Source organism: Saccopteryx bilineata, chromosome 3, assembly GCF_036850765.1.
Source record: "Saccopteryx bilineata isolate mSacBil1 chromosome 3, mSacBil1_pri_phased_curated, whole genome shotgun sequence".
Classification (NCBI taxonomy): Eukaryota; Metazoa; Chordata; class Mammalia; order Chiroptera; family Emballonuridae; genus Saccopteryx; species Saccopteryx bilineata.
Window position 1 is genome coordinate 314,415,341 of NC_089492.1, and position 54,932 is coordinate 314,470,272.

General features: G+C 45.8%; 1 protein-coding gene across 1 annotated transcript; it reads left to right on the top strand.

Annotated features, from left to right (window-relative positions):
- Positions 1-24,598: 24,598 nt before the first annotated feature.
- Positions 24,599-43,120, top strand: CEACAM20 (CEA cell adhesion molecule 20). Its single transcript, XM_066271859.1, has 13 exons — positions 24,599-24,730; positions 27,370-27,447; positions 28,024-28,302; positions 28,760-29,041; positions 29,211-29,219; positions 30,269-30,538; positions 33,552-33,830; positions 35,660-35,774; positions 35,994-36,079; positions 36,881-36,942; positions 37,308-37,341; positions 37,840-37,964; positions 43,067-43,120. The coding sequence occupies exons 1-13, from the start codon at positions 24,679-24,681 to the stop codon at positions 43,118-43,120; spliced, it is 1,725 nt and encodes a 574-aa protein (XP_066127956.1). The 5' UTR covers positions 24,599-24,678.
- Positions 43,121-54,932: the final 11,812 nt, after the last annotated feature.

Below are 54,932 nucleotides of genomic sequence, written 5' to 3' on the forward strand. Positions count from 1 at the left end.
GCAATGCTTTGCAATTCCTGAGTAAAGTACCTGTTTTACTTTTAAGTTCAACAGTGCCTGGGCCCTAAGCGGCTCTTGCTAGGGAATCAACCACATCACCTCTGTTTCGCTGGTTTTGTTAGTGGCAGATAAACGGCACCAGGTGTTAGACCGGAGGAGTCAGACCGGGCCTCTGTTCAGGAACCTCGGTACTTGAGCTCTGGCTAAGAGAGAATTCCAAGTGAAGACTTAAACTATAACACAACGTTTATTTACAAAGCCGCAGAGATAGAAGAAGTGAGCTATAGAAGAAACGGACTCAGGAAACAAATTACAGAGGCAAAAGAAGGGCCCTTGGAGCTTAGGGGAGAGGGAGAGAGATTTGTTCCTTGAGGGATGAAAGGGGGAGAGAGGTGTGGGCGTGCTCTGGAAGAGAGAGAGAGAAAGAGAGAGAAAAAGAAAGACAGAGAGAGACCATGGACTGGATCCTCCATCCTGAGGCTTTTATCTGGGGTTCAGGGAGGATCTCAATAGAGTCTATTGAATAGACTATTCATCAGCTTTCCAGGTGTGTCCCCTCAAGGGTTCCACTGGTTGGTTGGTGCCAAGAAGTCATCAGTCAATTCGGCTGGTCCTGATGTCAGCCATGGCTGCAGTCTGTCTGAGTTTGCTGCTTCTCTGGGCCTGGACCTGAAACACAGCTGAGGCCTAGATGGCATCTCCAGGCCTTAATGCTTAAGGGAGTGGTCATGAGGACTTATGGTTCTGCCTGTTGCTAGGCACCTGAGGCTTCCTGTCCTGGTGACCCTTGGCACCTGGCCTTTCATTTCTACCCTGCTGGTGCCTACCTGCCTACTGCAGTTCAAGGTTTGTTCTCTGATGCTGACTATTATTTTCGATTACTATCTCCTTCCTACAAGTACCTTCAAGTCAGAGGATTCAAACATCTAACTGTACCCCTGATGAGAATGTGGGATTTTAGGTGTCCATGGGAAATAAACAGGTCTGTGCCCAGCTGCACTCTCGCTAGTCACCTAACCAGGCCCACGCTCTCTGTGGGGCCCCATTAGTGAGAAATCAGTGTTGGCACATTGTATGGCCAGGAGCCGCCATTGTGGCCATTCGCATGCAGGTTTGCATTGAATTCAGACAGACGGTAATGAAACAACGGAGCCACAAACTGGTGAGCCATCACCTTTAATCCTAGCTTGCACCCGGCGGGCAAGTAAAAACACACACTAGGCTCCAAAACCCACTCATTCAGTGCTCACAAACCTACTGACTTATCCGAGTTTCCTGGAATCAAAGGTATCTACCTCACCAGCCATATTCACCTCTATTTCCCATCTCCTTCTCTCTGCACAAACTGGCTTCTTCTTCAGCACTCCACCATCTTGGCTACCTCTCCTCTCCTCCACATGACCTTTCTCTGCTCTCCTCTCTAATGCTAATCTCAAGAACCGAGAGAGCAAGCTCCCGGTCTGCCCCATTTTATAGTGTAGATTCAAAACCTTTAATCCAATATACAAACAAGGAAGTCTCTGATACAAAGTCACTTATCTGAGGCATAGTGGGATTCCTCATGAGAGTGCACCACCCCACATCATGCAATCAGTCAAGGGTGTGGGGAAAAGCTTAGTCTTAAAACTAAGTTTCAGGCTATAATGACCTGGCCTGCTTACAGCCTGTCCCCCACATCCAATGCAAACTATAAGTGAGCAAACATATATGTCAATTTACAAACTTGTCTGACCAACACACATGCTCCAGACTGATTTAAGAAATTCATGTCCAACACCTTTAACCCAGGAGCAGGGGATGGCTAGGAGCTGTGGGGTGGGGGACTGAGGAGATTTCAACTGTCCCCTCTTTGTACCCACTCTACAGTCTGACAAGTAAAAACCTCAGGTTCCCAAGACAATTAGGTATGGTTTGCTTGCTGATTCGGTCATAACCTAGAGCAAATGACTTAAGTTTACTGAGCCTTAGTTTGCTCATCTGTGAAATGGGTATTAAATAGTACTTATATGTGAATCTGTAAAATTTCTTTTTAAACTTAATTTCCAAGTGAAGTGTGAAGACGTCATTCTCTCAAATCAACTGTCAGGGTTGTTTGAAGTCAAGACAGTGAGAACGGGACTCTCACTCTCGCCTGGGGGATCCTGGTAACCCTGCGGCAGAGACACAGCCTTGATTTCCCAGGTCAGAGCATCAGATAAGGGATGTCCAGACTCCGCATTGCATACTTGCCTTTATTTTGTTGCTTCCAAGGACCCGGGGCTCTGAGTTCTCTTCACAGCCCAGGCCCTTGCAACCCTGCCTTCCTTTGTGCCAATGAAAACACTATGTCATTAAATTTCACTTCAACTCGACCCTTCCTCAATCTTGTATAACCAAGCCCACGTCTTCCGCTGGGCAGAACACCAAGCCTGGGATTCGAACATCCTTGCCACCGGCTCTATATAACCTTGCCTCGTCTGTCTGCAATCTCTTTATCGGATAAACTCTATCAGGCCTCATAGTTTTGCTGTGCTGGCTAAAAGAGCTAATGCAAAGTACTTAGCACAGGGGTTCCCAAACTACGGCCCCCTGAGGCCGTTTATCCGGCCCCCGCCGCACTTCCGGAAGGGGCACCTCTTTCATTGGTGGTCAGTGAGAGGAGCACAGGATGTGGATGCGGATGTATCCTGTGCTCCTGGAGTACTGTATGTGGCAGCGCAGCAAAGTGCGGTGTCGCTCACGTATAGTACTACCTCTGGTGATGTAGGACGCTAGCTTCATGGCTCCGGAAGCGTGTCATATCACTTATTACAGTTAGCAGTGACAAATATAAAACCGGACATTGACCATCTCATTAGCCAAAAGCAGTCCCATAGTTCCCATTGAAATACTGGTCAGTTTGTTGATTTCAATTTACTTGTTCTTTATTTTAAATATTGTATTTGTTCCTGTTTTGTTTTTTTACTTTAAAATAAGATATGTGCAGTGTGCATAGGGATTTGTTCATAGTTTTTTTTATAGTCTGGCCCTCCAACGGTCTGAAGGACAGTGAACTGGCCCCCTGTGTAAAAAGTTTGGGGACCCCTGACTTAGCAGATTTCTGGGCTCAAGAATTGTATTAACCATGTTTTTAAGTTTTCTGTGTTATGGTACAGCTGGGGCCTCACTGATTATGACGGGGCTATACCTCCCAAAGTGAGCGGATTCCTAGAGATAGCGGAGACACACCAGAGACTGTGCCTTTCATGTGCAAACTAACTGTATTTTAGGCCACTACCCCCTTGCTCCAGTCCCCCTGTGGGGCCAGGTATCTGACAACTAGGGACAGCCCCTACCCCCCAGAGACCCACTGAAATATTCAAATTAGCCTATTTTAAACCTGCTAAGCCTGCTTTCGCCCAGTTCTTCCTGCAAAACCCACAATGAACACTCTCACCTACGGTTCACTGCCCCTTTCTGTCTGCCGCCAACCTCAGTGTTCTCTCTTGTGGCCCTCCATGGCACGATGTGTCCTCCTCATCTGGGGCACTGGGAGTAATAAATCATCTTTTCAGTGACAATCATCTCCTGATCTGTTGGCCCCACCTTGCTTGAATGAAAATACAATCTGCATTTTATAACATTGTCCCGCTGTGCTCACCACTCGTCTGTCAGCACAGACTGGGCTGTGGTGAGCCCACCTTCCCTGTCTGAAACCTATTGCTCCCACTTGCTCCCTGATGCCTGCATTGATAAGACCTTGAAGACAAAGCAGCGTCCATGTGAAAGCTGCCTCCTCTGGGCACTTGCAGAGAGGAACAAGGAGGAGGAGGAGGACCTCTCCCTATCCTGGCTTTTCCTCTGTCCCCTGGGCCCACATGCATGGCTGACTGAGCCCAGAGTCTTCCAGGACTCCCTCCGCCCACTCCCGCCAGGGAAATAGACACACCAGAGCCTCCTCTGTCTCACTGTTCGTCTGGTTTCCCTCTCTGTTTCCTGCACATCTGCTTCCCTCCCCCCCTCTCAGCACCTATATTTTCATATTCTCTCTTCAAGAGGCCGAGCTAGAATCTGTTGGTTTCAGTCCCAAATCCCCTGGTTGGGGCTCTTGTCAGCCAGCACCTGTCTGGTGTTCAGACTGGGACTGCAGTTGCGGGGCTGTGCTCGGCCCTGGCCCCGCCCACCCTGCCAGGCTGGCGCCTGCTCCAGGGCTCGAGGCGGAGCGCTGGGTGGACTCGAGGCTCTCAGAGGCAGCTTCTGTAATCAGGATTAAAATACACATGGTTGAGTTGATTGCAAGATCCCAGGAAACGCCCACAGGGGTGGGAAGTGAGAGGGGAAGGAGGCAACAGCCCCGGGGCGCTGGTGAGCAGTCAGTGCTGGGACCTCAGGGAACCACTGTGAGCATCACCTCTGAGGCCCTCCTCAGGGACATGGGAGCCGTTTTGGACTGATTCTTGCTTTCTGAAATTCACATATTGAAGCCCTAACCCCCGATGTGACTCTAGTAGGAGATAGAGGGCCTCTTTAAAGGTTCCTTTTCCTCACTTTACAATGAATAAATCATTCATGGGGAGGTACTTTGACACTATGTACATATCTTTTTCCTCATCAGATTTTCACTTTATTAACGAATTAATTTATATAAATAAGTATTTAAATACCAATATGGACTTGTGGATTCTTATTTTATTCAATGCATTATAATCTGTTACTATCTATTGTGGGTTGAACTGTGCCCTCCTCCCCCCAAAATAAGATTCATGTGTTGAAGTCCTAACTCCCCAGTGCCTCAGAATTTGACCTTATTTGGAAATGGGTCATTGCAGGTGTAATTAGTTAAGATGAGGTCATACTGGAGTAGAGTGGCCCTAATTCACTATGACTGGTGTCTATAAAAAGGGGAACTGTGGACACAGACACACACACGCAGGGAAAAGCCATATAAAGATGGAGGCAGAGATTGGGGTACTGCTTCTACGTGCTGAGGGATGCCAACAATCGCCTACAAACCACAGAGGCCAGGGGTGAGGCCGGGGGCAGGTTCTTCGTCACAGCCTCAGAAGGAACCAACCCTGACCTTAGATGTCAGGACTATGAGACAATCGATTTCTGTTGTTTGAGCCATGCAGTCTATGGTACTTTGTTATGTCAGCCTTAGCAAATGAAAACATCGTCATTAATCATTTTAATGCTCAAATTATTCCTTATTTGGCCAGAAGCATTCCGGTGGCTGTGCGTCCTTTTGACAAGACCCAGTCTTCCCTTGCACATGTCTTAATTCTCTGGCAGAACAAGATGTTCCAGGTTCATCTTGAACTTGTGTTGCCTGGCCTTGGAGTCAGCCATATTGTTAAGGAGCCCTGGTTCCTGTCAGTGGCTGATGGCACTCAGAAGCCAAGATCTGCATGCTCAGTACAGCCACAATCTGAAAGGCAGAACAGTGGAATGAACCAAAAACATGAGACTGGTGTGTTCCAAAAGGTTTATTTTAAAAGTGGGCTGAGACCAGCCAAAGGGTGTCAGCGCCAAGCTGCGAGAGGGAGCAGTAAGTAGATATAGGTAGGGGTTGTTACAAGCACAAGTGTATTTGCACCTGGGTAAGCTTAGATTAGCATATCAGGGTTTTTGTGGCCTTGGTTACTGACTTAAGGAGGAGAATTCTGCTGCTGAGACACAAATTCTTTGATGTAGCACAGACTTGGTGATGTTGGCAAATTCTGAAGATAACCAAGAGGTCAGTCTCCCAGGAACAGCTGGTGGCCTGAGTCTCTGGCTAGGCTTTCACAAACAACTATTGTGATTTGAACTTCCCAAATGATCAGGTCCCTCCCCAGTGCAAGCTTTCCCAGATATTCCTGCAAAGGTAAACTTTTGCTACATTTCAAAGTGAAGGCCAGGCAGCTGTTAAGAGAGAGAATAGCAAGCAAATGAACTCTAACCTTACAGAATGTTTGGGTGAGGGGAATGTGAATTTTTCAGGGCTAATTTAACCCTAACACATACATGCTCAGCACACCCATGTACATGCTTAGCACACACATGATCATGCTCAGCACACACATATGTATATGTGCCTTTATTTCTGTATCTCTGACCACCTGTCGAAACCTCAAGTTTACACTGACGCCTCTAATTCCAACCCACTGTCACAGTTGCTGGCTAGCGTTCTCCTTCCTCCCGCTCTGACTGAGAACCCAGCTCCCATATCTTTAATCCATTTGCTTCCTGCTCAGCCCTCTTGTGTGCAGTGCGAAGCTCTCTCCCAGCCTGACTTCTGCCCCACGTGCAGATGCCCCCTTTACCCCTGGAAGGCTCTCACTCCCTCCTTGCTCTGGGAAGGCGGCTCCCGTCAACCGCTGCCTAGTAAATTTAATAGTTTTTTACTCAAAGTATTTAGGGGGGGCTACGGGCATGGGCTTTACTGAGGATCCACCCAGTCTCCAGGGGCACAAGCTGACCCAGTGTCTGTTCTTTCCTTCCCTGTCCCTGTAGCTTGATGAGAGGGTCAATTCTTCCATGCTCTTGGGAAAAAACGTCAGGCAGGGCCATATGTTTTTGATCCTCTTAGGTAATAAAAGACCTAAAGTCACTTTTTGTTCCAAAAGTCATAAAAGTTTACAGCCCCTCTGGGTTCAGGGGAGCGCGCTGGGAGCCCGGTGCCAGGAGCCACTGAGAACCATGGGAGCTGAGCCACAGTACAGGGTGTGACTTCACTGCTGGAACGAATCAACACATCTACCCGCACCTGTTTTCAGAATGGAGAAGTTTCAGCAAACTGTAGGCAAAGGGCAAGAAGCCACAACAAAGTCAGTGTGAAGCGCACAGGTCCGTACACCTTGGGCCTGTGGTTGTCACTTTATTGTCCTCTAGCAATGGGCTAGAGAGGCTTTTGTCCCTAGCACTGTATTTTTTTGATGAGAACTTTTTTATTGTTTTTTTTCTTAAAAAATGATTATATTTATTGATTTTATATAAATATATAGAGAAGAGAGAGGTGGGGGGAGCAAGAAGAATCAATTCATAGTTGCTTCACTTTAGTTGTTCATTGGTTACATATGTGCCTTGACCAGGCAAGCCCAGGGTTTCAAACCAGGTGACCTCAGCATTCTAAGTCGATGCTCTGTCCACTGAGCCACCACAGGCCTCTATCAATTTCAGTGATGTTGAAATTGCCAAAGTTGTCCACCTAGTGAAATGTTGAAATGAATGAGATGTCCAACTAATAAAACTAACAGAATCAGCATGAAACAGGAGTGAAACACCATGGACAGTTGCTATGGGCCCATAATTAGATTTTCTCCACACCTCCATTATCCCAGTAGAGCTATTTGACTACAAACCATGTTCTAATAACCAGACATGTAACCTTTTTTTTTTTTTTAACCAATTCCTTTTGCCTGACCTGTGATGACGCAGTGGATAAAGTGTTGACCTGGAACGCTGAGGTTGCCAGTTTGAAACCCCAGAATTGCCTGGTCAAGGCATATATGAGAAACAACTACGAGTTGTTGCTTCCTGCTCCTCCTTTTGCCCCCCTTTCTCTCTGTCAAGTCAATAAATAAAATGTTGGGTTTTTTTAATTAAAAAGATAAACACTACCATTGGTTTTGGCATCAAAAAATAAAATACTTAAGGATAAATTTTTAAAAATATGAATACGTGCACAATACAGACTACAATGCATTGCAGAGAGAAATTTTTAAAGATCTAATAAGTGGAGAAATATATTCATGGATTAAAAAATCTCAATATTATTAAGATATTAATTCTTCCAAAGTTGATTTACGGATTTAACATTATCTCTATGAAAACTCCAGTAGAGTTTTTATAGAACTTCACAAGTTTAATATAAAACTTACGTGGAAATGCAAAATACTTAGAATAGGTCCTTAAATATTGACCTATTGAATATTGTTTCAAATAACAATTTTGAAAAACAAGAGCAAAAGTACACTTACAATAATTTTTTTTATATACAAAAGGGTTTGCCTCCAGCATGAATAATTTCAAGAAATGAAGGAGTTTACCTTTTAACACTCTTAAATTAAATGAGCATAACATATTTTTATTTTTTTAGTTTTTGTATTTTTCTGAAATTGGAAATGGGGAGGCAGTCAGACTCCTGCATGCGCCCAACCGGGATCCACCGGGCATGCCCACCAGGGGGCGATGCTCTGCCCATCTGGGGCTTGCTGTGTTGCAATCAAAGTCATTCTAGCACCTGAGGCAGAGGCCATGGAGTCATCCTCAGCGCCCGGGCCAACTTTGCTCCAATGGAGCTTTGGCTGCCAGAGGGGAAGAGAGAGACAGAGAGGAAGGAGAGGGGGAGGGGTGGAGAATCAGATGGGCACTTCTCCTGTGTGCCCTGGCCAGGAATCGAACCCGGGACTCCTGCATGCCAGGCCGACGCTCTACCACTGAGCCAACCGGTCAGGGCCTAACATATTTTTATTTTAAGACACATCACAACATCCTAATCCATGGAAGAGGCCCCGTAGGGAAAGCAGCTGTGTTAGGATTGCTTGCTTGCCCTTTGCATGGTTAGTGCATGAGTACGTGGTAGAAAGTCATGTGTGCACAGCCTATATAAGGTAACGGGTATTACCCTTGGCACAGATCACTGGCCTGCCACGGGAGGGGCCATTTTCCCGTTTGCTCGCCCACTGCCGTGAGCAGTGGTTTCCCCTGACTATTCACCCGCCTCCAGTTGTGAGAGTCCAATAAATGGGAATGCATGACCAGGCCCAGAAACATCATGATCAAACCAGAAGGAAAAGAAGACATTTGATACATACACGAAAAAGGTAGATAAAATTTTGAGTCATGCTCCACTATATTTTGGATATTTGATGCCTCCACAAAATATTCCCATAGCAGCAGGATTGTATTGTTCCTTCCATCTTAGGAATTATTGGACAAAAGAAATGTATTAATCCTTCCATGCCTAAATGAACAATATCCAATAAGAGCATAGGATAGCTTTCTAATCCCTGGACATATTCCAGTAGAACATTCTTTTTTAAAAAATTGTATTATTAGCCCTGGCCGGTTGCTCAGTGGTAGAGCGTTGGCCTGGCGTGCGGAAGTCCTGGGTTCGATTCCTGGCCAGGGCACACAGGAGAAGTGCCCATCTGCTGCTCCAGCCCTCCCCCTCTCCTTCCTTTCTGTCTCTCTCTTCCCCTCCCGCAGCCAAGGCTCCATTGGACCAAAGATGGCCCGGGCGCTGGGGATGGCTCCGTGACCTCTGCCTCAGGTGCTAGAGTGGCTCTGGTCGCAACAGAGCGACGCCCCGGATGGGCAGAGCATCGCCCCTTGGTGGGCATGTTGGGTGGATCCTGGTCGGGCGCATGCGGGAGTTTGTCTGACTGCCTCCCAGTTTCAAGCTTTGGAAAAATACCAAAAAAAAAAATTGTATTAGTACTTTATTTCATTTATTTTTAATTTACTCTATAATACAACATCTGTACATTGTATTGTGTGTTCACCACCCCAAGTCAAGTCTCCTTTCATCACCATTTACTCCCCCTTTACCCTCCTCTACCTCCCCCACAGGCACAGAATGTTAATAATTGCAAGCTGGAGACTTACACTGTGTCAACCACCTCAGGAGAGGAAGTTAAGCAGTTTAAAACTGCATTTATCGTGTCTCCCCATGTATAAGACACATTGTTTTTTGAAAAATTTGGGGTCTAAAAACTGGGTGCGTCTTATATAGTGGTTGTAGATTTTTTACTTGCATTTCCCACTCCGCACTTGTTGTCTTTGCGCTCATTGTTTCGCACTTGTTACCAGTATATTACTGTAGGTTACGTTTTGCCACGTTCTGCCCAGAAATGGCTCAAAAAAGATTTTCATACAGTGCTGAATTCAAGTTAAAAGTGATCCAGTTTGCAAAAGTGAATGGAAATCATGCTGCTGAATGCAAGTTTGGTCCTCCTCCAACTGAGAAATCAATCTGAGACTGGCTACGGGAAGAAGAAACCCTACTGAAAACGCCACGGCAGAAGAAGGCCATGAGAGGCAAGTCAGCAAAATAGCCAGATTTAGGGAGGGAGCTGAAGCTATGGATTGAATAGCAAAGGGCAATTGGAGTTCCTGTGTCCACTAAGATGGTTCAGCATGAGGCAAGAAGAATTGCTGATGAAAAAGAAGTTACTGATTTCAAAAGAGGACACAATTGGTGCTTCAGGTTCATGAAACGAAATGGACTAAGCATGCGTACATGCGCCAGACTTGCCCAGAAGATGCCTGAAAGCTATGAGCAGAAGGTCCTTGAATTTTATAGTTTTGTCATTCAATGTCAGAAGACACATCAGTTTGAGTTGGGACAGATTGCAAATGTGGATGAAGTCCCCCTTCAATATGATGTCCCAAGTAATAGAACTGCTGATAAGAAGGGGGTGAAAACTGTGACTGTGAAGACAAGTGAACATGAAAAGAGCCATTATACAGTTGTTCTAGCTTGTTGTGGTGCCAGAACCAACCTGCCTCCAATGCTGATTTTCAAACACAAAACCATGCCAAAAGAAGACATTCCTTGGCCTGACCTGTGGTGGCGCAGTGGATAAAGCGTCGACCTGGAAATGCTGAGGTCGCCGGTTTGAAACCCTGGGCTTGCCTGGTCAAGGCACATATGGGAGTTGATGCTTCCAGCTCCTCCCCCCCTTCTCTCTCTCTGTCTCTCCTCTCTCTCTCTCTCTTTCCCCCTTTCCTCTCTAAAACGAATAAAAAAAATAAAAATAAAAAATAAAAAAAAGAAGACATTCCTTGAGGAGTGATTGTCCATGTTCATGACAAGGGTTGGATTGATCAGGATGGGATGAAGATGTGGTTTGAGAAAGTTTGGAGAAGGAGACCAGGTTGGCTCTTATGCAAACCTGCCCTATTGATGCTTGATCAGTTCAGGGCACACATAACCAAAAACACAACGAAGATTTCTGCAGAGCAAAAAACAGAACTTGCCGTCATACCTGGAGGCTTGGCATCCCAGCTCCAACCACCTGATATCAGCATTAACAAACCCTTCAAAGTTGCCATAAGAGATAAATGGAACCAATGGATGAAGTCTTCTGGGGACAATTTGACACCAGCAGGAAGAATGAAGAAACCAACTATAGGAGAAGTCTGTACCTGGGTGAAAAGATCCTGGGATAATATCAAGATTGAGATCATTGTCAAGTCATTTAAGAAGTGTAGCATTTCAAATGCCATAGATCAGTGGTCCCCAACATTTTTTGGGTCACAGACCGGTTTAATATCAGAAAATATTTTCACATACTGGCCTTTAGGGTGGGACGGATAAATGCACAAAATAAAATTATGCGGCTGGCATAAAAACTGTGATATTTTTAAATATAATTGTCGAACTTAAGAGACAAGCATCAAGAGTGAGTCTTAGATGGATATAACAGAGGGAATCTGATCATTTAAAAAAAATAAAACATCGTTCAGACTTAAATATAAATAAAATGGAAATAATGTAATTTATTTATTCTTTCTCTGTGGACTGGTACCAAATGGCCCACAGACCGGTACCGGTCTGTGGCCCAGGGGTTGGGGGCCACTGCCATAGATGGAACTGAGGAAGAGGCAATATATGCAGACAGTGATTCATTATCAGACACAGATGAGGACAAGCTAATGGATGGGAGTTTTGACAGTGATGAGGAGTTGTATGAATTTTATGATGAATAAAACTTGAATTCAATAACTTTTTATAATACTTTTTTTTCCCCAAATTTTAGGACCCCAAATTAAGGTGCATCTTATACATGGGAGCATCTTATACATGGGGAAATACAGTAATATTTTATACCCTGAGGGTCCTGTTTATTGTGCTGGTTAAAAAAGTGTGAAATATTGTGGAGTAGGGGGAAGGTTATATAATTAAGCAGTGTGATCATTTCAACTATTGCTTTTTCTAGCTACAGGCTAGAATAATTTATGATTAGCAGACTCAATTATCTTAACTCACTGCAACTGGCTACATGATAGCAAAAAGACCCTATTGCCAAACGTTCTCAAGCTGCTCTTTTTTCCTGGAGCACCTTAGGGATAGAGACCAAAAGGTCAAGATCTGGGGCATGACCTTTCAAAGGAGTTGTTCTGTAAATTGAATTCACTAGTGAAATTCCATTAATGGAAATATTTTAGCTCCAAATCCTCCAAGGAGAATCAGGCAACTAATTAAAAACAATACATTGTAGGCCCTGGCCAGCTGGCTCAGCGGTAGAGAGTCAGCCTGGTGTGTGGAAGTCCTGGGTTCGGTTCCTGGTCAGGGCACACAGGAGAAGCAACCATCTGCTTCTCCACCCTTTCTCCTCTTCTTCTTCCTTCTCTTTCCTTCCTGCAGCCAAGGCTTCACTGGAGAAAAGTTGGCCAAGGCACTGAGGATGGCTCTATGGCCCCTGCCTCAGGCACTAGAATGGCTCTAGCAGCAACAGAGCAATGCCCCAGATGGGCAGAGCATTGCCTCCTGGTGGGCATGCCGGATGGATCCTGGTCTGGCCCATGTGGGAGTCTGTCTGACTGTCTCCCAGCTTCTAACTTTAGAAAAATACAAAAAAACAAAAACCCCAAATCAAAACAACAACAAAAAAACAATACATTGTAACTACTCCTCCTAGAACAGTGGTCTCCAACCTCTTTTGGGCCACGGAACAGTTTAATGTCAGAAAATATTTTCAGACTGGCCTTAGGGTGGGATGGATAAATGTATCACGTGATCAAAACAAGCGTCAAGAGTGAGTCTTAGACGGATGTAACAGAGGGAATCTGGTCATTTTTTAAAAAATAAAACATCACTCAGACTTAAATATAAATAAAACGGAAATAATGTAAGTTATTTATTCTTTCTCTGCGGACCGGTACCAAATGGCCCAGGGACTGGTACCAGTCTGCGGCCCGGGGGTTGGGGACCACTGTCCTAGAATACTCCAGTAGTAAATTGCTCTAGCATCAGATAAGTTGTTTTTCTCTAAAAGCTGTCACATTGAGCCTGACCTGTGGTGGTGCAATGGATAAAAGTATCGACCTGGAATGCTGAGGTCGCAGGTTTGAAACCCTGGGTTTGTCTGGTCAAGGCACATTGGGAGTTGATGCTTTCTGCTCCTTCCTCCCTTCTCTTTCTCCTCTAAAATGAATAAATAAATTTAAAAAATTAAAAGCTGTCATATTGACCTGGACAGATAGCTCTGTAGATTAGAATGTTGTTCTGAAATGCAAAGGTTGCGAATTCAATCCCTGGTCAGGGCACATACAGAAATAGATTGATGTTTCTTTCTATCTCTCCCAAACCAATAATAATCATCATTATCATCATCATCATCAACCAATAAACACACAACTAAGTGAAACAACAAATCAATTTTTCTATCTGTAATGCCGGTGGCCGGGGCCAGGCAGGTCCACATGGGATTCGGGCAGACAGTAGAGAAACTGTGGAGCCAGAAAGCTTTGTGCCATTCTGTTTAATAGAGCCTCGCAATGGTGGACGAGCAAACAGGTGGGGGAAAACCACTTCTCAGACAAACAAACAGCAAAATAGCCCCTCACAGTGGTAGGCAGGCAATCCATGCATCCGCAATCTCCATCCCTCTCGAGCACAAGCACCCATAGCCTCATACAGGCCACACACACGCGGCGCAGCCATGCACTCACACACCAATCAGGCAACGTGCTTGCAGCCGGTAACCCTGTGCGCAAGCCTAACACAGCTGCCACATATTCTACCCATTTAGGCTTGCTCGCCTCACAATAGGTACATTACATACATTCCAAAAATGACAATTACAAAAGTGTCCTTCACAATGTCTCTCTGAGCACTCTGCCCAGAGAGTTAACTGGAGGCCCACTTCCAACTCCCCACCCCACAGTACCAACAAGGCCACTCATCATAGGTGAGGGGCCTGTACAGTCCAGGACCATGTCCATTGAAACCAAAAATGTCCTTGGTGCATTTCTGCCACTGGATGAGAGCAGCTTCCTGGTACAGGAGGGCATCCACTGGAGCTGCCCCCCCATCAGGGTCTCTCATACTGTCCAAAGGCAGCATGTCCATCCAACAAGGGAGCCAGTGCTTCCCTCTGGTCGCAGTCCAAGAGTCAGTCCTCAATAGCCCAGTTGTCTGTGCAAATCACCAAAGTAAAGGTCCATTACAGGCAACTAGGTTCACATAGGGCCTCAAGTCTCCCTCCTCATTCCTGCCATCATAGCAGCTCTGAAGACACTGCCCTGAGAAGGAGCATGTGACAATGGTGGCCAACCTCTCCACCTCCGCTCCAGAGAGCATGCTGCCATCCACTCCTATGTCCCACATCACAGCAAGCAAACCAGGGGCTCAGTGGGCACTCTTTGCTGCTGGGTTTTTACCTTCTGGATGACCACTAACCAAGTTCTGAGTATGCAGATGGCAGCTTCAGCCCAAATCTCCTCATCCTCAGAAGAGGAGCTGGAAATGCCTGTTCCCACTGACTCAGAGCCACGCCGCCAGCACAGCTCCATTTTTGGCTCCTGTGGCTGCCAGCTTTCGGACTGAAGCTGAACCTGCTGTTTGTTCCTCCAACAACTGCTGTTGCCAACATTCAACTTCCAGGGAAAACTGCAACTCATGAACCCATTCGGCCTCTTTCACCAGCACTTGCTCCAGTTCAGGCCATTGCTGCTGCTGGGTTTGCAGCTCATTCTGGAGTGCCTGACCTCAGGTGGCCTCTTGCAGGGCTATAGAAAACAGCCAGCCCATGGTCCCCAAAAGGACAGCCATGGGGAGCCATAACAATGACCAGTCCTACCCCACCCCTCAAGGGTGGCTGTGGCTCCAAACCCATCTGCTCTGAATCCTGCCCATTATGCCAGCTGCAATGCCAGTGGCTGAGGCCAGGTAGATCCACAGATCCACACTGGATTTGGGCAGGCAGTAGAAAAACTGCAGAGCCGGCAGGACTGGGCTATTCCATTTAATAAAGTCTCACAACGGCAGACAAGCACACAGGCAGGGGAAACCGCCTCTTAGGCAAACAAACAGCAAAATGGCCCCTCACAGTGGCGGGCAGGCAATCCATACATTTGCTATCCCCAGTCTCTCTTGAGCACAAGCACCCATAGCCTCATACAGGCCATACACACGTGGCGCAGCCACGCACGCACACACCAATCAGGCGAAGTGCTTGCAGGTGGTAACCCCTCGAGCACCTAACACAGCTGCCCCACAATGATGCTACAGAAGCTAAACTTGAATGTTGTTATGAGTCGGGGGCGCAGAGAGAGAGATCAGCAGACGAAATATTCGTGAACTAGCAAAGGACCACCGCTCGCTCAGGCAAATGGCCCCGAGTTTGCGCTGTGTCCTATTTTTATTCACAGGACTTCAAAAAGCTTGTTTACTGAGAAATTGGCATAGCATCAAGCATAACCTTTAATTAAGAATACATGGAGTACACCTGCATGATAGCTTAATAACAATATAATATCGAAAGGCATTAACTGCTATTGCTTCTATGGTTCCCACAACATTCCTCTCTTTATCTCAAGGAATAGCCTTGAAGGAAGTAGTAAAATCTTATGAGAATGTTTTACTGCGAAGAGAGCCTAGCAAACACTTTCAGTCACATAGACCTGTTTCAGTGAGTTGCCTTTGAATCACAAAACAATACTGTTGGCAAAACATTCTTTTCTTGTTGGCTGTGTTCCCATCCAAGGTCATGCAATGGATTATTCCACTAAACTTGAAAGACTACATAATATAGAATCTAAATTTGAAAAACTACATAATGTCTGATTCCACTCCCCTGAACATTCTAAAAAAGAGGCCTTTGAGTGTCCAAGACTGTGGCACCAGCAGGTTTCAGGGAGAGCCGGTTTCTGGAATTTAAAGACGTACTCTGGCGCCCTCTGGTGGCTTACTTTGAGAGACATAAAGCCAGAGATGCATGGTAACCATTTTCTTGTTAGAGAGTTTGTCAGTGAGAAGATAGTAATAGTAATAATAATAATAATAACACCATATATAATATATAAAATTGTATATTATGCCTGTACATAATATATAACATATATATAACAACCAAACAAAGCCATGTTTTAGTTTATGCCTTATGGCGAAGGAGGTGAGATGGGGGTGACACATAGCACAAAGGCACTAATATATATATATTATTGTGAGAGCTATTTTTTTAGTACCTGAGATAGAAGGTACTACTTTCCTGACCCCGCCCATACTTTCCTGACCCCGCCCATACTTTCCTGACCCCGCCATCTCCCCTGCATAGTTCTCACGACCGACCAGCTTGATTGTGAAAATTGGAAACGCCTTCCCTCATCGCTGCTGGAGGAGAGCTGGGTAACGTACAGAATTCTCGGTGCATGATCTTAAGGTAAACTGAAAGTACCCTGTGGGCATATATATATTTGAGAGGGGGGGGAGGGGTGGAGAAGCAGATGGCCACCTCTCCTGTGTGCCTGACTGGAAATTGAACCCGGGACTTCCACACACCGGCCCAACACTCTACCACTAAGCCAACCAGCCAGGGTTATATCGGTTTTTTATACTTAAAACAGTCATTAGGGTAGAGAAATGGTTGTTAAATTATTTGAATCCCACCACTGGATAGCCCTGGCCGGTTGGCTCAGTTGTAAAGCATTAGCCTGCATGTGGAAGTCCCGAGTTCAATTCTTGGTCAGGGCATACAGGAGAAGCAACTACCTGCTTCTCCCTCTACTCCCACCCCCTTTGTCTTCCCCTCCTGCAGCCATGGCTGGATTGGTTTGAGCACATTGGCCCTGGGTGCTGAGAATGGCTCCAAGGAGCTTCTATCTCAGGTACTAAAAAAAATAGCTTGGTTGCAAGCACGGCCCCAGGTGGGCAGTGCATCAGCCCCAGACGGGGGTCGCTGGGTGGATCCTGGTCGGGATGCATGTGAGAGTCTGTCTATCTCCCCTCCTCTCACTTTTTTTTTTTTTTTAATAAATTTTTATTAATGGTAATGGGATGACATTAAAACCCCTCCTCTCACTTAAAGATTAAAAAAATAAAATAAAAGAGAAGTGTTATGATGGAGGACACCCTCTTTCATGCATCATCATCATCATCATCATTTACATACTACAGGTAACTAAGGAAACTGTGACTCATGTGACTTAGTCCCAACTGGAATTGCTTTCAAAACATCACAGTTCAAATAGGAATTCCAACCTCCCTTTGCCTTTCTCCAAAGACATACAGGAGCTTGTACGTGGCCCTTGGCAACCTGGGCCGACCTCCCGTCATCAGTGTGTCTCTCACATCCTCTCACTGTCCCACCGCAGAACACGCCCATACTTTCCTGACCCCGCCATCTCCCCTGCGTAGTTCTCACGACCGGCTTGATTATGAAAATTGGAAACGCCTTCCTTCATTCTGCTGGAGGAGAGCTGGGTAACGTACAGAATTCTCGGTGCATGATCTTAAGGTAAACTGAAAGTACTCTGTGGGCAACGGGGTTTTCGGAAGATCTGAAGCATTTTACTGGCCCACTGCTGGTGCCCCAAGTTCTAGAAGCCATGGCTCAGACTGGGTGTGGTGGAATATGGAGGGGGTAGAACTGGGTGGGTGGTGGTGAAGTTATTATAGTGGCGAGGGAAGAATATCTCAGCTAGAGAAGCTTCCAGAAATGTTTACGCCTTCGAATCATGACTGAGACATGATGTGACCATTATTGTGATGCCCATGGGCTCAATAAAATGCCTGCATGTCTGTGCACTAATCTTTTGTTGGTCTTCTTTGTTACTCTAAGAGTTAAAGCAACAAATGTGGGGCAGTGGCTCCGGAGTGTGGGCTGATGTCCGCGTGTTTGCGGAGGGGTCCTTGGTTATGGATTCTTCTGGTCACAGCTCTGAGATGTTGGGATTGTGTCATGTGGGTCCTCTCACATTGCATCCTTCCTGTCTCGTTCACACCGCTCCTGCTTTTCCTACACAGAGGGCACCAAAAGTCGATGATATGAAATTGAGTTTCCCAGTTGCTCCTAGAAGACTCAACTCTATGACCCTGGAGAAGAATCTCACTTTCCCTTCTGGGCCTCAGTTTCCCCATATGGAATAAAAGGCAACTAGACAGGAATCTCTTTTCAAACAGAGTGATGATTTTGAGTAGGCTCCTTCTCAAAATAAGTTTTACCACTCTCTAAGACAGGGGTCCCCAAACTTTTTACACAGGGGGCCAGTTCACTGTCCCTCAGACCGTTGGAGGGCCGGACTATAAAAAAAACTATGAACAAATTCCTATGCACACTGCACATATTTTATTTTAAAGTAAAAAACAAAACGGGAACAAATACAATATTTAAAATAAAGAACAAGTAAATTTAAATCAACAAACTGACCAATATTTCAATGGGAACTATGCTCCTCTCACTGACCACCAATGAAAGAGGTGCCCTTCCAGAAGTGCGGGGGGGGGGGGGCGGATAAATGGCCTCAGGGGGCCGCATGTGGCCTGCGGGCCGTAGTTTGGGGACCCCTGCTCTAAGACAAAGGGCATAAGCCCCATAAACTCCACCCTTCTAAATGATCAGGGTTTTGAATGTAAGTTAAGTAATTTCAGTAAACATTTCCAATGGCGACTGGTCAGTGCTGTTCAGGAAGCCCTGATTTCAGGCAGAAACCCAAACAGTGTTTTGATTAGGAGGCATGCCTGCAAGGGTCACCAGGTAGGATGTATTCAGCAGTAAACAAAAGATAAGCTGGCTCACAGTGGCAAACACCATACTTATCACTTTACAAGGGCTCAGTCAAATTCTTTTATCCATTCTTCATTCTCATTTTGTTGAATATCTTCCCCAGCTTCCTACCTCATGGTCTCAAGACGGCTGCCTGAATTCTAGATAGACTGCCCTCATGTCATACCATTGTGGTAAGCAGAATAGATGCCCAGGCCCTAATCTGTGATTATGTTATGAATCTGTGAATGCATTACATTGAATAGCAAAAGGTCTCTGACGATGTAATTAAGGTAACTGCCTAAGATAAGGGGAGTGGCCTGGATTCTCCAGGTGGGTGGAATCGCATGACAGGCCCTTTAAAGCAGAGCTTTCTCCAGCTGGGAGCAGTAGAGAGATTCCACAGAAAGGAAAGCCTGAGTGATGATTCTAAGTGCTAGAGGTCCCTGTCTCCAAGACGCAGGGCTCACATGCAAGGACAGGGAGAGGCTTCAGGAGCTAAGGGCAGCTCACAGCTGCCAACCAGCAAGGAAATGGGGACCTGAGCCTCACAACTCCAAGGGATTGTGTTCTGCCAACAACCTGGATGAAGTTGGGTGCAGCTTCTTCCCACAGCCTCTGCAGAAGAGCCAGCTGTGACACCTCGATTTCAGCATTGGCACTGTCTGAGCCAACCTGTCCTTTTCTTTTTTTTTTTAGTTTCAAAAGAGAGAGAAAGTGAGAGAGAGAAAGACAGGTGGGGAGCGAGAGGGTGAGAAGCATCAACTCATAGTTGTTCTCACTTTCACTTTAGTTGTACATTGAGCTTCCCGTACGTGCCTTGACCGAGCCTGTGCAGTGTCCCCTTGTTCAAGACGGCGACCTTGGGCTTTCCATGCCAGCGACCTCTGGGTTCAAGCCAGAGACCCCATGCTGACGAGCCCACACTCAGAGCCAGCAACCTCGGGGTTCTGAACCTGGGACCTCAGCGTCCCAGGTCGACACTCTATCCACTGCGCCACCACCAGGCAGGCCAGCCTGCACTTCTGACCTGCAGGACTCAGACAATGAATTTGTGTTGTTTTAAGTGGCCATTGGTTGGGAATAGATTTTATAAAAAAACTCATAGTTACTCAATGCAGGAAGCAGGGGATGGGTCCTTGGGACCCTGCCTCCATTTTTCAGAAGTGGGTTAATTTCCAGGCGCCTCCAGACTTGTCTGTTTCACCTGCTCACTTCGAGTTGTTGCTCAAAGCAGTATGGGGTCCACCCAGACCGTCCTGGTCAGGCCTGCATCCTGCATGCCCACCCGGAACTCTGACCCCTCATGACACTCGGCACTTTCTAACATCATACAATTCATGATCAGATACAGTAATGCCTCAGTTTGGTTATCATCGGTTCAGGTTTTCATCAATTTTTTTCTGTGAAAAATTTGTCTTCGTTTTCATCAGTTGCCTCGGATTTCGTTGGCGTGCCCATGTAAACTCGCTGCTAAATTTGCAAAAACAAAGGGCAACCCACGCGTTCTTCTGCTCAGTGTGGCATTGTTTCTTGTTGTGTGAGCATCACCCTGCACATCTAGCCAAACAATTCCATTGCTTTCCAGTGTTTTTATGGTTTTTTTTTTATTGATTGTGAGTGCTAATACTACAATTACATGTAAGTGATTACTGTGTATACAGTATTCGGTGTAATGTGTTTTTCGTATGTAGTTTGGAGTGTCTAGAACGAATTAATTGGATTTACATTGATTCATATGGAAATAATTGCCTCGGTTTTCGTCGGTTTCGGATTTCACCGAGTGTTTTCAGATGGATTATCGACAAAAACTGAGGCATCACTGTATCTTGCTTATTGTCTGTCCCTCCACTTGTCCCCTCCCTGCATAAAAATGTCATTTCTTTTTATTTTTTTATTTTTTGAGAGGCAATAAGCACTTATTTGAAAAAATTTTTTTTATAAAAAGCTATTTAGGAAGCACTGATTTCAGGCAGAAACCCAAACAGTGTTTTGATTAGGAGACGCATGCAAGGGGTGTTTATGCGAAAGAAATGGGGCCCAATTACATCAATAGAAGGAAAGCATTTATGTTGGTGCCCATAATATAACATAGTGACAGTCATTCTAGAGAGTTTTAAATTTTCAGTTTAAATTTTCAGTTCAGCCATCAGTTCGGTATTCCTAATACATGCTTTCTTTTTTCTTTTTCCTTCCGATTTTATTTATTGATTTTAGAGGGGAGAGAGCGAGCTGCTTTCTTTTTTTTTTCTCTAATTGAATTTATTGGCGTGACACTGGTTGACAGTTACACAGGTTTCAGGTACACAGTTCCACAGCACACCATCTGTACACTGTATTGTGAGTGCACCACCCCGAGTCAAGTCTCCGTTTAAAATGTCATTTCTTTAAGGGCAGAGATCTGTGTGACTTTCATTTGTTGGTGTACCCTAAACCCCTAAAACAATGTCTGACACATAATAGGGCCAAATAAGTCTTTCCTGAGTGAATGGGGGTGGGGGCGGGGAGCCAGTGAGAAGGGATGTGGATTGGGAGGTCGGTCACCGGTCACCGTCTTGCGTGGGAAGACAGCGCAGAGCCAGCCTGCATGACTGACACCGTGGCAAGGGGGGAGGGAAGGACGGGTGTACTATTACACCATCACCTGTTAGAAACAAAGTGGCGGTTGTGCTAGAGGGAGGGGCTCAGAAAGTCCCTCTCTCCTGCTGGGGCAGGAAAAGACGGAACCTGCCACGGGTGGGGGGGGGAGAGATTTCGGGGAGAACCCTGTTTCTGTGTGAAGCGGCAGAATCGGGAAGTCCGCGCCAGGGCAGCTCATACCCTTGGCTGGGGGACGGTGGGGTGGGGAGGGGCTCCGCGCGGGGGCGGCTGAGCAGGGCCTCTGCCGGGAAGCCTGCGGAGGAAGGTGGGTTGTCAGAAGTCTCCGACATTCTCGGAGAAGCAGAATGGATGACAGAGGCCTGAATGTCAGCTCGTCAACAGGTGCCCTCAGCACAGAGAGCCACAGAGGTTGGGGGTATGATAGGTGATATGGCCCAGGCGTTGACTGATCTGGGCCTACAGAGGAGATGGGACTGGACATGGCCAGAAGCCACGGGAGGGCTGTGGCAGGCGGCACCCTTGGAGGTTAAGAGCCAGGCAGACCAGGACCCCTGGCTCAAGATGCCCTGTGACTTTCGGCAAGTCAATCTCACCCCATGAGCTCTGCTGTCCTAACCATGAGATGGAGGCATTGTACCCCTCACCCTACTCTACTTCTCATTTGTACATTGTGTGCATCACCTTCTAACATACTGTATAACTTACCTATTTATTGTTTATTGTCTCTAGGACAGGGTTTTCCATCTGTTTTGTTTCCTACTGTCTCCCCAGCACCTAGAGCAGGTGCCCAGGGTTGTGTGCTGAATTCCTTCCTAATGGGGTTGCTGTACACTGGCACACAACCAGTGGGGGGCGTCCCATGTACTGAGCACATATTCTGTGCCAGGTGCTGTTCCCAGCGCTTTCCCAGTGTTAACCCACTTGATCCTCACGGCCTCCTTGTGAGGGGGGACTCCCCCAGCCTGAGGTAAGAACACTGGCGCATGCAGTGGCAAGGCGTGGAGAACTCAGACACCAGCCTCCCAAAAGGCAACACCGTCATCTTCTCCATCTTATAGCTGAGCGTGACCACTAGAAAGGGGAAGGAATGGGCCCCAGTCACACAGTTAGAACGTGGAGGATTCGAGATTCGAACCCCTGTGGCCTGGCTCCAGAGCCAGTTGGCTCAGCCTCAAGCTTCATTGGAACCAATACATGGTGACTGCCTGTGCAATGAAGGAGAGAGCCAAACAGGGTAGCAAGACAAGGCAGCTGAGCAAGCTCGGGTCTTTCCCGCATTCGCCAAGGTGCCCTGTGCTTGAGTAATGGTTTTTTTTTTTTTTTTTTTTTTTTTTTTTTAACTATACTTTTTTTAATATTTTATTTATTCATTTTAGAGAGGAAGGGAAAGAGAGAGAGAGAGAGAGAAGGGGGAGGAGCAGGAAGCATCAACCCCATATGTGCTTTGACCAGGCAAGCCAGGGTTTTGAACCGACAACCTCAGTGTTTCCAGGTTGACGCTTTATGCACTGCGCCAGCACAGGTCGAGTAATGGTTTTAGAGTAGTCTCAGCCTTGTCTCCAATCACCCACCCTTCACTTCCTCTGCCCTGGAGCCACCAAGACTTCCTTCTGTACCTCTGACTCTCCTTGACTCACCCTGCATCCCCCAGGTCTCAGTTTTGATGTCCCTTCCTCCAGGAAGCCATCTCTGATCCGCGGCCTGGGCCAAGCCCCGCCCCCGCGGTGTCCCACCCCAGCCCCGCCCACTCACCACTGGACTGGGGACAGGTCTGTCTTTCTCTCTGGACTGTGAGCTCATGAGGGCTGGGGTGTCTTGGTCATACGGCGTCCCCAACAGTACTAGCCCAGGAATCACCACAGAGAGAAGTTCAGGGAATTTGTTAAATAAAGGGGAGTAAATGAGTGAATGAATACAGGGATTAACCGCAGTTCCCTGACCCAGCCAATTACCGTATTTTTCACTCCATAAGACGCACCTAGGGTTTTAAGGAGGAAAATAAGAAAAAAAAAATCTGAACCAAATGGTGTGTGAAAATATTTAATAAAATATACCACAATAATATTTCAACAATGTAAACTCGACAGCAGTATTAACAACTATTAGCACTGTTATTGACAAATGAGAAGAGACTTTAATGTTCAAATACTCTTTTAGTTGAGAACCTGCAGCAGCTAAAAAATAAATAAATAAATAAAATAAACATTCGCTCCATAAGACACAGGGGCACTTTTCCCTCTACTTTTTGTGGAAAAAAAGTGCATCTTATGGAGCGAAAAATACAGTACATTAAACCTTCTTGGCCTGTGTGCTCCCAAAGACCAAAAGTTTCTCTTGCCTCTAGGGAATTAAAAAAAAAAAGGCAACAGTCATATATTGAACCTTTATTATGCCCTCCAGCTCTCATATCAGGCGCCCCTTCTTCCAGGAAGCCCTCCATTCCCTCCTCCCCAGCTGGGCAGGCACCCCTGGGGCGCTCCCACCCCAGTCATTCTGTGTTTCCCACCTTTTATTACAAAGACAAAGAGAGTCAGAGAGAGGGATAGATAGGAACAGGCAGACGGGAATGAAGAGAGATGAGAAGCATCAATCATTAGTTTTTCATTGTGACACGTTAGCTGTTCATTGATTGCTTTCTCATATGTGCCTTGACCGTGGGCCTTCAGCAGACCGAGTAACCCCTTGCTCGAGCCAGCGACCTTGGGTCCAAGCTGGTGAGCTTTTTGCTCAAACCAGGTGAGCCCGCGCTCAAGTTGGCGACCTCGGGGTCTCGAACCTGGGTCTTCCGCATGCCAGTCCGATGCTCTATCCACTGCACCACCCCCTGGTCAGGCTGTGTTTCCCACCTTTTGTTTACGACCAGAATCCTCGTCTCAAGAACCATTTCAGCTCATTTAGTTAAATGTTTCCAGGCTGCTCAGAGTGAGGTTAGCATTGGACCTGGTCTTATTAAGTTCTCCATAGCCATGAGCCACCATTATTGTTGTCATCATTGCTGTTGATCATCATAATCTCAGTTCCTGGTCCCTTTAAGTCTATCATTGCCAAGTTGTCCCTCCCCATGGATTGCTCTGCATCCTGGCAAAGAGGTGGGGAGGGGGCTTGAGCGGGACATAATTCTCAAGGGGGCCCAGAGCCAAAGGGCGGGGTCTTCTTCCTCCTTTCCTACCTTCGGGGAACCCCAGGGTTCCTGGGGCTCCTGTTCTCTGTGCTGGGCAGAGAGAGGAACATGAGTGTGCTGGGGGAGGGTAGAGGTGGTGTCACATCCCTCCCCTGCCACCGCCACCTTGCCTGTCCTGGGAGCTGCCGTCATTCAGTGCCTGTGAGCTTGCAGCAGGCCAGAGGGCAGGGAAGGGAGCGGGAGTGAGGACTTGCTCCTGTGTGCACACCCGCCTGGGCACCCTGCAGTCAGGTGCCAGGAGCCATGGGGCCCCCTGGCTTATGTGGCCACCATGGGACAGGAATCCTGCTCTCAGGTGAGTGTCCTCTCCCCTCACACCGGGTGGGATGTGTGTGTGTGTGTGTGCGCGCGCGCGCGCGCACACAGAAGGGAGACAGAAACACATAGAAACAGAGATATAGAGAGATAGACAGAAATAAAGACAAATATTAGAGAGATTGACAAAGACAGACAAAGACCAGAGATAATGACATATATACGGAGAGAGATGGGGTTGGAACCACAGAACTAGAGAAAGAAGGAAAGCTGGAACATGACAGACAGACAGAGAGGAGTCCAACAGAGGGAGGGTGTGGCTAGCTCATGCATCAGGATAGCATGACTGTGAACTTATGCTAAAAGGGTATCTGAGGCAAAACTTGAAACTATAATATATATTTTGGTAAGAAAAACATTTTGGGGGCAAAGAAGTGATTTTGCAGTTTGGCGTGTGGAGGTGAGGGCTCAACCGGCTTTGCTGAGAATGGCTCTCACATTTGGCAGGAGCTTCCTGGCTGACCCCCGCTGACCGCAGGGCTCCGGGTCCTCCCTGCGGGGTGGGGGTGGGGTGGTGCGCAGACAAAGGAGGGAGAGGGAGGCTGTGTGTTTCTCCGCAAGGCTTGCTTCCTCCAGGAGCAGAGGCAGGGCTCCGGGAGGAGGCGGGGGAAGGGGCCAGGTGAAGCCCTTCCACAGAGGGAGATGTTCCTCAAACTGTGTGATGAGACCCCCTGTTGATACTTTCACTCATATTTTTCATTTATCTTTTTTTTTTGCAAATTGGTCTCATCTTTTCTTTTTTAATTTTTTTAAAGACTTTATTTATTCATTTTAGACAGGAGAGAGAGAGAATGAGAGAGAGAGAGAGAGAGAGAGAGAGAGAGAGAAGGGAGGAGCAGGAAGCATCAACTCCCACATGTGCCTTGACCAGGCAAGCCCAGGGTTTTGAACCGGTGACCTCAGCATTCCAGGTTGACGCTTTATCCACTGCACCACCAAGAGGTCAGGCGGTCTCATGTTTTTAAAAAAAATTATTTATTTTTACTTAGAGAATTAAATTTAACAAGGTGACAGTGGTCAACTAAAGTACATAGATTTAGATCATTTATCTTTACAACAGCTAAACGAGATAGGAACTCTTTTTTTTTTTTAACAAGAGAGATAGAGAGATAAAGAAAGGGACAGACAGATAGGCAGGAAGGAAGGAAGATGAGAAGCATCAATTCTTCTTTGCGGCACCTTAGTTGTTTATTGATTGCTTTCTCATATGTACCTTGACCGGGGAACATATAAGCGAGTGACCCCTTGCTCAAGCCAGTGACCATGGGATCATGTCTATGATCTCACGTTCAAGCCAGCAACCCCGCACTCAAGCTGGTGAGCCCATGCTCCAGCCAGTGACCTTGGGGCTCAAACTTGGGTCCTGTGCGTCCCAGTCCAACGCTCTATGCACTGTGCCACCACCTGGTCAGGCGAGGCAGGAACTCTTATTACCCCATTTTACAAATAGGGAAAATGAGGCTCAAATGGAGAACATCACTTGCCCCCAAAATGGCAAAGCTGGGATTCAAACCTAGGCAGTCAGATTCTGAGCCTGTGGACTTAACCTCTAACAGCACTGCAGGCAGAAAATTGAAACACATAAAATAATTATAATAATATAATAATAATAGTGACTGAACACTTAATATGAACTGTTTTAAGCGTGTCACATCTGCTATCTCATCAGACTTCACAACAACCTGAGGAACTAAGTTCTACTATTCTCCCCATTTTGCAGTTGAAGAAACGGAGGCTCACAAAGAGAAAGCCCCTTGTTTCTTGCACATGATAATAGAGCCAGTGGGCACCAGTGCCAGTATTTGCTCCCAGATATCCTGAAAGCCGTGCCCTTCACCACTGACTGAGCAGGGACTGGAGCAGGGCTTCAGCCACACTGGGGTGGCCTGAGGGGCAAGGAGGAGCACGGCTGCCAGCCTCTGGTCACTGGGCTGCCGGGAGGGTGAGGGCATGTCCAGGTCACTGCACGGGACCGTGGCTGCTGGGGTGAGGGTCCTACCCACGCCCACAGTCTCCTCGAGCCTCCATAAAGCTGCACGGAATGGCCAGGTGGAAACTCCTGCTATCTGTTCAGCTTCCCTTCCCCGTGCGAGGGAGCTCTCCACCTGAGGGCAAGCCTGAGGAAGTAGCAAGGTGCATTTCTCCCAGGGGATGTAATAGCACAAGTGCCCTTTGTCAGGCGTAGGCTCTGTGCCCATCCCTGGGTGGGCAGGAGGAAGTCGCTGTCTTAGGAGCTGCCAGGCCAGGGTCAAGTTTGGCTTCTGCCACTTACTCTATGGCCTTGCAAAGTGACTTCACCTCTCTGAGCATCTGCTTCCCTCTGTGTGCAAGGGAGCGGCTGATCGCCCGTCTCCCCGAGTGAGCCAGAGCTCACTACCTCCCCACAACAACCTAGGATGCAGGTGGGATTATGCCCATTTTATGACTGGGGAAATTGAGGCTCAGAGAAGACAGAAACATGGCACAAGTCACATGGCCAGTAAGTGTCGAGTAGGAGTCAAGCCTCTATGGATGGAGTGCCATGTCCATGACCTCCGATCTCCCTCCACGTATGGAGAACAGAACTGGGCACCCCCAACATACTGCTCGCTCTATAAACGCCTCCTCTCTCCCCATCAGCCTCACTTTTGACCATGTGGAGTCTGCCAGCTGCAGCCCAGCTCAACCTTGATACCAACCTGCTTAACACCACCCAAAGTGAGAAGAATATTTTTTCTATGATTGGGACCCCCTGGACACTCCAGACTCCCAGCAGACTTGGAGATGTGGGCACAGAAGACAAGGCTGTCATTTTCAAGCACCCATCAAGGTTCCTTGTCCACAATCCCAACAGGACGAATCTGATGGGCCAGCTAGTGTCTGTCAACAATTGGCTGGATCAGTTGTTCTGGCAGCAGGGTACCAGGGGGTGGGGTGGGGGCACTGTGCTGTCATGGCCACAGGTGGGAAAGGTGGGCTAAGCAGTGGGAGCAGGACCTGGCTGGCATCCCTGTTACAGGTTTGATTCTCTCTGCTGCTGATATTAATAAGCAACTGTCATGTCCCAGACTTTCTGCTCTTGTAATGCGGCTCGGAGACGGGTAATAAGCTGCCCAAGACCACCTTAGAATGAGCCACAGACCTAGCATTTAAGTCCAAGCATTGAGCTCATGTATCTTTTGATAATTCCATTCTACCCCTGCTTCCCCGAGTCCCTCTGTGACTGTGTCTCGCTTGGCCTTCCTCTGTCTGTTCTCTGCCTCTGTCTCCCTCTCTCTCTTTCTCCCTGTGCAGAATCATTGGCCAAGCCCACCATTTCAGTCAGCCAGGGCACTGTCCAGGAGCAGAGGGAAATGGTGACCTTCTACTGTGACACCAAGGACACCAACATCACCATCCACTGGGTCTCCAACAATCTCCCCCTGGTGTTCCATGAGCGCATGCAGCTGTCCCCGGACGGCAAGACACTCACCATCCTCGCTGTCCGGCGGGAAGACGCTGGGACTTACCAGTGTGAAGCCTGGGGCGCCCTCCAGGCCCAGAGCAGTGACCCCACCTTTCTGGATGTGAACTGTGAGTTCCCTTTCCATTCTCCCTCACCCTCACTGACACCCACTCCCTGGTGATCTCATCCAGTCTCACAGCTTTGAATACCATCCAAATGCGGACTTGTCTGCCCTTGAACTCCAGGTGTATGACTGATGTCTCTACTTGGGTTCTACCAGAAACACCCAACTTCATGTATCTGAAACTGAGCTCCTTAACCTTTCCCTGTTTGATCCAAAATCTTGCCTCTGTCAGAACAAGGAAATAGCATTGCTGGCATGCTTTAGATGTGTCTTCCTATCCTATTTTATCCAGGGATAAGGCTGGCATTTAATCTCCATTCAACTTCTGCATCTCCTGCGTAAATGGTGCAGAGAGAGCTTGGGTGGGGAGAAGAGCTATATGAATATTACCCCTGTAAGTTCCTCTAAGAGAGCTGGTGCTGATGCGACTGTCCTGGCTCTGACTGCTCTTGTCCTCCCAGATGGTCCTGACCCCTTTGAAATCAAGTTGAAGTCCAGTGTACCTGGCAGAGAGGTGACTGGGCTGATAGAGGGCTCCAACATGACCTTCTCGGTGGAAACACGGTCTCACCCACCCCCAGCCTATTCCTGGTTTCTCCCCAATGACTCCATCCCGTCTCTCACCACAAGAACACTCACCATCCACGCCGTGTCCAGGGAACACGAGGGCACGTACAGGTGCTTGGTGTCCAACAGTGCCACTCACCTGTCCCACCTGGCTGCTCTTAAAGTTCAAGTCCTGGGTGAGTCTCTTTCTCCTGTTCCTCCCCTTTGTTCCTGCAAGAATCAGAGGTCCCCAGAGTGCGAGGAGGATCAGAGCAGTGGGGATGTCCCACATGGCTGGTGGCAGAGCAGGGTGCCGACCACAGGGAGGGCAGGCCCTGGCTCCTGCCTGGGCTCACCCCCCACAAGACCTCACCGGTCTCTATGGGTCGCCCATTGTCTGATTCTCTGGGGGGCGGATTCTCTATAGATGAAAACAATAACACAGAACTCACACATTGTCACACACACAGAGTAACACACACAAATTAGAATCACATGTACAGCACATTCATACATGTGCATAACACACAAGAGACACATACAACACACACAACACAATGCATAACACAACACCACAAAGCACGACACACTCACCCACATAAAATACAATATAACACACATATAACAGACATATACAACACAATCGACCAGCATATAACACATCACAGATACATAACACATACACCATACACACAAATCCATACCCATGTGTACACTATATTCACACATATGCACAACACATATAAAACACACTGGACATACACACATATCTCCCATACAACACATCTACAACCAACAAAACCACAATCACATGCCATATACCCACACAAAACATATACAAATGATACATAGATAACATACACACAGCACACACATCACAGACACTCAACATTTTCACATACAACACAGAAAACCACACATATCCTACATTCAACACCCTCAACACAGGCACACAACTGATGCAGAATACACACAGGCAATGTATCCACAGACCACACACACAACACAACCATGTACAAAGCATATACTTATATCATACAACCTATATTCATAGCACAAAAGATACCACAGACATACAACATACACTCACATACAGAAAAAATATAGATAGCACATATTTACACACATATGCATATGTACAACACCTACACCTTACAGTCACAAAACATACACACACAACACACACATATACAATGGACACAAACTCACACAAACCCCATAATATGTTTAAATAATTGTCACACAACATACACTCATACACAAAAAACTTACACATACCACCCACACAATACAGTCATATGCAAAACACACACACACACACCACTCACAACATATACATCCTTAGAAAACCCTGTGGGCTCTGGCAGGTCAAGATTCTAGGGAAGAGTCCCTGAACCTTATTCTCTATCTTTACGTGTTTCCAGAAAGGCCAACCATTGTGTCCCCAAGGCTGAACCTTGTGGAGAATGCCAGCCCTGTGGCCCTGACCTGTCAGACCACCCATAAGGTGGCTCAAGTCCAGTGGTTACTGAGGGGCCAGCCCCTCCTGCCCAGCAAGCATCTGGCACTGTCAGCCAACAACAGGACCCTGGTCATCCACAACCTCTGGCGGAATGACACTGGGCCCTATGAGTGTGAGGTCCGGAACTGGGGCAGCTGGGCCCGAAGTAAACCCCTCAGCCTGACCATCAGCTGTGAGTCACCTGAGCCTGGGCCTTCTCCTACGCCCTCCCTTCCTCTCCTCCCTCTCCTCCCTCGCTCTTAGTTCTTCCAGTAGTCATTCATTCCACAATGGCTGAGTACCTCTCTGGGCCAGGCATCTCTGGGCACAGGGCAGAACAAAGCGCCTGCCCTCGCGGAGCTTATGCTCCAGTGGGGGAGATGGGCCAGAAACAGCTAAGCAAGGGAGGTACATGGTGTGTCACGTGGGGCTAAGCCCATGAGACAGCGAGAGGGACAGGGTGGGCTGGGAGGGGGGAAGGTGATGCTGCCATACGGGGGGGGGGGGGCAGTCAGGGAAGGCTTCCCTGAGGAGGTGGCATTGGTGCAGAGACAAAAGGAGGCAGGGAGTGGGCCATGTAGGCAGCTAAAGGAAGAGAGTCCCAGGGGGTGGGAACAGTGCTTGGCACGTCAGAGGGTCCCAAGGAGGCCAAGGAGACCAGAGACGTGAATCAGGGGGAGGTAGAACAGAAGAGGTCAGGAGGCGACAGGCTGGGGCAGAGCACGCAGGGCCCCCGTGGGCCCAGGTGTGGGCACCAGAGCCACAGAGGCTCTGAGTGGAGGAGGGACAGGACCACACAAGTTTCACAGGTCTTCCTGGACCTTGTCTACAGAGTGGAAGCAGAGGAGAGGCAGGAGCTTGTAGAGTGTGTTTGTCTGGGTCCTGGGAGAGGCAGACCCAAGGTGAGATTAAATGGGGTTATACCTGCAAGGATTTTATTAGGGGAGAGGTTCTTGTGAGAACAGGTAGGGAGGGAGCTGGGACGGCTGGGAGAGCCCTTGGGCTGGGGGCAAGCCTGACCCTAGGTGACAGATAAAGGAAGGGAGGGTTGGGCGGAAGCCTGTAGACTGCCATGTAGTCTGAGCAACATTGTCAAGGTTGCCAGGAGGCCCATGTCTTTCAAGAAGAGGCCTGCCTCAGTTTCCCCAGCACACTCAGGTGTTGGCAGGGTGCAGCCCATGGAGGGCTGGGAGTGGATTTCAAGGCACAGCAGCCCGACCTTTGGCCAATTAAACTCCTGCCACCAGAGGTCTGCAAGCGCCCTCTCGTGGCGACCGAGAAAAAAATTGTCCATCTAGAGAGGATGGGGTTGGACCAGAATGGCACTGTGGGTGATGAGAGGAGTGGGACTATAGACATTTTTTAATATGGAACTCACAGGATGAAGTAAAAGAGAAGGAGGGGAGTCAAGAACAAGTCTAAGGGTTTTTACACTCGATCTTAGCCAAAAGGCCGAGAAGCGATTGCCCAAGGTTTTTTGCCCAAGCTATTCAAAGCACGTAGAAACCATGGCTGAGGTGGAGAAGATTGGGGGGAAGAGGCTTGTGCAGCAGGAGAGAGCAGGGGTTCCACTGTTACACGTTATGTAGCAGGAGGACATAGGGAAAAGATTAAATGCATTGTTTCCTCTTCTTTCCCTTCCTCTCTTGCTATCCCTCTTTCCTTCCTATTCCAGTCATTACACCAAAAATATCTATTTGGTTCTCTCTCTATGCTGATCAACGTGGTGGGCACTTGACAACAGATAGCCATGGCTTCCAGAGCTCAGTGCCTACTGGAGCATTTGAGACTGGGGTGGAGACACTAACAAAGGGGCAGATAAGGGATCCTGGTGGCCTTGGGATTAGGATGGGTGAAATTAACAGATTCAAAGGATATTTAGCAGGAGGCAGGGTCAGGGGCAGGATTTTCCTCCTTTCCAGGAATGTCCCACCTAAACACTCTTTGCACCCTTCTTTCCCAGTAGTTTACATTATACAAGACAAGACACACACTCTTAGTTTGCATGAGAAATCCGACAGCCTTTTGCTAGTCTCTGTTGTGGATGTGGAAGGACAGCCAAGGGCTGTTTACAAGGAAAATCCATGAACATCTCTACCATGGAGAACACCCAGATGTATAATTAAATATCACAGAGCCACGTGTTATTAAATAGGAAATTCTATCAGAAAAAAATATATAACTTTTTTTTTTTTTCTCACAGAGACAGAGAGAAAGATAGATAGGGAGAGACAGACAGGAACGGAGAGAGATGAGAAGCATCAATCACCAGTTTTTCGTTGTGACACCTTAGTTCAGTGGTCCCCAACCTTTTTTGGGCCATGGACCGGTTTAATGTCAGAAAATATTTTCACGGACCAGCCTTTAGGGTGGGACAGATAAATGCACAAAATAAGATTATGCGACCGGCGTAAAAACTGTGGTATTTTTAAATATAATTGTCGAACTTATGAGACAAGCATCAAGAGTGAGTCTTAGATGGATGTAACAGAGGGAATCTGGTCATTTTTAAAAAATAAAACATCATTCAGACTTAAATATAAATAAAACAGAAATAATTTAAGTTATTTATTCTTTCTCTGTGGACCGGCACCAAATGGCCCACAGACCGGTACTGGTCCGTGGCCCAGGGGTTGGGGACCACTGCCTTAGTTGTTCAGTGATTGCTTTTTCATATGTGCCTTCACTGTGGGGCTACAGCAGACCGAGTGACCCCTTGCTCGAGCCAGCAACTTTGGGTCCAAGCTGGTGAACTTTTGCTCAAACCAGATGGGCCCACGCTCAAGCTGGCGACCTCGGGGTCTCGAACCTGGGTCCTCCGCATCCCAGTCCAACGCTCCATCCACTGTGCCACCGCCTGGTCAGGCCTGAAGCTTGCTGTCTTAAGAGGATCCTTTGTCAGAATTTGCTTTTGCAAGGGTGGGGCTTTTTGGTTTTGATTGTGATCCCCTCCCATCCCTGCTCCGTGTTACAAACTAGGATCGATTTACTAGGCAGCTAAGGGGGAAAGGGAGCGTTTTCTCTTTATCTAGCTGAGATTCCTTTCAACAGCAGTTAGAACCTTTGTTGTCCAGGGTGTAACCTGAAATTAATCTTAGTTAGAATTGAGAAGGAAAAAAAGGTGAAACTTTCAACATGGAAGCCAACAGGGCGGAGTAGGATAACTCGCCAGGGGAGGATGGGCGCATATTTGGCTTTGCACACAGATGGCCCTGACCGGGTGGACATCACCAGCGGGCCGGAGTCCGCGGTGGTCCACAATGTCAAGGCGAAGCTCAATGCCAGCATAACCCTGCAGTGTCGAGCCGAGTCCCAGCCAGGTGCCAAGTATCACTGGACCCTGGAACACTCCACCACTGTGTATATGGGGGAGAAGCTGACCATCAGGGCCCTGACCTGGAAACACCAGGGGACCTACAGCTGCACGGCCCTCAACCCTCTGACCAGGGTGGCCCACTCCGCCTCGGTCCTGGTCAGAGTAGTGGGTAAGTCCTTCAGGTGTAGACACTACCCTCCCCTCGGGTACAACTGGCCTTTTCTGACCTTGGGGTGTAGAAATGAGTGCACTGCGTGGGCATGTGGCAATCCAGAGCTGCTCAATCCCAACCCTCACTGCTCAGGCCCTGCAACCTCTACTTCCTAGCTGTGTGCCCTGAGAAACTCAGGCTGCTTTGAGCCTCAGTTTTCCTACCTGTAAATGGGGTATGTCATGCCTGCCTTTCATAGCTGTTTAAAAGTACAATGGGTCAGGGAGACAGCCAGTGAGAGGAGGAGTGAGCTGGTAGAGAAATCAGGAATTATATTAATAGCAATGTTAATTACATGGCTGGCAGCGAGTCTCCGTATATCTGTCCTGAGTTCTTGCGCAGGCAACACGGTCTAGTCGCCATGGCTCACCTGTGGCTCCAATGCTTATGAGCTGTGTGACCTTGGGCATGCTACTTAACCTCTCTGGGCCTCTGCTTCCTAATCTGCAAAACAAACGTAATAATTATGCTTACATATATCTTAGGTTTGTTGACAGTTAATCAACATGTATAAAGTTCTATGGCAGTGCCTGGCATACTGTATTTGTTAAACAAATAAAATTATTCTTTATTGAGCCTGTGCCACATGCTCAAAGCAAGCTTTTTATATATAATGTCTGCAAATATTTCTTGGGCACTCTCTGTCTGCTGGCTGTGGGGCGGGCCTCTGTCTCCACCGGACAGTAGAGACGGAGAACTAGAGATTCCAGCCTTGTCCCTGGGTTGGAAACCGGGCTGGCTGCCTCTAGAGCAGTGTTCTTATTTGTCCACTAAGCAGAGGACACCATGCAGCTTCCCAAATAACCTCACTTGATCTTCAGAACCATCCCCTGGTCTTGTTAGGACCACTTGATGGATGGAGAAACAGAGGCTCAGAGGAGGAAGCAGGGAGTCCGCTTGATGTTGACGGGGGATGTAGGATTTGTATGAAAACCTCTTGGGGCTTAAAGCATAGGGGACGGCAGCTTTATTACCATCGCCATCATCACCGCCACCTTTTATCGAGCCCCTCCTATGGGCGAGCTCTGTGCTGGTACCTTCCCATGCAGTCTCATTTCATCTCTTAGCAAGCCTACAGGGATTTGAATTGCTATGCTTGTTTGACACAAAGAAATGGAGGTTTGACATAAAGAAATGGAGCGAATGAAACTAATAACCCCACAGGCATCCAGGAAACCCCTCCTGCCCCTCCGTGCAGAGCTCCTTCCTCATATCCCAACCCCATGGCTGCCTTCTCGCTCCCTACAGATGGACCTCACCCCTGTGAGAAAGTTCTAGCAAAAGCAGGATGAGCAAACCGCAGGCCAAAATTAATGATAAAAACTGCCATTTATTAATTGCCTACTATGTGCCTGGTATTGACATTCATGATCTCATCTCACCTTCACAACAGCCTTGCAGGTGAATATATAAGGAAACTCACATATTCATAATCACAGGGCCCCAGAGAGGCAAAGCCTTGTGCTGTGAAAGCCATATGTGACCCATCATTGTAAGCAGTGTCCTTGTCACAGCACAACCATATGAAGTAGGCCCTATTATCCCTGTTTTAAAGACGAGACAACTGAAACAGAGATTAAGAGCACAGTCAAGGTCACACAGCTGATATGTGAACCTTGGCTGTTTGACTCCAGAAACGATTAAAACCACAAAATCTTGACTCTCAGTGATTGGAAAACCAGTGCTCATCAAATGAAGTGGAGATAAAGCCACAAGCTTGGGAAATGGGATGGGAGCAGGGAGGAGAGTGTGTCAGGCCCAGGTCCTGATTCTCTCTCTAGGCCCAGGTCCCCAGTCATCCTTGTCTGCAGTGCTCATTGCTGCTATGGCCATCGGGACCCTGACTGTCATCACCCTATCCATAGGGCTGGGCTGTTTCCTCTGCAGCAGAAATGCCAGCCGGTAAAGCTGGGAATGAGGTGGGGCGGTGGTCTTCCAGGGACCTGACCCACTGGGTGGGGGTGGGGAGGGTTGCTGCCCATGGTGCTGAGCATCATCCACGACACCTGGGGAATTCAGAGAGTTTGGGGCCTAGGCTAAGAATGGACATGGGATATGGACAGAGCCTGCAGAGATGGGAAGGAATAGATGTACAAAAGTATGAGGGCTTTGGTATTTCAGGCCCTCAAGAAAAACAGCGGAGGACCCCATCCAGGAGGTCAACACACCCACCTCAGAGAAGGAGCACCCTGCACAGCCCAGGTCCAGTAAGTGACTTTGTAGCTGATGCCCCGGGCAGCGGTGAGGGCTGGCAAAGGAGGCTGGTGCTGGGAGCCTGCCTGCTCCTAGCTTTGCCACTAAATCCTCATGTGATCATAGGTAAGCCTTGCTCTCTCCAAGCCTCAGTGTCCCCATCTGGAAAATGGATGAGATTGGAGTTAAGAAATCTGAGTAGTTCTGCTTGTTCCAAAAGCCATAGCAAAAATAAGGCATCATGTGGCCATTCTCTCCTCCCTCAGTCTCAGAAAACTTTGTTATTTGATTGCTGTAGCAGAGAAAATCAATCACAACACTCCTCTCTGCTGAATCCAGAATCAGCCTCATAACCCATCTCAACACAGTACCCCAAGCACCTCTACTGATGGGTGGGAGGTCACCAAAGGCAAAGGAAACATCATTGCCATCTCTGGCCTAGGATTCTAGAAGGATGGGCTTCATAAAATAGAACTCTTCTAGATACTGACTAGTCCTGATCAGTTTTGCACAGAGGAAACCCAAGGCCAAGACAAAGGACAAACCCACACGACCAGGGACCCACTCATGCAACTGAGGCTATGTCTTAGATTTCTGTTCTCATACATTTCATCCAACAGTCTTGTCTAACCTAGAAACAGTTTTCTGGAGCATCCCAGGTCAAGTTCACTGGAAATGTGATGAAGAGTCCTGGGGAGAAGGGAAGGAAGGTTTCTGTCACCTTCCTCCTGGGAATAGCAGTGACCCAGAAAAACTGCCCCTTCCTTCATAGCCATTACTAACTCCAGCCCTGGGCTGGCATTTGCTTTCTCTAGACTGGCCAAGGCCTGTGTATGCCAATATACCCCCACCTCAAGGACCGGTCAAAGTCAAAAAGGTGGGTGATACTCCAGAAGGACCCTCGGTCTCCCCTCACTGTCTGGCTCTTGCACAGCCCAGAAGGGCTGTTCCAGTCTCATTTCTTGGGGTGGGGGGCCAGGCATGTTTTCTTGAGGATACCAGTGCCAGCTTGGGTCTCTGCATTTTCTCCTCTGCCTTCTCTGGGGATCCCAAGACCCTCCCTGACTCTTCCCGTTCCTCTTCCTTGTCCTCTAGTTCTTCACCATGACCATGTCTAGCCTTGAGCTCCTCTGGGAATGATAAGGGACCTAACTGCTTCTGAGGCCAATGATAATTCTGAGAATTTCTGGGGTGGCCCCCACCCCAAGTCCCATGACCTCTTCACTCTTTTCCTGTCTCCAGATGCTGCCATCAGATTCCCCAGAGCAGGTCTATGACCTATGTTGGCTCTGTTGGATTTGATTCAAGGAGCTGCAGAGGGTATACTATCCTAAATTGTAGATTTGACAAATCTGAGGAACCATCTCGCCTAAATAATTATTGTTCACTGCAGGGCCAGGGATGGGGAGAAAGTGGCCCAAGGCCTCGCAGGGATGTGGGTCAGATACTAGGCCTTTGGCTTCTATTCTGTATTCCTTCCACCTCCAGGGCTTGGAATTGGGTTGCAAATGAGATGGCCTTGGGCCCAGCATGTGCTGGGATGCAAAGGATGGTTTAGGGTTGGGATTTTAGAAGTAGCCAGTTGAAAGGAAAGAGTTTTAAGGCAGAGGCAGGGTCCTGGGTCCTAACTTTGCTTCTTTGAATTCTTTGTGAGAACCTGGGTGAATTTCTTCCTCTCTGGGTCTCTGAAGAGTGCAAGTAGGCACTTTCCAGGCACTGTGATTCTAATGCAGTCTGTGCCTGTGGGCCCTAACCAATCTCCCGGTTCACTTGCAGAAGGATCTGCCTTCTGCCACCCCTGGGGGCTATTCTTATGGCCCCACGAAGCCATCGCCCAAACTTGCGCTGCATCCATTGGCCTCTACTCTACCAAAAGGAAACCCAGAGTCAAACTATGAGGTATTTTTATGTCACACAGAATCCTTGGACAGGTTGAGAGCTGTCACCAATCGGCTTTTTCCTCATTGCTGAAGAATCTGTAAAATCAATATCAAGAGAACTTCCCTTTGAAAACCCTTTCAAGTCCATTCACCCATTTCCATCTCATCACCTTATTTCGTTGCCATCTTTTCCCTCCCATCCACTTCATTCCTGTTCTTTCCATCTATATATTTAATCCGGCCCATCCGCTCTATGTCTTACCACTCGGTTCCTCTTTATGTAATGTTCCTATTTACATTCATTTCTGTCGGATTGCCTTTTATTTCATCCCACCACATTCCACTTCTTCTAATTCTATAGATTTTTTCCCATTCACTTCCTTTTCTTTCCATTTCCTTCTTTCTCTCCTCTAATTTTCTCCCCCTATCTCTTCCCCTTCCATTCATTTCTGTTTCACTGCTTTCCATTCCCCTCCTCTCTGTTTCCTTCCATTTATCCTCCATTCTTGTCTCTCTATTCCCTCTATTGTGTTCCACTCCACTCCACTCCTGTTCCCCCCACCCAACTCCCCCCAACCCACCCCACCCCACCCGACTCCATTCCATTCCACTCCACCCCACCCCGCTCCACTCCCCCCACCCCACTCCACTCCTGTTCCACCCCACCCACCCCACTCCCCCACCCCACCCCACCCGACTCCATTCCATTCCACTCCACCCCACTCTAGTCTGTTCTTTTCATTTCCACTTGCTCTTCCCATTTCTCTTCCATCACACCCCATTCCACTTGTCTTAGTTATTTTCCATTCCATACTTCTCATTTAATTTCCTACTTTTACGTCTTTTCATTCCCTTTCATTTCGTGCTATTGTATCAGTTTCCTTAAATTCCATTTCGTTACTTGAGTCCCTAGTGATCCAGTCCCTCCTCTTTTCATTCTTTTCAATTTTACTGCTTTATTCCCACCCTTTAATTCCCAGTGTCCTTTCATTATATTTCTTTTCTGTAATTTCCTCTGCATTCCTTTCCTCTTTCTCACTTCCCTGCTTTCTCTTCCATTCTTTTCCTAAAATTCATTTCCTTCCCACTCTTTTCCACTCAGTTCCATTCTAATCCTGCACTTCGTTCCATTACTCTTTGCACTCCATGTATCTCACTTCATCCTTTTCCACTAGGATTTTTCTCTCTACTCCATCCTTTTGCTGGTATTTCCTGGGCACCGTGCCACGTAGTCTGCTCGTTTCCTGCCTGCAGTTCCATTGTGTTCCTTTCTGCTCCCTTCTATTCCTTTTCTCTCCGTTTCACTCATGGCTTTCCCCTCCCTGTCAGTTGCATTGCTAACTATTCCTTTTAACTCATTTCCTTTTCTTTCTGGTTCCTCATTTCTTTCATGATATATACATATTTACTTCCCTACGTTTCTCCCATGGGAGATTTGGGGCAATCTGCAGCAAGTTTACACTCCACTATAAAATGGTGCTAAGTCAGAAATGGGAATTGCAATAAAAATACATAGTTTTAATAATAGTAGGAAGTCAAGATATGGATAAAAAGTAAAAATATGCTGAATATACATAGTATCTGTACCTACACTTCTTGTTCATCTTCAAGTTTCCTGGTGGCCAAATTAAAAAGAGAAGTATAATCAGTTTCATTACCCCAAAAGGAAGAAAAGTATTAGCTCATCCGGCATAAGCAGAACTTCCCAACGTGGGTGATGGCTTCCCAGTTCTAAGGAATTGAAATTACTTCAGAGAACTCAACTGATAACATCCCTGTCATTGGGACCAGCCAGATTACTCCACTTCCAGGGATAGACTGTAGACCCTATACTCTAAAGGAGTCAGTCACCAATCTAACTTTGAGGAGGCAGAAGAGGAGGACCAAATCCAAGTCTTACTGACAATGTTTTGTTAGGTTTGGAAAAGAGAAAGTTTAGGGACATAGAACTTCAATATTTTAGTGTCTGAAGGCTGGCTTGGGGTAGAGGGACAAATGTGTTCCCTATTATTCCAGAGGGCAGATCAATTACTTTGGAGGCTAGATTCTAGGGTAGCAGACTTTAGCCCAACCGACAGATGAAGCATTCTTGAAAGATGTAAATGTCCTATATATCTTAGTTAGGGATTTTCAGGTAAAAAAGATAAACCCAGGACCTGGCTGGTTGGCTCAGTGTTAGAGCAGTAGAGAGTCCCGGGTTCGATTCCCGGCCAGGGCACACAGGAGAAGCGCCCATCTGCTTCTCCACCCCTCCCCCTTTCCTTTCTCTCTGTCTCTCTCTTCTCCTCCAGCAGCCAAGGCTCCACTGGAGCAGGGTTGGCCCAGGTGCTGAGGATGGCTCCATGGCCTCTGCCTCAGGTGCTAGAATGGTTCCAGCAGAAATGAAGCAACACCCCAGATGGGCAGAGTATTGCCCCCTGGTGGGCATGCCGGGTGGATCCCGGTCGGGTGCATGTGGGAGTCTGTCTGACTGCCTCCCAGCTTCTAACTTTGGAAAAATACAAAAAGAAAGAAAGAAAGAAAGAAAGAAAGAAAGAAAGAAAGAAAGAAAGAAAGAAAGAAAGAAAGAAAGAAAGACTCTCTGAAAGTAGTTCAGATAAAATGGGGATTAATTGGGAGAACACCAGGGAAATCTCAGATACTTCAATTTCAGAAATTACTGTGGGAACTGGAATGTTATCAGGAAGATTTTCTTTCTTTCTTTCTTTCTTTCTTTCTTTCTTTCTTTCTTTCTTTCTCTCTCTCTCTCTCTCTTTCTTTCCTTCTTTCTTTCTTTTTTTTTTTTTTAGAGGGGTGGACAGATAGGGACAGACAGACAGGAAGGGAGAGAGATGAGAAGCATCAATTCTTCATTGTGGCACCTTAGTTGTTCATTGATTACTTTCTCATATGTGCCTTGACCGGGGAGCTACAGCAGAGGGAGTGACCCCCTTGCTCAAGCCAGTGACCTTTGGGCTTAAGCAAGTGACCATGGGGTCATGTCTATGAATCCATGCTCAAGCCAGCGACCCCGCTCTCAAGCTGGTGAGCCCACACTTAAGCCAGATAAGCCTGTGCTCAAAGCAGTGATCTTGGGCTTTTGAACCTGGGCCCTCTGTGTCCCAGGCTGATGCTCTCTCCTCTGTGCCACTGCCTGCTCAGGCAGGGAGATTTTTTTTTATGTGGCTGCTTATTTTTGCTGATATATAAATTTGTTCTATTCATCTCAGTCCAGATTGAATTCTTAGGCAAGTTTCCTGGTCACTACTATTCTATAACTTCAGATTATATATAACAACCTCTACTACTATGTTAGGGTAGTATTTCAGGTTCAACATCTCCAAAGAAAATCAGACTGGCTCAGGCTATTGCATGGATTGCATTGAGGTTCGTCAACTCTCCAATCAGCTATGAATTGGTATAAACTTAGCCTCCTTAGTCCCTTTCTCTCTCTCTCTCTCTCTAAGTGAGAGGAGAAGGAGAGAAACAGGAAGGGAGAAAGATGATAAGCATCAACTCAAAATTGCAGCACTTTAGCTTTTCCTTTTTTTGTGTGTGGCAGAGACACAGTCAGAGAGAGGGACAGACAGACAGGAAGAGAGAGAGATGAGAAACATCAATTCTTCGTTGTGGTTCCTTAGTTGTTCATTGATTAATTTCTCATATGTGCCTTGACCTGGGGGCTACAGCTCACCAAATGACTCCTTGCTCGAGCCAGCGACCTTGGGCTCAAGCTGGTGAACCTTGCTCAAACCCGCTGAGCCCGCGCTCAAGCTGGCAACCTCAGGGTCTTGATCCTGAGTCCTCTGCGTTCCAGTCTGACACTCTATCCACTGTGCCACCGCCTGGTCAAGTGAAGTTGCAACACTTTAGCTTTTCATTGATTGTTTCTCATACATACTTTGACCAGGAGGCTCAAGCCAATGACCTTGGGCTTCAAGCCAGTGACCTCTGGGTTCAAGCCAGCAACCCTGATCCCATACTCAAGCTGGCGACCCTGCTCTCAAGCTGGTGAGCCTTCTCTCAAGCCAGCAACCTCAGGGTTTCAGAATTGGGAGCTCAGAGTCCCAGGTGGATGCTCTATCCACTGCAACAGCATTGCTCATGCAGTTACTCTCTTTATTGGGGTATGGGGACATGTTTGTTCCCTTTTATTACTAGAACAAAAGTTTTTCCTTGAAATCTCACCCACAAAATTTCCTTTTACATCTCCTTGGTATAAGTTCTGTCAGATAGTATCCCATGTTGCAAAGAAGGCTGAGAAAGTGAGATGGTACCCTTTTCAGTCTCTTCAATGGAAGCAGAAGAGAGAAAAGTGGGGAAGGATGTCAGGTCAGTCAACTCAGTGTCTGCTCCATTATTGAGGGATAACAAGGAGTGAACCACGTAGAGAGTCTGGTGAAAAGGCCCTGAGGTGGGTGTATTTGTGATCTGTTGCTGTATAATGAATTACCACAAACTTACCAGATTTAAGCAATATACATTTATCATCTGACAGTATCTGTGGATCAGGAGTCCAGGCACTGCCCATATTGGTCTTCTGCAAGGTTGTACTCAGGTGTCAGCCAAGGCTCAGGTCTGAGCTGAGGCTTGACTAGGGAAGGACCCACTTCCAAGTGTATGTCATTATTGGCAGCATTCAGTTCGTTGCAGGTTGTCATCTGAGGACTTCAGGTTTTTAGTGGCTCTCAGCTAGAGGCCATCCTCACTCCTTTGCCACATGGGCCTCTCCCTAGGCAGCTCACAACACTTCCTCAAAGCTGAGACAGAAATCACAATCTTATATAACAGAATCATGTGCACACAATCCTGCACTTCAGATCACCATTTTTATATTCTCCTGGTCATATGCAAGTCACATGTCTAGCCCTCAAGGGCAGGGAGATAACATAAGGGCATGAATATCAGGATAAGGGGTAATTGGGACCACCTTAGTGTCTGTCCTCCTCAGTGAGGGGATATACGGGCCATTGCAGGAACAGTGAGGCACCAGTGTGACTGAAGTGCAGTAAGAAAGGAGGAGTGTTTTGGAATTTTCATCGATGGGGAAGCAGTGTGCAGAGTGCTTGGGCGCTGGAGACAGCAAGTGGAGAAGGAGGGCTCCCCAGGAAATGGAACTCACTTTCTCTCCTTGTGTAACAGGTGCTTGTGAATCCAGAATGCAGCATTTACTGCCGAATGAAGCCCTCAGTCTAATAGAAGCAAGGATCCTTTCTCCAGAAGTCCTAGAGAAACCACGTTCAATCATACATTCAGTAACATTTATTGAGTGTGTAATATATTCTTGCCATGCTCTTTGCAGACTTTGTGACATTTTATTTCAATATGTCATTCAAGCTCTGGACCCTAGTTCCCACCAAATTTTAGGCTTTGACTAATACTTCTTTAAAAACAACAGAAACAGAGCAAAAGTGACATAAAATTAGAGGGCCAAGGTTGGAGACACAGCAGCTAGGGGTGCCATAGCTGCATCATGAGAATGGGGAAACACTGTTGATAGACACAGTATTCAGGGAGGAGCGTGTGAGCCAGCCAGGGATCTTAGGCTTTTAATATTGTTGTAAAAATGGTAGCCAAGCCTGACCAGGCAGTGGCGCAGTGGACAGAGCATCGAATTGGGATGCTGAGGACCCAGGTTTGAGACCCCGAGGTTGCCAACTTGAGCGCAGGCTCATCTGGTTTGAGCAAAAGCTCACCAGCTTGGACCCAAGGTTGCTGGCTCGAGCAAGGGGTTACTCAGTCTGCTGAAGGCCCGTGGTCAGGGCACATATGAGAAAGCAATCAATGAACAACTAAGGTGTCACAATGCGCAACGAAAAACTAATGACTGATTGATTGATGCTTCTCATCTCTCCATTCCTGTCTGTCTGTCCCTGTTTATCCCTCTCTCTGACTCTCTCTCTGTCTCTGTAAATTAATTAATTAATTAATTAATTAATAAAAGAAAATGGTAGCCAATGCAAACCAACATGAAAGGGGATATGTGGTTTAAAATACTGAAGAAATGAAATTATTGTCTGTAGATGATTGTCTCACTAGAAAAGCAAGAGACTCAAATGGAATACTATATACAAGAATTCACAACATATTTGTAGGTTAACCAGATACAAAATACATTATTTTTCACAAGAAAGACAGAAACAGAGAGAGAGGCAGAGAGAGCGAGAGATAGGGACATACAGACAGGAAGGGAGAGATGAGACACATCAAGTCTTCATTGTGGCACCTTAGTTGTTCATTGATTACTTTCTCATATGTGCCTTGACCGGAGGGCTCCAGCAGAGCGAGTGACTCCTTGCTCAAGCCAGTAACTATGGTGCTGCGGACCAGTGCAGCTCCTAATAACGGTGCAGAATTAAGGAAATACACTTATTAAGAAAAAATGGGACCAGGAGGACTCTTCAACTGCTGATGGCAGTATCCAAGGCTAAAGCAAGAACTCTCCCAAGGCAAAAACAGGAATCCCCCACCATGCATACGTGAAATCAACCAACATCTGAACAAACAAAGAGTAAGAGGAAGGGCATGTAAATTGCTTCCAGCAACTTAAGGAAGCAAGTGAAGTGGGTGCAAATACTCAGCATCTAGCCAATATGGAGGTGAAGGGGGGAACTTAGCCTCTTGCTAAGCCTCGAATCTACAATGGTTTTTTGCCATTTACGGTCCACAACATATCCTCCTTTTCTTTTTTATTTTTAATTTGTGTGCTGAGATTTGCACTCATCTGATTTCCTAGTTTTCCAGATTCTAATTTGGAGGCAGACTGAAAAAATACAGAACAAATACAAAATTAGTATAGCCAATGCTAAGAGATACCCAAACAAACATTCTGATACAATTACAGTGATTAAAGCCTTTAAGCTAATTCTTAGCCAATATAGCAAGAATCTATAAAAGAGTAATGTCCTTAACATGTCCAAGTCCTAGTTGGCACAACACCATTCCAAATCCCTGCAAATGCAACCCAACCCCAGTTCAGTCTATTAAGAGCTGTCACAAGGAGCAGGAGTCCAGGAAATGTCTGCATGGCACTGGAATTGCTGTCACATTTCTACATTCTGCAGCTCGCATCCAAGTCCCAATGACTGCTGCTTCTAGTTGGTAATGATTTACAGACTGGAAAAGCCATCTGCAGCATGTGTGGAGATGGAGCTTCTGTTCTCCTCAGCCTGGAAAGATGAGACCAGGGTGCTTTTCCCTGGAGCTCTGCAACTGTGGCATGGTAAAGAGAACCTCAGGATACACTAAGCTGGGTGGCAAAAGTAAATTCGTAATAGAAGTTGGCAAAAAGGAGAAAGAGAGCTCTAAATTAGGAGTAGGTCCCAGCCTGAAATATGAATGGGGCATTGAGGCAGAAGGAATAAAGGAAACACTATATATTAAACAAAGCAGCAGAAAATAGGATTATCAACACCCACAACACAGATCTTCGAGGGATGAGTAAAAACCCGAATATTCAGGCAAGACATAGTAAGTGGCCCTTGTGTAAATGAGATCTGTTTACCTGCTACTTGGAAAAAATACCCTAGGCTTGTCCACTGTGACGTAGATGGGGCCCATGGCCTTGGGCACCTGTAGCCTTCAGTGGCAAATCCCAGCATTCTGGGCAAGGTTGGGTCACAGGTGGCTGGAGCAGGGCTGGAAGAGACTGAACCCTCCCTTAGAAGAGTGAGGGGGAAGCCTACCTTCCAGTGTCCCTTTTTCCTCACAGCAAAGGCATGTAAGTCTAGCAGGCTTTAGCTCAATGACCTTCCTTTCCACTATTGAAGCAGGATCCAGATGGAGTCCTATGAGACCCCTTTGGGGCACTGGAGTCTTTAAGGGCATATCCCAAGAGCTGGTATTTCACCTGATCTCTATTGCGCTTTTTCTGCCTCTTGGTACCTTAAAAGCCATGCTCAGAAGATCTCACTGAGGGGTTTGAGGATCCCCATCTGCCTATATAAACCTTTTCTGTATATCTGGAGCTATTTGGAAAAAGACAAAACAGTGTTATTAGCTGAATCAAATAAAAGAGGGTAGAAGTTTGCAGGAGAAAAAGATTTGGCATCTCCTGTTCATCAGCATTTAAAAGAAATTTTTTAAAGATAAGGTAGATTTGCAGGAGTTCCAGGATATGGCTCCCCCTTTTATATTTTTTAAATTGACCTTAAATATTTGCTGGGTACACTTTAATAATAACTTGACTTTAAATATTGTAAGAAATACCCGTAATTCGAAAGGTTTAACAAAATACAGTAAATGCTTTTGTTACACATGCAGGAGCATTGTCAGCTTTAATCACATCAGGAAGTCCAATAATAGAAAATGCATACAGACAATGAGCTATAACATGTTTAGTAGCCTCTCCTGTTCTGGCAGAGGCTACTATAAATCCAGAATAAGTATCCACTGTAACGTGTAAAAAGGACTGTTTGCCAAATGAAGGTGTATGAGTAACATCCATTTGCCAAAGTTGTCCTGGTAGGAGTCCTCGAAGGTTAACTCCAAATGAAGGGACAGATTGTAGTATAGAACACCTTGGACAGGATTGAACAATCTGCTGTGCTGCTTCCCGGGAAAGTTGAAACTGTTTACACAGGGCTGCAGGATTCTGGTGATGAATAGTATGAGACTGAATTGCTCGATCTGTCATGGTTGCTCCAATAATTTTCTTTTGGGTAGCTTGACCAACAAGGGCATTCCCTTGTGCTAAAGCTCCAGGGAGCATGGTGTGAGCTCGAATATGTCCTATAAAACATGGACTCTATGTTGACGTACAAGTCTTTGAAGAAAGAGAAATTGCTGAAATAGTTCCTCATCAACAGTTGTCCCTAAGACAGAAGTCTCTATAGTGGAAACAACCAAAAGTAAATATTTGCTGTCTGTATACAGATTAAAGGAGGAGTATGGCAAATGCTGAAAAGCCATGATAATGGCATGTAATTCTACTCTTTGAGCTGATTTTAAGGTGACTGTTTCAGTATAAAGTTGTCCATTGATTATTAAGCCTGCTATTCCTAGGCTGGACCCATTAGTAAAGACTGTAGGTGCTTCAGGAATGGGCTCATTAACAATTATTTTAGGAAATAAAAATGTAACTATTTTATCAGGTGGGTAGTGAGAATCAATTTGGCCTGTAAAATTTTCAAAAGCAATTTGCCATTTAGTGGAAGTTTTAGGAAATACTAATGTAACTATTTTATCAGCTGGGTTGTGAGAATCAATTTGGCCTGTAAAATTTGCAAAAGCAATTTGCCATTTAGTGGAAGTTTCCCAGAGCCAGGGAGCACATAAGGCTTAAAGGAATCCAGAATGACCTTCTTTATCTTCCTATTATAAAAACTAGAGCTTTTTGTTGAGGGGATTTGTAATTCTGTGGCTGCTGCAAAAGTGGGCCAGGAAGGAGGCCAATGTAGCTTAGCAGTAACAGGTACATCAGCTTCAGTATCTAAAAGTCCTTTAAATTTACACCCTTGTATTGTTAGTTCCATTTCAGGGCGTCCCTGACCTATTTTTTAAATCCAATTGGCAAAATCAGAGGAGCCAAATCACCATGGGGCCCCTTTTGCAGGATGTGGACTGAGAAGCAGAATTAGCATCCTTATACTATTCTTCTAACTGCCTGAATTAGCCGTGAGACAAATTCTTGAAATGACTTATTAGGGCCCTGCTTAATTTTGCTCAATTCCTTTGTTTTGCCTGAGTATAACCTTACACATAAACAAGACAATTTACGCACAAAAAACACAAGTATAACATATAACTTTGATTAGTCCTAATACTTAAATTGCTATTTGGCTCCTAACTCTGAACACACCTCACAATGCACTAACCAAATCAGTAAGTCTTAAGGATCTACATTCTATTCTATTTAAATTTAAATGAGTGCTCCTTACAAGTTCTAAAATCATTTTTTCCTAAATATTAGAGCCAGAATTCCCAATTTTTACATGCAAAAAAAAAAGGAACTTAATTCAGGCCTTAAAAACAGACACATTTTAGACAACATTAAACAAAGACTAAACAGAAACAAGAATTAGATGAACCAGACAAACCAGAGAGAAACCTGGGATTTCAGAGCACAGCCAGATTAGAAAGATGCCTGCCTGATTTTAGTCAGGGCATTTTCTGACAGAGGGACTGAAGGATGGGACTAAACAAAATCTCCCCCAAAAAATTTGTTCTCGGCAGCTGCTGGGATATTTTCTATAGTCAGATCCAACACAAGTCTCCTGCCTCAATTTCCAGGCAAAGAATAAGAAAGAAACAAAATGATAGTGCAGAAGATTGTAGTTAAAACATTAAAGAAAATCAGACCATGACAGGAAAAGCTGTAATTTTCCTAATATCTGAGTTTCCTATCCATTCTCAAGAAAGTCCAACTTCCACAGCAAATAATCACCGCTAGAGAGACAAGCACGAGCAATCACCTTCCAGTCATTTGGGGGAAGAGCCTTTGCACTAATAGTATCTGATAAAGTGAAAAGGGGGCAGTAGGCCCATGCTGAACAAAATCAGTTTTAAGCTCTTTCAGAGTTCTAAAAGGTACAGGTTCATGTTCTTGCACTAGTCTCCCTGTATCATCCTGTATTTCTACAACAGGAAAACGGGTAAAGCTATTTATTGTTTCCCCTATATTTTGAGCCTGGTCTATAGATTGTTGGAGAGGGCATTTCCCAGATTTTGAGCTATAGACTCCGCAGTCAGCCAGATAAGGAAACAGAGGAGCAGAGGGTTGAATGTAGGAAGGAGCTGAGGTCAGGGGAGGCCCCGTGGCTAAGGCAGCCATAGCCACAGATTTTTTATCCCCTGAGTCATCCTTAGACTCCAAATTATCCTTGTATTCACATCCCTCTGTTTTGAGCTCACCTTGATACTCTTCAGACAACAATTTTTCTTCATATGGAAACATTTCTACAAAAAGGTCCCTTATTTTTTACCGTATCTGTCCCATAATCTTTTACGCCTAACTAAACTTTCCCCCAAAATTTTCTTTACTCACTGTGCACACTTCACTTTGGGGAGTTCTGTCACCTTCTTTCAGTTTTAGTTTCCTTGTACTCATACTCAAGTCTTCTGTTCAGGTGCCACTTGCCGCAGACCAGCGCAGCTCCTAATAACAGTGTGGAATTAAGGAAACACACTTATTAAGAGAAAATGGGACCGGGAGGACTCTTCAAAAGCTGATGGCAATATCCGAGGCTAAAGCAGAAACTCTCGCAAGGCAAAAACAGAAATCCCCCACCATGCATAAGTGAAATCAACCAACATCTGAACAAACAAAGAGTAAGAGGAAGGGCATGTAAATTGCTTCCAGCAACTTAAGGAAGCAAGTGAAGTGGGTGCAAATACTCAGCATCATAGCCAATATGGAGGTGGAGGGGGGAGAACTTAGCCTTTTGTTAAGCCTCAAATTTACAATGGCTTTTTGCCATTTATGGTCCACAACACTACGGGGTCACATCTATGAGTCCATGCTCAAGCCAGCAACATCAGGGTTGTGAGCCTGGGTCCTCTTTGTCCCAGGCTGATGCTTCATCCACTGCGCTACCACTTGGTCAGGCTAAAATTCGTATTTTTTAAAAAAATTCATATTTTTTATAAAACCAACGGTTGTAAAGTACCCGTATCCCAGATGCTGAAAGGTACTGTACCTCAATTCTGCGGGTTTACCTAGAGACACCAAGTCCAGATGAATTTTGGAGAGTTTTATTAAAGGAGGAGATTTATTAAATATGCCAGACACATATAGCTTACATGGGGCAGTCTGGAAGCCCAAATCATGTGTGCCCCAAAACATTTCAGGGGCTGTTTATATACCCTTGATCACACATGGGCAGGGGAGAGCATGACATCATGGCACAAGCTTACAACATTTGTTTAGGGGTTACACAGAAACATTAAGACTTTCAAGGTAACACAGTCAAAGATGTTTACAAAACTTTTAGTGTTCCTTTGCCTAGAAGTATGTTACTCTCAGGATTCCAGGAAGGGGGAGGAACTACAATCAATGTAGGGTGGTATGTAAATTCTGTCCCCCATTGAAAGAGAAGAAGTTTCTTGGTTAACCTTTATTTTAGATTTAAAACTAAATGACCCATTGTTCTTGCAGGCCAGAAACTTCTACATTCTTCTCCCTCCCCTCCCCAAAGGAAGGATGAGACAGGAAAGCCTGACCTTTCCTCCTAGAATATCAATATTAATTTTTCAGATTTTTTGTACCTTACTACAATCCCCACTGGTTTTATATCCTGTCACATCCTTGACTTAATTTACTGAAGAGCATGAGGCTGTTTGTAGGAATATTAACTTATAACATGTAATAGATATTTAACAGACAGTATTAATAGCAATACAGTTCACTAAAGAAACAAATGTTACTAATTGATTCCCTATGAACTGCACAAATCTTTTGCAACTTACATAAAATTAACTGGCTTTTGTTTTACTCTAGTTTCCCTTTTTCCCAAAGTCTGATTAAAAGGGAGTCCTTAGTGAGTTTCTTCATTCTTTAGCCATACATAGACCAACCAGCTTCCAGTTTGTGGTTGGAGTAAGGCATGCTATCCTTCTCAGAGTTAACTTACAAGGGTTGGTGGGGTCAGTCTTTGCTGTCCACGAGGGTGCCTCTGCTGGGACTGCAGGCTTCTACTGGCTATAGTGGACCCAGGCAGGCATATCTTCTACCTTGGCAACAGTGGGAGTGGTCAGGATTACAGTGTGTGGAACCGTTCATGTGAGAGTCAGTCTTTGGGTGATGTACTGCATCTTCTAGCAATGTTGGAAGCACCTCTCAGACAGTCTTTTGAACAGTTTGCTGAGTAACCTGCAAATCCTGCAAGTACTTAAGGAAGGGGGTGGTTACGTTTTCTTCACGATTTGATTCATGCATTTTACTTGCCCTGAACCTTTTGGTGCCTGTGGGTATCATGTAACTTCAAATTAGCTTCTAATTAATATTGGAATCCTTTCCTACTAGTTTTGAGATGGTGGACACAAATGTAGGCCTAATACTAGAATGGGCAAGCTAAACCTGGAAAGAATTCTATATAGCAACTTCCTAAAAATTGTCACCATGGCCTTATTTCTAGAAGGAAAAGCTTTTATTTACTTGTCAATTATTTTATTAAAGTCTATTTCTAAATGCTTATTTGGGAAAATTTCTTTCTCCCTGTTTCTTTCTATAATTTCCTTATTTTGCTTAGTATTCACTTGGACACAAACTAAATACTCAGATATTATGCCTTCTGTAATAGATTCTAAGCCTGGCTTTTCTAATTATTCCTTTCCTGTTGGCAAAATCTTTTTCTAATTGGTTTTGAATAAACCTTTAGCAATAAGGATCCCAAAACCCCACTGGTTTGGGGTGGCATCTTTCTACTCATTTGAATTGCTAATTCCTATGTTCTGATTTTGAGGCATATTGGAAAAATATAAATAAACAATAAGATTCAAACAGCTAATGTTAACAAATACTATAACAAGTGTCCTAATACAATAAAGTGACCGAAGCCTACTAGATTATTAAACAAAGTTCTAACCAATATAATAGGATTCAAAATAAAAATTCTTACAGTCTTAAACATCCTTAACATGTTAACGTAATTTCACTAAGTCTATGTTGACACTATCACTGCTTCATATTATTTGCAAATGTAAGCCAACTCCCACTTCAGTCTGAGAATTGTCCCAAAGAGCAGGAGTTATATATATTCAGGAAAAGTCCACAAGGCACTGGAGTTGTGGTTACATTCTACACTCTACAGCTAGAGTCCAAGTCCTAATGATCACTGCTTTTAACTGGAATTAGGAGTGGGTCCCAGTCTAAAATAGCCATGGGGTATTGAGACAAGAGGAATAAAGGAGACACTATACATTAAACAAAGCAACAGAAATAAGACTGTTATGACCCACAATAGAGATCTGTGAGGGATAAATAAAACTCGAATATTAGGCAAGGTATAGTAAGTGGCCCTTGTGTTTACAAGAAATGAGATCAGTTTACCTGCTACTTGGAAGAAATACCCTAGGCTCATCCATGATGACATGAGATGAGGCCACTGGCACTGGGCACCTTTAACCTTCAGTGGCAAGTCCCAGCAGGCTGGGCAAGATCAGGTCACAGGTAGCTGGAGCAGGGCTGGAAAAGACTGAACCCTCCCTCTGCGGAGTGAGGGGGCAGCATACCGTCTCATGTCCCTTTTTTCCACAGCAAAGGCATATCCTTTGTGGGGGCCAAGAAGCCTGGCAGGCTTTAGCTCAATGACCTTTTTCCACTCTTGAAGCAGGGCCCTGATGGAATCCTATGAAGCCCCTTTGGGGCACTGGAGCCTTTAAGGACATATGCCAAGAGCTGGTATTTTCCTGATCTCTTTTGGGCTTTATTTCCCTTTTCTGTTCCTTTCTTGGTCATTATAGACTTTAAAAGCCATGTTCAGAAGATCTCGCTGAGGGGCTTGAAGGCCCTTTCTAGTCTATATAAACTCTTGGAAAAAGACAAAAACAGTGTTATTAGCTGGATCAAATAAAAGAGGGTAAAAGTTTGCAAGAGAAACAGGTTTGGGTCTGACCAGGCAGTAGCACAGTGAATAGAGTGTCAGACTGGGATGCAGAGGATCCAGGATTGAGACCCCAAGGTTGCCAGCTTGAGTGCAGGCTCATCTGGTTTGAGCGAAAGCTCACCAGCTTGGACCCAAGGTCACTGGCTTGAGCAAGGGGTTACTCAGTCTTCTGAAGGCCCGTGGTCAAGGCACATATGAGAAAGCAATCAATGAACTAAGGTGTCGCAATGCACAATGAAAAACTAATGATTGATGCTTCTCATCTCTCCATTCCTGTCTGTCTGTCCCTGTCTATCCCTCTCTCTGACTCTCTCTCTGTCTCTGAAAAAAAAAACCAAAAAAAGAAAAAGAAAAAAAAGAAAAAGAAACAGGTTTGGCATCTCCTTTAGGATTCCAGAGTCTCTCCACTGCTGAATAATTCAGGACATTAGCATTCAAAAGAAATTTTAAACAAAGAGCATGATAAAAATAGATTTGCAGGAGTTCCAGGATATGACTTCTTTTCTTATATTACATAGCATTGAACAATATTGTTTCCAAATGATAATAAACTAAACATTACATAAAAAGATATTATTAACAATTACTACATATTTCTTAATATTTAAACTAAGATTTCAATATTACAGGGCTATAAAACAGTAAATAAAAAGAATTAACAAAAGGCCTTTGAAATAACATATACATTTCTAACATGAAAAGTACTTTTTACACAATAAGGGAATTTTGGTACAAACTACCCAGCTGGCAAAGAGATACTAACTCTTTTGACCTACAGTAATTTACACTATTAAGTCAACATGAGGGGCGGGATGCCTAAGAGAGAAGCAGACTCCAAGAACTGGGAGTGGAGTCTGCTGCTTTTATCTTTTTTTTCCTTTTCTGCTGTTTGTCTTGCATTATCCAATCTATTACCTGTAACTAACTGCCTTGCTTTGAGCAGCTAAATACAATTTTCACAAAATTACTTTCCCAATAGTGGGTTGCTTTAGCCTATATGAGGTTTCCAATTTTTACCCGTAATTCCCTGAAAATTCTTTTTACGATTTTTACTATTATGACTAACACAGTGGGTCTTCTGAACTCCATGCCTCCCTCATCAGATAACAATTATGCCACACGAAGGAACTGGGAGACTTGGAGAGAACCCAACAACCGCCTTGGCTCTGTGGGAGGTGGGAGAATATTGGAACCTTTCTCTAATTTTTTTTACACCAGTGGAGGGCAACAAGACATCATCCCCAACCTACAGAAGGCTCGTCTCTAATAATTCTATTCCCTATAATCCTATTACTCATGCTTCTATCACTCCTTCTGGAGCTGCAATTTATTTCAAGGAACTGATAACTAACAAGGTCCACACCGTGGTTTGTTAAGTTCTAAATTCTTTTTTTTTTCTAAGATTTTTCTAAAGCAAAGTTCTAATTTTTAATATTATTTCTACCCTGTATTTACCCTCTATTTTGCTGTATTTTCCAGCAAAACTTCTTCTGGTCAGTAGGTGGATATCTGATTATTTGAAACTAGTTTCTATTCTATATTTCCTCTAGTTACCTCACCCTTACCTAAGCACCCTTCCCCCTGACCACTCTGCACACAGCACATCCCGGCCCTGCCTTCCTCTCACTCAAATTGCTTACTTACCAGTCTTTTGGCTTTAGAGTCTGGAGAAACACTTTCAATTTGTGGGCTCTGTTTTTCTCTCACTCCTTTGGCTGCTTGTAACCTGGGACATTTATTTTTCCAGTGCCCTTCTCTCTTGTAATAGGCACACTGATTCTTTCCTAGCAGAGTCTTATTTTTCCTAGAATCTTTTCCTTCTTTTTTTCGCTTCCTTGGGGACCCCTTCTTTTTTTTTATGTTTTTTATTTTTAGAGAGGAGAGAGAGACAGAGAGGGAGAGAGAGACAGAGAGAGACAGAGAGAGAAGGGGGAGGAGCTGGAAGCATCAACTCCCATATGTGCCTTGACCAGGCAAGCCCAGGGTTTCGAACCAGCGACTTCAGCATTTCCAGGTCGATGCTTTATCCACTGCACCACCACAGGTCAGGCCTGGGGGCCCCTTATTCTTAAAAGAGTTTGTCTCTTGGAGCACTGCTACTGTCACTTTAGTTATTCTTTTATCCTGTTTCAGACTCAAATCTGGCTTAAGAAGATGTGGCACCCTCTCTGTATGGAGCAAGCTTCTAGCCATTGTGGCAGATTCATTGTTAAATTTAGACATTGATCAATGTATGGAAACTGATGGGGTGGCCTAGATCCTCAGTTATGAGGTACCAAACTGCCCTTACTAGCTGGAGATTAAAAGTTCCAGCCGATGGCCACCTATTACAAAATTGAAACTATTTCAGGAGAATCTAGGAATTAGTGCACTAATAAAAGCAACAAAGATAATACAGATAATTAACTAGCACCCAGAACAAAGGGTGTTTGACTATAGAGGTATTAATTATTACACAAGACAAG

Coding starts and splice junctions, on each gene's coding strand:
- CEACAM20 (XM_066271859.1), top strand. CDS start 24,679: ATGGGGCCCCCTGGCTTATGTGGCCACCATGGGACAGGAATCCTGCTC. Junction 28,303..28,759: donor CACCTTTCTGGATGTGAACT/GTGAGTTCCCTT, acceptor TTGTCCTCCCAG/ATGGTCCTGACCCCTTTGAA. Junction 33,831..35,659: donor GGTCCTGGTCAGAGTAGTGG/GTAAGTCCTTCA, acceptor CTCTAGGCCCAG/GTCCCCAGTCATCCTTGTCT.